The 71,413-nt window shown below is 39.8% G+C and overlaps 3 protein-coding genes across 9 annotated transcripts in view; 2 read left to right on the top strand and 1 right to left on the bottom strand.

Annotated features, from left to right (window-relative positions):
* The first annotated feature begins 23,810 nt into the window (after positions 1–23,810).
* On the top strand, positions 23,811–50,517 carry lrrfip2 (leucine rich repeat (in FLII) interacting protein 2). 6 transcript variants are annotated; one of them, XM_007579238.2, is made up of 27 exons: positions 23,811–24,016; positions 27,471–27,626; positions 34,486–34,572; positions 34,779–34,838; positions 35,234–35,293; positions 35,416–35,448; positions 35,552–35,623; positions 37,971–38,018; positions 38,141–38,203; positions 38,421–38,510; positions 39,817–39,876; positions 40,938–40,991; positions 41,077–41,133; positions 41,356–41,430; positions 42,303–42,416; positions 42,765–42,806; positions 43,570–43,701; positions 43,978–44,049; positions 45,321–45,491; positions 45,566–45,658; positions 46,715–46,807; positions 47,711–47,812; positions 48,133–48,265; positions 48,350–48,520; positions 48,611–48,690; positions 49,616–49,720; positions 49,805–50,517. In XM_007579238.2, the coding sequence occupies exons 2-27, from the start codon at positions 27,537–27,539 to the stop codon at positions 49,913–49,915; spliced, it is 2,268 nt and encodes a 755-aa protein (XP_007579300.2). In that variant the 5' UTR covers positions 23,811–24,016; positions 27,471–27,536; the 3' UTR covers positions 49,916–50,517. The 6 variants fall into 6 exon arrangements, with proteins under 6 accessions (XP_007579300.2, XP_007579302.2, XP_016520293.1 ...); XM_007579240.2 differs by lacking the exon at positions 43,978–44,049; XM_016664807.1 differs by lacking the exon at positions 46,715–46,807.
* A 2-nt stretch (positions 50,518–50,519) lies between these two features.
* On the bottom strand, positions 50,520–59,223 carry mlh1 (mutL homolog 1, colon cancer, nonpolyposis type 2 (E. coli)). Of its 2 annotated transcripts, none has more exons than XM_016664809.1 (19): positions 58,910–59,223; positions 58,650–58,740; positions 58,293–58,391; positions 58,140–58,213; positions 57,599–57,671; positions 57,426–57,517; positions 57,305–57,347; positions 57,140–57,228; positions 56,927–57,039; positions 56,751–56,844; positions 55,831–55,984; positions 55,434–55,753; positions 54,232–54,374; positions 53,268–53,376; positions 52,473–52,536; positions 52,226–52,390; positions 52,063–52,155; positions 51,865–51,996; positions 50,520–51,405 (listed from the first exon to the last, which is right to left on the bottom strand). In XM_016664809.1, the coding sequence occupies exons 1-19, from the start codon at positions 59,014–59,016 to the stop codon at positions 51,250–51,252; spliced, it is 2,211 nt and encodes a 736-aa protein (XP_016520295.1). In that variant the 5' UTR covers positions 59,017–59,223; the 3' UTR covers positions 50,520–51,249. The 2 variants fall into 2 exon arrangements, with proteins under 2 accessions (XP_016520295.1, XP_007579310.1); XM_007579248.2 differs by having other exon boundaries at positions 51,886–51,996; positions 58,910–59,220.
* Positions 59,224–69,970: 10,747 nt separating this feature from the next.
* fam83ha (family with sequence similarity 83 member Ha) overlaps positions 69,971–71,413 on the top strand; it is a 10,270-nt gene continuing 8,827 nt past the window's right edge. Inside the window, exon 1 of the mRNA XM_007579237.2 lies at positions 69,971–70,251. The gene's annotated coding sequence lies outside the window, so the exon portion shown is untranslated. The remainder of the gene's footprint in view (positions 70,252–71,413) is intronic.

Genomic DNA, 71,413 nt, shown 5'->3' with positions numbered 1-71,413 from the left:
TTATTTCTATTTTGAGATTAATCTTAGAAATTTAGAAGAAAAACCATGGAAATTTCTGAGCTCTGAAAGTCAAAAACGTGCTACAATAAGCTGAGAATTTTTGAATTACTCTCAGAAATTTTCTAGAAAAAACTTGGAAAGTTCTGAGTTTCAAAAGTTGAAAATCTTTGAAAATTTCCAAGTTTTTAGCAGAAATTTATTACTTTTTTCTATCTATGCTTTCAAAAGTTTGGGACAATAAAACATTTTTGTAAAGGTTTTTTTTTCAAAATGTGCATTTTTACATTTCAAGCTCACAAAATGAAGCTTAGTGATTAATCAGAGTGATTAATCTGATTACATTTTTTAATAGATTGTCAGAACTATTATATATATATATATATATAAAAACCTAAAAGGGAACCACAGGAGAGACTCACCACCGTTGATGACGGACAATAAGAAGCTGTTCATTATTAAGCTCAGACGGGGGGCAGCTGCACAACGTGGCCCAATAGTCTTGTTTCTAAAATCTGCCGTGGCGTCTTTCCATTATGATTCGTTCAGAGACGGGGTGAGGAAAAGGGCAGTTCTGAAGGGAGTCAGTCCTTCTGGAAGTCCAAACATTATTTCTCTAGTATTAAACTTTTCTGGCATCATGAAGCTGCCATGACCTTAAAGCTCCCAACTAAGAAGCTTACAGGGCTGATTAACTCGAACATTTCATCAGATTTCCCTTTGAAGTTTGTTATGAAAACCATTATTTTAGGACTCATGAACCATTTAGTAAATCTCCATCTCAGAATGCTTTGATTTTATACAGAGGAGGGAGTTTTTACATCCAAATGCATGTTAATTCAGCAGCATTGTTTCCTCCCTGAATTAAAACACAAGGCAGGTCCAAAGGCCAAGCAGAAACATGCACATGAAAGAGCGCTTTAGGTTTATAAAGTTGCCAGAGTTTGAAACGGCTTACGGAGGTTCGTAGCTCCAGCTGACCTCTGTCCCCTCTGCAGGAGCGACAGCAAGCGGTCGGCAGGATTAGCGCTGTTGTTTTGAGCCCAGCTCAGAGGGAGCAGGACAAAACTGGACTTGTCTTTGATGTTGAGTAAAACCGTGTCGTTGATCTGACTTTACCGACCTCAGCCCTGAGCAGACAGCGGCCCAACAAAGGAAAGGTCAGGGCATTGTTGGATGTTCCTCTCGTTTTTGGGTCTTTTAGTGTTTAGCAATTACTTTCTTTTCATTCATTCCTTAAATCTGACATAAGAAGGTAGGGCCCACCTGCTGAGTGCTGCAAACGTTTTTACTTGAGCAACAAAATGAATGAAACATGAAGTAAACCTTCACCAACTGTTATGCATGTGCACACCTGCAGATCAGATGCACTTGTGATATTCCATCAAGTGTGAAGTTGAGCGCAGAGAGCAGATTAGTGCCACAATGCTCCATGAAATTCCCCATAATAGGTGTGCGTCAGTCTGGAAGTCATGTGGGATCTTATGCAAACTTCTGGCTTTCAGAGTAATAAACCCTGCATGCATGGACACACATCCAATCAAGATCGTTATCACCAGACGTGCCAGTTACAGGTTGCTACTGTAGCTAACGGCTACAAGGACGATGGTTTCTTTGTGTTTCCTGTTTGCCTTGTTAGAAATACAGTTGCTGTCAGACGTTTACATTTGCTCATCGTAGATGTGAATGCTATGTTTATTTGGGGATTTTAATTATTTATTTGAGCCGTTCTCTTTCCAAGGCGGGATGGTTACATAACATGAAGTATAATGGGTCTTAAAAACATGGACTGGGTGAACATGTTCAGGCATTTGTGTGCCTTTTCTTGGTCAAATATGTACACACATTCACCCAAATCTCGTAATAAGTGGTATTAAATGTTCCTGAGTGAGTTATGATTTGGCAAGACCAGAAACTGTTAACTTTTGGTTAGTGAATATAGTTTTTGTTTGCCAGAATGAAGAAGAAGAAACCAAGTAAAAGGAACCCTGAGAATCCCAGAAGGAATTGATCAAAGTTTTTTTGCAATCTATTTCTAAACAGCTGTAGTTTCTAAGAAAAGCTGTTTTAAATAACTGTTTGTAAGTACGAATTATTCAGTGGCTGCATTCCCATCGACCGTGTAATTACGCAGTTAACATTTGAAAAGTAAATGTTCTTGGTGGAAACAATAATTTCCAAACAACTCTCATTTTTTAATAAATAGTTTGGTGCAAAGAAGCGGCGTATTTTTTATTTATTTATTTTTTTGGCATGTTAAAATTTGCATATTTCACAAAACTGCAGTTGAAGCATTTTTTTCACATCATATGAGTCACATGATCAATGTTGCCACTGACAGAAACCACGAAGAAGACGACGACAGGAAGTAGTTGGCAGATGATGCCGTTTCTAATGACTTATCAAACATGAACAAACATATTCACATGTAATTTGAATTGTGTGTCTTATTTAATGGAAACAGCACAATTGCAAAATTGTGTTTTTTCAACATTAGCAGAACATTGACAAAGTTTTGTAGACACTTGTAAGCTGCTAAAAACGTCAATGTCTGTAAGAAGACCCAAGAAGACTGATATGAATGTTCATGAACCAGCGGACATGATGTCTGCAGTCAGAGAGCTGATTAGTGTGGAGGAGGGTAATTATGAGGCTGGTTTTGGTTCGTTTGTTTTTTACATGTCCTGTCCGGCAGTGTGGCACAAGTTAATACAAGATTTTAATTAGCAGCAACCGCGCCCCAATGTAGAGTGTGTAATTATGAGTTCAATGCATCAACTTTTGGAGAAGACAGAGGGAGATTTCACAGCCATGGAAGCAGCACGTGTCTGAAGAACAGGTGAAGAAACGAGGAACGTTGAAGCTCTGGTCTGTCGGAGTTACAGTTTTACGCCGACTGGTACAAAACACCGGAGTTTAATAATATGAGTTTGGCATCATATGCATCTTATTCTTTGGTTCTTTCCAATAAAGTTCATGCGTGTATATTGATGTACATCTTTTGACTGCATTATGTAAATCCAAAATGTTGAAAATTGGCTTTGTAATGGTTGAATGGTTGACTCCTGAAAGCTGTGACTCTCCACTGGAAATCTATGGACTGATCTTAAAATCCTAGTTAGTTTGAGTTCCTCCATTTGTGTGAGAAGAGTGCTTCTCTTTACAGTCAGAATGTTGTTTGTTGATGCTACGTACTGTGTGGTTGAGGTAAAAGTTGTGAAAATAAACTTTAAGATGTCTGTGTTGTCTGTTGTCATTTCATCAGTTCATTAATGATGAATCATTAAAACCACCAACTGAAACGTGACTGCTGGGTGAGCCCAATTAAATGTCTGAACAAAGCAAAAACACAAGCCTCGCTTTCCTTACTGTCTAAATGAACTCTGCAGCAGAACCTGCTTAGAGGTTAAAAATAGGAGTCAGTCTACAGCAACGTGTTGCTGAGCTGTAATACAGAAGGTCACTGTACACAGCCATGCTATTTTAATCTATTCCCTCCTGATTTCCATATCAAAGCTCATCCATGGCTAGCTGAGCATTTTTCTGTAGATCTAATGAGTTTGTGACAATGCAATGTGTACAACAAGAAAACCAACAAAGAGTGGGCTAAAGAGGGACTGATACTAATTAAATTCTGGCTTTGTTTACACTGGATCACAGATGGAGGAGGGGCTCAACCCCCCAAACCAAGCAGCCTGTCTGCCTCAAAACACGCAGCAAATAGTCATCCGATCTCCAGCCTGTCTCCAGAGCCGTTTTGTTCCTGTTTTCTTGTTTACTCCGGTTGCCACGTGTCACGTTGTCTGACTTTTCTGTTCTGTTGTCTCAGATTTGAGTCGCTGGATGTTCTTGAGGCCGTTCCGCTTCACCGGCGCTGAAACTGTAGCGAAGGCGTTGGGCCTCAGATGTGGAGTTAGCGAGTTGACAACTGGGAGCTCAGAAACTCATTACCACCTCGATGAGAGAAGCTTTCCACGCCCACCTGAAGCAAACCCCCGTCAGCCAAAGGGTCGACATGCTTTTTCACTTTTCTGACAAGGAAAACAGGAGAAACTCCAAATATTTAACATACATTTGTGTCAAAGTAAGGGTTAATTCTTATGGGAGTTGTTCTTTTAACCTTAAAAACTTCAAACGAATTATATCCGATATTTCTGTGGGCCTCTGCCTTGTTAACAAATGTGTTTTTCTTAAGAATCTGCAGTTTGTGGAAGTATGTAGTTGAATTTTAGGGCTGCAGAATATAATGAAAACATTTGGTTCCAGTGTTATTGCTGAATATTGTGTTTTCTTTTCATATTTTCACCATTATCCGTGTCTTTTTCTGCAGGCAGAGTTTCTGCAAACTGCAGCACCAGAGCCGCATGTGACTGCTTGGCCTCTCCACTGGCTGTTACAAAATACTTTTAAGCATGTGATTTATATTTTTAAGTGGGTTACTTAAATATTCTCAATTCCATATATATGCAAAAGGCTCAGCCAGCCTCATCACAAAAGCATGGAGTATCAATTAAGACACAAACTAAATAGATATTTTTAAAATACTTTAGTCCTTTTAAAAGCATTCAATAAACATTTTCTTTAATGAAAATCAATATTTTCTGAGAATTATTTGTCATATCTATTTCCAAAGGGAAAAACACTTCCTGACAAAATCTAAGTTTTGACGAACTTTGATGACTTATACTGAAATCCTAAAGAGTTATCATGAAACTTGAACAGCCAAGTTGCAAAACTGCCACCGTTCAAGTCTGCAGCTTTATATGAGATTATATCTTATATGAGATGAGACAAACAATGAGCTGTTTTAAAAGGGAATGATACGTTTCTGGGTTCTCCCATTATAAAACCTCAGGACTTAAACTGGTTAATGCAAGAAAACCAACTCTACAGCATCACTGGTGGATTCAAAGCTTCAATTCTGAAGTGTCACCAAGTTCTTTTAGGGGATTTACTTTAGTGCTTTTACAGTAAAGTTAATTAGGTTTAAATATAAACCACGACATCTTTTACCAGAACCAAACCTTCCATGTGCTCCGTTGCATGGGGGATGGGTTCTGCTGTGTGTGGGATGGCTCCTGTCCCTTTCCTTACTGTACATATGAATGGAGCTGGACTGGAATGTCCAACCTCATGAATGTCAATTGTCTGATCCCTGAGTTAAGGAGCAGGCTTCTCTGCCTGGAGAGCACAAAAGAGATAGAGAGTGGAGGGATGAGGCGACACAAAGCCGAGGAAACGAAGCGAGGACGAGACGAGCGGCCCGAAAAAGACGGGTGTGAAAGATCTGGACCTGCAAAGACAGAGCATGGAGATGCGAGGAAACAGCAGAATAAAAGGACATCTCTGGGATGATGATGATGATCCACTTCTCAGACTCTTCCTCTGCCACCACCTGCTTCTCTTAAAGCACATCCTGTCATTTAATACCTAATCCCTTCATTCACCGCAGCGTGTTTGCTGACCATTGTCTCAAGTCGCTTCAAGCTGTGGTCAAGATGCGGTTCAAAAGTTCGCGGAGGATGGGGAGTCCGCTCTAACAGAAAGTGTGTTCTCAGAGATTAGGCTAATAGACGAGACTAGATAGATTAATCTGCAAAAAATATCAAAACATGACGCATGGCTGGAGGGGGAAATAAATCCTAAAAGTGCAGGACTCACATGCTGGCAAAGAAAGCACAGCAAAATGGTGCTAATTAGGTTTCTCATCAGTTTGTTGATGGTTACCATAGAAATATGAGCCTATTAGCAGTTAGCAGGAAACCCAGCCGAGGTGACAGCTGTGTGATTGGTTTATCAAACGTCTGTTGTCACTTCTGTTAAAACAAACCCAGTGTTGGGTTATTTCGTGACCCCAGTTCTGGGTCAGATATGAGCCGATCATTTAAAGTAGCTGATGTTTAAAGAATTAAACAAGTAGGTTATTAAACGAGTAACATTTGGTTTGAAACGAATAAATGTTCCACTTAATTCTGTAGAAGATTAAAATAATCTTTATGCTTTTTATAATAATACTGCACAGTACTCAATGACTGTTGATTGGTCTCTACAGTAATTTGAAGTTGTGTGTGAGTGTGTGTCTCCGGTGTGTATCCAGATAAACAGGCACAAACAGTTAATGGATGGAAGAATACAGAAAGCTGGTTCTCTTGTCAATATGATCATTTCTTTGGTCAAAGTATTAATGTTTTTTTTGAACAATATTGCCAAATTGTTCAAAAGTCACTAACACAACTCACAGACATTAACCTTTGTTTACGTATTTACCATTTTATGTTGTTTGTTGCTATTGTTTCTCAGTTCTTTGTTGTTTTTTCTCTCTTTCTGAAGGTGTAGACACAGACTTTTATCCTTCTGTCCATTAAATTTGAAATAATCCCAAAACAGTTTGGAATTATTAAAGTTTCAATTATATACATAAAGTGGAGCATGATATTGAAAGCTGTAATAATCCACTTGTAAAAGTAAATATGTCAGGGATCACTTTGGCACACGGACAACAATTATAAGTGCCTGTCTGCAGGATGCGGCCACCCCCATGTTTCAATATTTAGATATGTTGAGAGATATGCAGTGAGAGTTTTCCACTCTGTATAATTTTTTGCATGTGGGATGAAGAGTAATTTTGATCCTATTTGAGCAGAGCAGCTTCCTCATGTTTGCTGCATTGAGAACCATCTGTGTATTCCCTGCTAATAATTATGCACTAATTTGTGTTTTCGTCTGTCACATAAAATCCCAATAGGATACGTTGGTATTTAAGGAAGTAGGTTTGGAAAAGTTCCAATAGAGTGGGTACTTTTGCAGTATTATCTGTGTAAATATTAAACTTAAATTACAAAAAGATTTGCGAATTACTCTGAGAAATTGCAAAGTGGGCTTTTGTCAGAGGAACACAAACATAAAACATTCTACGATTAAAAATACTCTGTGCTGTAATAGGAAAGCAGTAATGATAAAAAGTTCAGACAGAAAGAAGTAAAGCTAAAAAGAGAGTTCTGAAAACATAGGAGCAGTAAAATCCCTAAAGTGTATCATTTTACTTGTGTTTGGCTCAAAATGTAAATGCTTTTTGGAAGCTCAAACTAGAAAAACAGCCTTGCTTTCCTGCTTGGGTAGGCAAAGATAATTACTCCACAAACTCTGTGTAGCTTAGGGGGAACCAAGGTGTGCAGTTTTCCAATGAGCTCATTAGGAAGATGTTTGTAATTTTGTCGAGCCGTTTCAGATGGATGCAGTTGTTTTGCTCCTTTATCACTCCCAGCGTCTCTCCGTCAGGTCGTCCTGGCAGTTTTATGAGCAGGATGTCCTGTGTTCAGCTCGGGGGACAGTCTGGCTCTCTCCGGTCGATCCCCAGGCTCTGAACTGCTAATCTGAACCAGGCCCTTTCCACATCCGCAGAGAGCTGGAACCAACAACCTTCTTTTTGTGTGCTGCGTCAGCTGACTCACCAACAAACTCGCCTCTATTTCTCATAACGAACCAGAAAACAAGCCTGGACTCCTCTGGAGGAGGACATCAAAAGAGCGGTGAGAGTGACAGCTGGACCTTCCTGTCGGCCGGCCCCCTGATAAGATCAGTGACAGCAGAACATGGGACCTTACAGGTTCCCTCCCTGCTGCTCCCATATGGCCTCTGGCAGACTCCTGCATACTTACATATCAATTCCTCTCAGATAATTCAAACCACCCTTTAAATTAAGCCTCTTAACTGACTCACATCAAAGTAATTGTTTCTTTTCAAGCTGCTGTTAATGCAGCAGCTGCATTTCTATTACCAATTAAAAGTTACAAAAATTGATATGAAAATTATTTTTTCTGTCAAAAAAACAGAAAAAAATGTTACAAAAATTGACACAAAAATTGTCGAAATTCGCAAAAACACAATTTTGCTATTTCATTGTTTCTATAAAATGAGAAAAAAGCCACTAAAAACATTCTGACCATCATCATCCTTCTTCATCTTTTCCACATTTGGTTGTTGATCATGTGACTCATGTGAAGTGTTTCCATTGCAGTTTTGTGAAATACACTAATTTAGATCCAGATGAAAAACCACCTCATCAACCTCAAACATTTAATCAAAAAACTTTTTTTTTAATTGGAGAGTTTCTATTGAGAAAATGTATTTTCATAATTACAATTTGTGAAATTGTATGGTCAATGAAAACACAACTAGCATCTGCTGAATTTCTTTGTTGTGTATTTTTCAATTGTTATCCTGCAGAAGCTTAAAATACACACATCGTGACCATAATTTCCATATACAATTTGAAGTTTTTACAGATTTATTTGAATTTTTTTCCAGAGTGAGATGATGCACCAGTCTTGATTTATCATGAATTTTGTTTTTGTTGGTTGGTTTCCTGACAAGCACTCAGCTTTTAAGCTTTTAAGCTAAATTAAGATGGTTTATCCCTTCAAAACCAGTTCTGGTCTGGAACACCCAGCTAGAAGCCGCCCAAAAAACCAAACACTTTTAAATCAACTGTAAGAGTAACAAACAGCGGTTTGTTGTTATTGGTGTGAACGGTTCAGCTCTACGGTTTTATGATCCTCACATGTTTTGTTTTTGTTAGGATAGCCTTAATTCATTTTCATGTTCATTTTTTTCCCATTGCATTTGTTCCTTCATGCATTTATTGGTATTAATCTATTTGGATTAATTGTTTTAGATTATGTTCAGATTTAGTCAGGCTACATTCACACAGCAGATCTTGATGCTCCGTCTGATGTTTTGGTTGAAATCTGATTGTTTTTTCCATGGTTGTTCTTGCTACTAATTAAACGGCTCCTTCCATGATTATCTATGATTGTCTGTTATTTTTCCCCAGATGGTTTTCTGTTACATTCTTCTTTTATTTCTCTGCTAAGACTCATGTAAGTTTCCTTTCCTGATTTACTTAATAAAGACAGTAAACTGCATCTGCCTATTTGGTTTTCTTTCCAAAACCATTTCACAACACAACCAAATATTAGTAGGACTATAAATCTGGTCATATTCAATAATTCTGAGGCTCATTTGTCGAGTTAATGAAATTCAGACTTCTAATTGTGAAGGTTGTTTTTTGTAATCATCCCACCCTGAAAATAATGGTTCAAATTTATTCTCAAAATTTAGGACATTTATGTTGATCATGGGTGAAAGTGAACTTTTCACCAGAACTAGGCTTGTATGGAAGAACTACACAATGTGTGTTTAGGTTTTTTTTTCAGTGTCAGGTTTAATTAAACTACCCTGAAAACACTTCAGACAATATTCTGTTAATTTTCATCAGCATTAATCAGGTTTATGACCTCTTGTTCATTTCCAAACTTGTTTTAATGTCTTCTATCTGTTGACAGAACCACAAGCTTGGGGTGGAAAAAATGATAAATTCAGGTGATAAAGCACACATGCACATATTTTCCAAAGCATAGGAGACCATCCAATTAAATTTGATTCAGCTGGGGAGAGCTGCTTGTTATGGGAGGAGGGGTGAAACTGCAGCTTTTCCCCAGGGTTTGTTTGCCTCTGTCTCCCAGGTATAGTTAGCGGTTAGCTTGCACTACGCCATCGGAGAGACCCCAGCACGCAAGTGGAGTGGAAATAATCTAGGTTGGAGGAACAGGGACATAATAAGACTCTGAGTTCCAGATCTTCAATTAAAGCTTACGAATACACTTGGCTGTGTTTCTGTCCCTAATCATTACAAACTTCTTTTTTTTTCTTTGCTAAACTGCGGCGCAGACCTGTAATTTCAGCTGGCTTCACTAACACCCTGAGGTCTTGCCTTCAAGCTGATTTGGACAGAATGGCCCCTCATTCATAGCAGGGGTCAGAGGGTCACGAAGGGAACAGACTAATCCTTCATGCAGCATGAGGTCACTGCACCTCGACTGCACAATGACGACAGACAGGCTAACCAGGATCGTTTTGCTCATATAAACATCATGTATAGCCTCATGCAAATAAACAACACTATTGGATTCTTTCAGGGATTATCAGAATATGATGATGTAAATACTGTTATGTCACATGAAACCTGATGATTTCAACCTAAGGAGGCGTAAATTTGAAGTAATGTGTGGTGCTCTCCTGGGTGTTATGCTGATAAATGAGGCTTTGAAATGTGACACAAAGGCAACTAATCGGGGGAAGGGTTGGTAAAACTTTCAGACTTATTTACTTATTTAATCACAGAAAGATAAAGCTAAATGTTTTATTTCATCAATTATGTTGATTTTAATGTGGGCTTGGAGTGTTTTCACAGGGGCGCCATATGGTTGGCTGGCTGACTGTTAGCACCTCTGCTTCCTGGCATAAATATGTTAAAAGGGTGACAAGTGAGCTTCCCTTTATGGCTCTTAAGACAAACATTAACAGTTGGCAGTGAATGAGCTTCCAGGTAAACCAAGATAAGTTTTTGCTTTTTTTGTCAGGAGATCAAAAGTAGAGCAAAAAAAAAAAAAAACAGCGTCTTAAAGTGACTCAAGCTGTTTCATACTGTTCACAGAAAAGCCGAAGATAAATCTTTGAAATCTGATCCATATCTTCACCAAAGTCCACATGATGACATGTGGATGAAATGTTTATATGGGATGTGTACTGAGGCAGTAAATCACCCGGCCTGCAGTGTAAGGAAGGGCGACAGTCTATCTGGGGGCCCCATATGTTTTTAGAAAGAAGGGGCCGAGCTTCGGGGGAGGTAGATTCTGTCGCTTTTTGGAGAGGTTGACCCCGGCTCGTTTGACCCCTCAGTTCCTTTGAACTGAACAGCGCTGGTGACACTCGGGGGGCCAGTTTGCTGAGAGATCTGCACGAGTCGACAGAAGATTCAGGGTCTCAGGGAGGAAAGCAGGAAGATTGTGTCTCCAGATAACACGCTGTTTGAGAGGAAGAGAAAATAGAAGAACCCCCAATAAACTTCAGATCAAAGCAGCCTTCAAACTCTTTACTTGTTCAGCTTTTTCACATTTGACAACAATTACAACCCAAAACTTCAACGTTTGTCACTTAGATTTTACCCAGCAGACCAAATTAAACCTGAAGAATGTGATATGCATTTATTTCAGCCTCCTTTACTCTGATGCCCTCTAATAAAATCTAGTGGAACTAATTGCTGTCACAAGTCGCCTAATTATATAAAATCTACTGCTGGTTGTCCACTTAAGCTGTAGTCATGGCCAATTAACCCACTGTGACCCCCACTGCATTTCAAGAATTTAACAAATGAGTCTATTAAACATTTTATTTTCAGTCATGATGAATTTATTATTTACATAATTTTCTTACAACTGAAAACATTAATTATAAAATAAAAAAAATGTATCTTTACAACCAAGCTTTTATGAGTAGAACCACATTTATCCAGAGACTTTTACTGAAAAGCCGACGTTGCTGCTCCCAAGTCAGTTTTATTTCATTTATGAAACATGGATAAAAATAGCAAACGTTTTGATGATGTCTCTGAAAACAGAATTCACAAGTCGCTGAATGATGTGCTACAAATGCATTATTTATGATTTAGTCAAATGGTGTTTCATGCAGAGTTTCATGGAGTGCCAGTGAAAGGGACATTATTGTTGGAAATTTAATAGTGATATAAAGTTGTTGTCTTGACTGGTTTTGAAATAAAATTCTAAATCCTCAATATCCGAAACTGAGACAGAACCGAGTCCAAAATGGGACTGTGATGATCAAAAAGTAATCTCGAGACCAAGACCAGTCTTGAGTTCTACAACACTAGCTGGAGTTTCACTTTCTAGCAGAAAAATGACCCCAATGGTCCAATGGATTTACCACTGGGCCAGTAAAAGTCCAATGGTAAATCCAAGTCGATTTTCAAAAATACACAAAATCCATTCTGACTTTGGATGAGTTATTTTACAAGTAAAAAAATTGGCAAAACCTTAAATTTCTCTAAGGCCGGCAGAGAAGGATTAACTTCTCTGCACAACTGGAGGAAAGAAACCAACAAAGTGAATGTGATTACAACAAAATGTTTTTCAACAAAACTTTAACCCCAAGTTAACCCCAACACTTCTCAAACACCATGCATTACTTTTCTTCCACTTTACAACTATGTTTGACTTTGAGTTGCTCTATCACTTAAAATACCCAAAAATGTGTAAACATGATGTAAAACAGTCCCATGGGTGTGGATACTTTTACAAGGCACTGCGTGTTGAGCAGGCAGTGGCGGCTCCGGCTCCAGCCACAGCACAGGTTCATGTGGAAAATGAGCTACTTGCTCGGTTTTACTGTGGATTGTGAAAGAGCTCTAAAACACTTGATGCCACTTTGTAACTGAGTGAGCTGCAGACCAAAACCCAAACAGTGGTTCTGTAAAAAGTGCTAATTTCAAACAATAAAAGTTTGTTGCTCTCTTGTGCAGAGGGAAGGATTCCAGTTCAAAACAACAATTATGGCATTTTCCATGGGAGCTCTGCACACTGCGGCCTCAGCGAGGATTAAGCAGTCATGCTACTTCACGGCGCCTCCTCAGGAACCGCCACAATCATTAAATAAATGCAGCCACATATTTTGGAGGTAGGGCGACATGCAGCCTCTGAGGCTTCTGGCAGGCTGCGCTCCAGCAGCCGTTCGGCCTCATTTGACAGCCTCACCCTCGCCGTTTCTGAGCCGATCTATTTTATTGATCTGTGTCCTGTGTGCTGTACTTGGATCAATGCCCATCCCTTTTTTTCACTTCTTACTGCAATCTGTGCCAAAAGCAGATTCTCTGTCAGCGTGATCGATGGCGGCAAGGACGTGCTCAGTGGGTTGGGCGTGGAGATTCAAATTCCCTCCTCTGTTGTCAGGAGGGTTATAAAAACCCAAAGGAGAGAAAGAGGGAAAGGAAGGAGGAAGACGGATGAGGTAGAGACAGGGAGAGACAGTTCTGCTTTGATCTGGGTCTGTGTGTTGATCTGGTGTCTAGCTGACCCGTGCATTCAGAGCAGATTAGCCTTGACAGTTGTTTCTGGAGTGAGAATCTCTAATCTAAAGCTGTCTGCAGATCCTCAGCATGCAACGGAGAGGTCACAGCAGGAACGCTTTTCCAGAAACTCAGAGGTTTCTGAAATAGCATTTGGCCTTCTGTCAAAACTGCGGCTGAAAGATTCATGAAGCAGATTAAGGTGTTTGCGTTCAGTTGTGATATTTATCTTGACATTCCTTCTGAATTATTCATGTGTGAGAGCCAAGAATGGACTCCTGTCTCAACAAATCGTACATCCCTGCAGTGAGAGGCTCCGTATACATCAGAGACAGACACCAGCACATGAGCCAAAGCTGCACGGCCTCCAACAGAAGGCCACTGCTTGGGCACATCTCGGTGTGTATCCACCTAACAAACACCCCGGCTCTCCAGGAGATCCACTGTGTGTTGTCATGGCAGTCCTCCAAACACAGTAGGGATGTATTTAGGATCTTTGTATTTCCTGTGTTTACCAAATGACTTGAGGAATCCTGCAGGGAGGCACAAGATGCTGGTCTCCACAACAGTGGCACTGAAAGGCGTAGATCCTCCTCCGTAGTGGAAAAACAGCAGACAAGAAAAGATAATCTGACAACAACAGTGTGCAAGGACCAAGCTTTTATAATGCTTTAAATTGCAGCCCTCAGAAGTCTAGTAGGAGTCCCTGAATTATTACTTCTTAGCTCATCCATCTCATTACAAAGCAGAGCTCAATATTTGGTACTTTCTGAAGCAGAGGATAAACTCACAACTGGACCATGATTGGATTACTCAACTGGGAAAACCTGGATGTATTTATAGAAGGATCTAAGCAAGATTTAGAAACAGCAGTCTAACCTATTTTAGTCTGACAACACCCAGTAATGTATTCAGCTGCCATCTGGCTCGGTAGTTTAATTCCTGTTAGTACCAGCTCTACTCTGGTTCTGGTGACAGAGCGACTCTCCAGGGAACTGTAGAGGAGTTTCTGAGGGGATTATGGGAGTTCAGATGTCCAGTCCACATGTGTTTCCTGTCTATGACTGTTTCCATCAACATATTTTGTGGATGGTGCTGCAGCCAAGTTGTTTTTAAAAGCTGCAGACGTATTCTCTGCACAAAGACGAGCTTGTTTCCAGGCTGCAGGTTGGGCTGTGCCATCGTCTGAGGCCTTGCTAATGGTGTTTATGGAGAGGATGTAAAGGTGATCATTAAACACCACCTCTGCTTAGTCCACTTTAATCTAACTCTGCTTTGTTTGCCTTGCAAGTCCAGTTTGTTTGGGGAGGTGTGAATGTGCAGACTGCTCCAAAAGCAGGAGTGGTGTCTGGTGCATGGCATTCTGGGTAAATACAACCAAAACAAACGTGGATGTCTAACGCTAGCAAGAGAAAGGATGCGTGCTTTTATGACACTGACAAGTTTACATTTTGTAAAGAAGGAAGTTGTGCTCAGTGTTTTGTTTTTTTTTTTTTTCAGATAGGTGCAGCGCCACCACAGGTGAGGAGGGGAACAGCTTTCTCAAAGGATTTGGTTTGACACGGTGCAGTCAATCTAACAGATGCTGCAATTTTGGTCCCTAATCACACTGAGTCTACTGGACCGTCTGGTGTGAAAACAACATGTTGCACACATCATTTCTTTCCATGCTTGTTTCTTCAGCAGCAGATTATGTTTGGATTTTACCGTTTAAATGGACCAGAGATTTCCAACATGCACTTTTATCAACCCTGCTTAGTTCTACTCCACACTTCCTCAGTTTCTTCAATGCTGGCTTTATTTTTAGGAGCACACATTTGCATTGGACACGTCTGGCTCAACTGGTGATTAATGAACAGCCAGAAGCAGTTCAGAATCTCTTTGCAGCGAAGTGATTGAAATGTTTGCTGAAAGAAGTTTTCATTGTCATTCTACCAGAACAGTTTCAGTTAAAGTTTCAGTAACAATAAGTAGACTCCAAACTTTAATGCTTGAATTGGTAGGAGAGAAAAGGCTCCTTCCTGGCAAACAACTGGTTGGGATCTAGGTAGCTTGTAATGGTTGCCATGGAGACTCGGTGACCCCAAGATGACACTCTTTGCTGCAGCTCAGTAAAAGTGAGATTTTAAACCTTCCTCACCATCCTCCTTAATGTGTTTGGTGTTTAGATAAACTTGTCCTTGTTCAGCTCAGTTCCACCTCCAGCTGCAGATTTATTTAAATTTAGATGAGTAACTATTTTTTATAGTCTTTTCCTGACTTATAATAATCAACACTCCCTGACTTGACTGTCATGTTTGCTTGTTTTTTTCATTTTAGGCGTGGCTGAGACAAGCAGGCCTCTGTGACACATTATTACTACACAAAGGAAAACAAGATGTGGTTTGTTTTTAATTAAGATGTGGATACATTACAGACTAATCTTTTTAAGGATTTTATAACATCTTTAACAGTCGTGTCAGTAAACATGGAGGGTTCTGTGAAGGGAAACCTTGTAGAAGGAAAAACAAAACAAGCCAGTCCAGGAAAACACTTAATATTCTGTCATTTCTCTGTGATCTTACTCTTAAAAATAGTTTTCCTGCTATTTGATACTTCAGTATTACCATGCAGTGTCCCATTGCAAATTATATGCTGCATTTGTTTGCAATGCAAAGTTGCAATGGGCAATATTAAACACGGCTGCATTCAGAGAAACATTCAGAGAAACATCATCAGCTGCTTTTTCAGCTTTAATCTGGTCTGGATGCAGAAGGTCAAACCATTAAAGAAATGTTGTTTTTTCTCATCTGTTCTGTTGCTTACCAGACAATAACCTCACAAAGCTCTTAATTCAAGACTAGGAAACCTAATTTTAACTTTCGCTGCACATTTGCAATATTTAAACCCAACAAGATGAGTTTGAGATGAAGCATAAATTTCTGATTGACCTGCTTCAGTGGAAAGAAAGTGAAAGTGACCTTTTCACATATGGAGGATTTTACAAAGACATTAGTTATGCTTTATTACTGTAAATCCACCATGCAGGTGTGGTAGGAGAAAACACCCCAGACCACAGAAGAAAGGATGTTTTTCTCTGTTAGGTTATGATGTCAGTTAGCGTAGACAGATTGTACCATGGAAAAGTTGTAAACACATTAATTAAGCATCTGATCTGTGGCCAACATACTAATTTTGGCATTTGCCCTAAAGGGATAGTTCCTAGTTTCAAAGTGTGTCTATGCTGAGAGATTATGAGGACTTACAATCTTACTCTATTCATTTTAAACCAAGATTATTTGAACATGGCGGTTGAGGCTTACGCTCATCTAACATGGGCAGAGACTAAAGCAGGCTTCTGGTGTTTCAACTCAAACTGTAATGGCACGTTGTGTCTTTTAATGAACATTAAAACCATGATTTTAATTGATTGACATCACTGTTTTCCATTCAATGATGATTTCCCCCATAAAACTGCCGCTGAACTGGAGGGATCCTTCACTGATACACTGCTGCATCCCGGGTGCATAAAGGAGCGTTAACGCAGACCTTTCCTGTAAATAATCTGTTATTGTTTTTTATGCACAAATATACAGACTAATTAGAAAAAGTGGGAGAATACAAAACTTAATAAAAAGCATTCACTTAAACTCTGTTTTTCATCAGGAAGCAACTTTGGATCATTATCCTTCAGCAAAACCCAAATGCACTTAAACTTAAGGTCACAAACTGATGACAAACAATATTCTACTTAGTAGAATATTGATCAATTACTTTTTGTAATTGAAAAAGTAAAATAAAACACAATTAAGCTATATAAAAATGAGACCTATGTCAGATTAAAGCGATATCAGAGAAAGAAAGCTCAAAGAGTCACCAGACTTTTACTAGACCACACATTCCCAGCTCTCTGACACATCTATGAAGCTTTGCTGACACTGAAGCGCCCTCAGCGCTCCATCCTTCATGTCTGGATGACTCCACGGCCTAACGAGAGCCTTTACTTCCAACCCAATGCTTCTTCATCACTGTGCAGGATTTATCTCCCTGTCTTGTTGTTTGGCTCTTCAGTCCTTGTCCTCCCAGCTTTGTTGCTAAGTAAGTTCTGAAAATCAAATGTTGTGTGAACTGAGAGGAAGCTTAGCGCCTTTACTTGCTTATACACACGAGGTAAAGAATTTATCGGGCCGCTGGTAGAGAGAGCCATCAATCCTGTGCTCACTTAATCTTCCTTTACATCAAATTGTGTCTCTCAGTCATGGTAAAATGAATGACGAGTGATGAGTTTATGGTGTGACTCCTGAAAGGTCTTTCCTGCTGCTACCTTTACATATGGGAGAGGTTGAAGGCCTAAAGTAAAAGTCTCTTTGTATCTAACATTTGATATATTAATTATTTTTTTTAGTTTCAAAATGAAATTTATGATCTGAAACTTTAAGTTGTATGAAAACTTACAGTAGAATACTGGGGGCCAAAATACACCAGATGCATTTTGGGAATGTTATGAGTTTTACTGCCATAATTTTAGTTTATGTGTTTTATCTTCCATTATGTATGTTTTTGTGTCATTAGGACATTTACTGCAGATGTTTCTAGGTAGGAACTGTTATAGGGGATGTTGGTGCATCACCTGAAAGAGATGCAAGTTTCTTATCTCTATCCCCTGTGACTGCTGGGGGTCCACTGGACACAAAAAGTTATGATTGCAACCTGACAAAATGTGGAAAGGTTTAAGGTTTCTGCAGAGCTATTAGCTGGTTGTTTCCACCTCCATAAATATTGATTTTCACTATAAAAGACATCTAGTTGCTATGACATTGTTTTTCTTCTGATTACAGGGTGAACAGTTTAATTATTCTCATCATATCCTAAAGAGCAGGTTCACATCATATAATTAAGTCATTAAGTTGTCAAAACAAAAATGTTTACAACTGATTCAGAAACAGAACTGAAAAGCTGAATAATAGCGTCTGGGTACGGATCAACGTTTTCATCCCAGCACAAAGCAGAGAGTGGCAAAACGAGTTCCTCTTTCCACACAAACACAACACGTCTGAATGAGTCCTGATGTTGAGGCTCTAACTCATGGTGTGAGAAACTTTTCCTCTAACACCCTTTCACCAAATGCCACTTGACAAACAAGCCCAGCCCACCCTTCAAAAGACCCTGATTACTCCACTCGTTCTCTTTATACAGGCCAGGAGGCAAGAAGATGCTAAACACAAGCAAATAAAGAATTATATGGACCCCTTGAATGTTTGGTACCTCATGCAGTTTGAAATCCTGCAGGAAAGAAAATCTCCAAGGTCTCCACAGCTTTCAGCGTGTCAGCTGCTTTATTTATGATTTGCTTTTTGCACAGAAATGCTGACTTTAAGTGCTTCAAATGTTATCAGTCAACAGAAAACAACTGGAGTGGAGACTAACAACCAGGGGAAGCATGCTGACATATGTTCTGCAGCACAAAAGGTCACAACCCCTGATAGGATAAAGACACTGTGAGCCCTTTCTTCAAATCCTAAGTAAGTGGACAGAATTGCTTCACCGGCATTTTAACTTTCTCTGCTTCAGGCTCTTTTCCTGTTATCGTTGTTCCGTTGTGGCTATCAACAAAGATGTGCGTGTGTGTGTGAGTGTATGTAGCTTGTCTGCAGCTCCACGCTCCCCTGCCCCTTGTTTTCTGCCGTCTGAACAGGCCTGAACAACACACCCAACATTGCTAATGCTCTGTGTAAAGGGACAGGAAAGTGGATGAGTCACAGACCTGAGAAAGACCAAGACAACCATGATGCATGACTGCGAAAGGACAATTCAGTGCAAACAGCAGCCAAGTAGCATATATCACCCATGACAGCTGCGTGATTAATATTTTGTGTTTGCGTGTGGAGCTCCAGGTCAACCTGCGAGAAATTTAAAAAATAACATGAAACTTTTCTGTTTTAACACATCTGTCAGTCAGAGTAAGGCTTCAGTGGCTGGAGCGTTACCTCAAGCTTTAATTCAGCATGTTGACATGTGGTGACCCAATGATCTCTGTTCGTCCACTTCAACCCCACAGGTGTCCAGAGTGCCATCCCAGGAACATCAAAAGACATCTTTATGGTGGTTTATGGTCTACTTACTTTGGCCTCTCCACTGCCCAGAGATGTCTCTGTAAAAGCCAAATGAAGAGTCCTCTGAGACCTGAGCTCTCTACTAAACAGAGAAAAGCTCAGCCACATCATGATCTCTGCTCTGAATGGAATCAGTTCAGCAAATGTTTTCATCCAAAATTTTTACTTTTTTATGTTTCATCACATCATAAATACAAACCTTGGTGTATTTTACTGAGATTTTATGTGACAGATCAACACAAACTAATGAATAATTGTGAAGTGAAAGAAACGCAAGGCATGGTTTTTACATGCTATCTGAACAAACATAATAAAAGGTGTGGAATGTTTTCTTGTTCTTTTGCTTTTTACCCCTAAATAAAATCCAAAGCATCCAATTACTTTTACAAGTCATTTTATTAATAGATAAAATTAATCTATATGTAATGTAATTCTTTCTGACAAAGGTTTATTAGACAGTTGTTGGCACACTTTCACTAATCTGCTAATACCAGAGCTATATTTTAGCTTAGCAGATGACCATTTTTGCTAACATTGAAAAACATGCTTAACTTCCCCAATTTTGTTTATTTTTCATCAGATAAATTTTAAATCACTCATTCATTTGGCTGTTTCATAAATGTCTAGTTGAATTAAGTTCAATATCTGAATTGAAGGCAGAAAGCTGTTTGCCTTGAAGCATGAAGCAGAAATAGTAAATATATTATATAGGTTCTTTGACCAGAATCTAAAATGAAGGCACTGTGATCATTTCATCCAGTGTTTTTTTCCCAGTAATAAATGTTCAGAGCCATCAGATATTAAACTGCACATCAACCAAATGTTTTAGCCGTTTTTAAAATAATAAAACAACCAACAATAGCTGCTGTTTTGAAAGGATCTCATTATGGTGACATGTGCAGCCAAATGGGTTTAACTAAGTGCAAGTCTGTGTTGCCTGGTTGTGTTGTTCCTTTTTGTTTAGCATCTGCAATATTGAAATGGATTTTGTTTGATTCGGTGCAGGACATTAGAATATTTACAATAATTTCCCCTCCAGTCACCAAAGGTCTGCAATTAACAGTTATTTTATCAATTAATTAGAGAATTAATTGATAAATTAGATTTTTTTTTAAATGGCAGATTCAGCAGAAATTTCATTTAACCACTTAAGTCCTTTTTCAAATAGAAAAATTAACATTTTATTACCTTTTAATGCAATAACACAGAATCCATTTAGCATATGATCATTTGTGTTGAAGGACACTAAAAATGGCTGCTAAAAAATAAATTTAACATCTTACTCTAACATCTCGATAGAAACTGTTAAATGCAAAATGTATTTAGTTTTGTACAGTTTTGGCTTAATATTTGCTCTGATTATGTTGTTCTTTCAGTAAACTCCCTTTTTCAGAATTTGTTTACTCCAGTTAATGATTAAGCAATTACTAAATTAAAGATTATTTCAATAATTGATTAATCAAAATTAACTCAATTAATCACTCTAATGATTAATTAGCAGCGTTTAGTTTCTGTGCTCTTCATCTCTGGAAACAATGTCCTGGCAACCTGGAATTTGGAGAAATTGTTGTTTCCTTTAAATCTGAATAAATAAATTGTTTACTGCAGTTTTACAGAAAAGTTCAAAGATTATATTTTCAGTTTATTTCTGTTTTTGTTAGATTTAAATTTGCATTTTAGCATTTGTTTCATATTTCATTCCGAAGCTTAAATTTTTGCTGTTGTGTATTTGTTGTAAATATTTTTTTGTTTTTCCTAGTGGGATGTGGTATGAAACATACAAACATACCATAAAAATTGACCCTGATGTATAATGAAGTTGCAATAGATTTTGTGAGGGACAGAAATGAATGTTTCTGCTTTCATCGAGCTCTGCACCAGGTGCACTCTTACTCCTTAAGGGGCGCTCTAACGAGGGAGAAACCTGCAGACCCTTGGCCCCCCTTAACATATGCATGCTCCTCTTGACTCCTAACACCAATGAATAGCCACTTACGGAGAGGAACAATGCACAATGTGACTGTTTATGGGATCCAAAATGTTTTTGAGGCCTGGGTCTTTGTGTCCATCCTGCATCTGTAAGTCCGGCCTGTCTGCACAGGAGACCCCCTCCCCCTGCTGTGCCCCCTCTTTGAGCTGTGTTCCTGGAAGACGGCAGAGATGTAATCAATGAGTCATGTGTCCTGATTACCACCAGCTCCCTATGGAGCATCTTCAAAAGGCTCCAGAGGAGATGGAAAGAGGGAGAAGCATTGCCCTCTATGGGGTAATTACCAGTTGAGGCTCTGTGGCTTTCTACCCCTTTCAGTGGACGGTCAAGCTTAAAGACAGACCAGTTAACAATTCATCCAGTCCTGTTGGCACAGCAGGACGCACTACTAAGCACTGCTCCCTGAACTAGTAGCGCCTGCCATGTAAAATTACATAAATCCCTCCTCTTGCATGCACACTGGTGAGGACACTGAGGACAGAAATGACTAGAGACAGGCGGGGTGACGTTCAGATCTGCTGCAGCTGAGTACACGACTGTCTGTCGCAAAGAAAACAAGCCGAGTGTTTGGGAGTTAAAAAGGCCATAAAACTAGACAAACACACTTGAGCACTGTCTGGCTGCCTACGGGGCCTTTGTTTTTCTCCACTTCCTCCACCTCAAGCTTGTCTAACTACACGCACAATCAGTGTTTACTAAAATCCCAGCCCAAAGTCGCACAGTAGCTCATTCTCTAACTGGGTTTAGCTTAGATGCAGTTTAATTCTGATCATCAGGATGATGGATTGGATTTTCTTGCTTTTCCCTTCTGTTTAGATATGATATGATCGCTGCATCATCTTTGGCTGTAAATTATGCTTAATTGGCATGTTTGGAGTGATGACTGCATAAAAAAGTAATGGCATGGAGACAGAGGGGCTAACGATGTCTTAAGGTTAAGGCTCCTGTAAATCCTGTCTGCGCAATGCCAAGCAGAGGCAGAGAAGGGCAATCAGAGACAAAACAGTCATTAGCATTAGCTTTCTGCGATGAGGAGAAAGAGGTTGTGAAGACGAGTGTTTGCACATGTGCAGTGAAATGGGGTTAATCGCAAAATTACTGTACAGGTCCTGGAGGTCTCACAACAAAAACCTCTTTAACTTTGATCATGTTTCCTGTGCTCATAGTTCAGCAGTATAGCAGAGATTATACATATTCAGCATAATCTCTACCAAAAAGACAATAATCTAATAAACAGAATGTGAAATGACATGAATGTTATTATCTTTACCACCTGATCATTTTAAGTTTCAGGTCTGTCATTTTATCACTTGTAAAACATGGTTTATTCTTTAAAAAGTGTTTGCATAAACAGGTACAGCTCAAAAAACCAGAATAACTTCAATATTTGTTGATGCTAAATTTGGGGTTTTATTCTCTGTAAGACAATATCAACAAAATTACAAGAAATGCAGGACTAAAATATTTACCTCCATGTGTAGTTATTCAATATAATATTTTAGCTTCATCTTCTGAAAGGAGTGACAAAAAATATTGAATTATTTCACCATGTTAAATTTTTTGAGGTTCCTCTAGCTATTCAGAGAATGAGCATCTTTATCCAACACTGCCCTCTTGTGGACAGAATGTGCATAGCATCATGTGACCGCTTGCGAAATTAGGGATGTAGTAACTAGTAATATCTACTCAACAACATTTACTTGAGTAACTTTTTTAAATATACAAGAATGATTTAACCAGAAGTGCACCAGATACAGAAACAAACCTACAAAATTTATGTCAAAGTGAGACCTCTTGTTCATAAACAACTTCACTTTTCTGCTATTTTCTTGTGTGTTTCTTCTCCATGAATTTCTTATTTTGTTATAATTTTTTACTTACTTTTTGATTTTATTTTTTTAAAATAGCAAAATTACACCTGGCTTTATAATTTCAGATTGCACACTTTTCCCAAATTAAATCAGATTTTATGCTGACAGTTACTCTGTACTTAAATTGTTGTAACAACTTCTCTTTACACTACATGAGCCAAACTGAGGCATTTTTAGCAACTCCATCCACTTCTGGTACTGTTTGATGTTTCACCTTTACAACTTATTGTATTATAAGTTGTTCCACCTGTACAGATGTGAAAAAGCCTCAGACTCATCTTTTAGAAACTAAAACTGGAAAACAGAAGTAAGTTACAATAAGTAACTTGCTTCTTGAGTTCAAGTTTTTATCTACTACCACTTCTGCATAGTTTTCTTCCACTTCACAAAAAAAAAAAAAAACGTTTTGAGGTGTCTGCTATTTGATTGGTCTATATCTTCTGTTCTTACCACTGAGGAATTTGAATATGTAATAATTCGGTTTTGTTTTGTTGTTTGTGTTTTTAACTTGTCAATGGAAAGGTTTATCATAAAAAATGATTAGTAATCAATATGGTTGTACAATTATGAGCTTTCACAACTTTTAGGTCAACTGCAAAATCTTGTCCTATTTTAATATCTAAAAGTAACATAAGGAAGGACAATCTTTCCTCTCTGTCTATTTTTAATCCCTTTTTTGTATGGGAAATTTTATCTTGTTGATTTCTTGTAGCTTTCTGTTTGCTGTAATGTTATTGGAAAGTAAAATGTGTATTTCGATTGTAACAAAAAAGCATTTGCATAATTACTTAGCATTTCCAAAAATACTAAAGCTGTTTCTTATTGCAAAAAAGTAAATAAATAAATAAATAGGAAAAAAAAGGGAAAAGAATGTCACCAAAACCGGTTTAAGAATTGGGATTTCCCGGCTGCTCCTGAAGGCAGCATCACACCCTAATTTTTCCCTAACATCCGGGACCTTTTTCAGCTCGCCAGTGAAAACTGAAGGAGAGCAGAGGAAAGAAAGGCGGACTGATGACAGCTGTCAGAGTGGACAAAAACACTCCCATTCTGTGAAGTAAACCCGAATGGCTCTGCCCAAACACACCGAGCGATAGAGGACAGAAACCCTGGGAGAATAACTGCCTTGCTTAAAGGTGTCGCGAAGGTAAAATTATACATTTTCGACTTGGAAAAAAATGAGTCCCAGTTTGCCCTGTGTGTCTCTCAGGAGAGTCGCGGTTAGCCTCGCTGCTAACTTTGTGAACCACCCAGCTATTTATTTCTGTAGCTGGGCTTTAGCCGAAGTGTTTCTATTGCTGGATTGTCGTTGTTATCGGAGGGATTCTCGGTCAGTAAAGCGTTGGGTTTCTTAGACACACAGGAAGAGTTTAAATTGGAAAGTTTATGGTTAATTCCAGGGGTAAGGAATGCTAGTTAGCCGTTCCAGTTAGCTCTTCGGAGCTGTGGCCAAGCACGTTAAGACCAACAGGCGTTAATTGTTATCTCTTTAACCAAGGAGTAAATCAAGCTAAGGTTATTACTGAGTATTATTTACAAGCATAAGTATGTGTGGAAAGAGTAATGTTGTGTTAGCCAGTGTGTTTCTTAACGGTTCAATTGAACCCAGCTGATTATCGTTCAATAAGGTATATTTCAGCACTTTTCCGATCATAAACAGTCATTTGAAACTGTTACAAATTATATATTGGAGTGGTTTTAATTCATTCTTCTTCTGGTTGCCCGCTAAGTTTTCGACTTGTAGCTTTGAGTTTTCGATCCAAAGGAATTAGATCATGAAATATTTTAACGGAGAGCGCATAGCTTACTCTGGGTCCATTGACTCATGAGGTATTTTGTCTGCAGCAGGCAGCCTCAGTCATTGTGATGTACAGATGAATGCATTAGATTATCCTCCAATAATTCATTTCTTAAAGGGCAACATGAGTAACTACAGGTGGGTGTCAATAAATTGGAATACAATCGAAAAGTTAATGTATTTCGGTCATTTCAATGCAAAAAACGAAATTCGTATATATTTATTACATGTAGCTTGTTTTTGTTTATTTTTGAGGATAATAATGCAGAAATATTACTGTATGTCCTTCAGAATAATGTCGAAGTCGACTAATTTGTTTTCCAGCTTTGCTACAGAAGCTGCCAATAAAAAGTGCTCTGTCCAAGCATATTTATGGAAGGTTGAGTGGAAGGAAAACATGTGGTAGAAAAAGGTGTACAAGCAGCATTGATAACTGCACCTTAGAGATTTTGAACAAACCCATTCAAGAGTTGATGGCAGTTTCACAATAAGGTGGACTACAGCTGGAGTCAGTTTTTTATGCATGGATGTATCAATAATATGGGACAGCCACTCTGGAACCAGCAAAACACACTGATTTTGATAACGCTGAATAAAGCAAAAACTCGTTATTGTTATGTTGGATTTTATTTAATTTGCCTCATGGTGTCAGAAGCAGCATGCCTGAGATGGGGAGAACTGGACTGGTCTGTTGCAGAGATGAAAGTCAATTTTGCATTTCATTTATAAATTAAGGTCCCAGAGTCACTAGAGACTTTTGAGATATTATGGCAAAAAAAAAAAATATCACTTTTGATTAAATAAATTGCACTCTAAATCCAACCATTCCCAAAATATTCAGTAATAACCTCTAAATATTATTTCTGGGCTGCTAGCAACAGGTTGAATATCTTATTGCTATGCAAAGTATGAATTCAGGACAATCAACTAAACACGTCATTCTAAACAATCCTCCAATACTCTCAACACTTATTCTGGTATTATGAAGAATATAAACAGAGTATTGGGATGTGGCCTCACTTCCATCATGTTTAAATTTGGATTCTGTATTGACCCGTGTGGGCAGAACTCCCAGGTCTGGGCCCGGAAAGGTCTGTTTAATGGAGGTTTGTCTGTAAACAATCTGCTGCACTAAGCGTCTCAAATGAATAATTTACCAGTTGTTTGAATGTAATGTTTCCATGAAGCTGCTGATGTCTCATTAAAGGAGGTTTATGTAAGCCACAGTCGTTGATCAGAAACCCTAATGGGACCCGTACGTTAGTGAGGGTTGTATGGTTTGTTGCATATACAGTTAAATGTAGGAATAAAATCCACCAGCAGCCATAACATCATGACCGCCCACATTAAGGACAAGCACTGTAGCTCATCCTGTTCTATTGTGGTGTTCAGGTCTGAAAGCCCACATTCTGGCATTCCTGTGTTTGCTACATGACTCCTACCTAAACATCCAGGAAACTGGTGACGCCTCCAACAAAAGACAGATTTAGACCTGAATTCAAAGCCTTCGGCTGAATTTTTGTCATCTGCTCCTGTGTAATAGTCCTTCCATGTTTTTGTGATCATGCAGAAACAGTTACACATAGGCTACCATTTAAAATATGTCACCAAACATACAATAAAAAGTAATCCTCAAGAGAACACTTGTTTGAAGATGCACAGTAAAGACAGACAGTTTTCATTGGCTAATTTTATCTTGATTGGTTTTAATTTAATCACTTTGTCAAATGTTGGAAAGTCTGATTAGTTTTTTCTCTCTATTCATTAAATCATCAAAAGCAGGACCTCCCTTCATTTTTGGTCTGTAAATCCATCAGCAAACACTTTTATGCACTTTTTTCAGTTTAATAACAATCAAAGGAAACTTCTTTATATTAGAGCTTTCAGCACTTTTTTCTGTTTTATGCCAGTTTAAATCACAGTATTTACAGGTATGTTGGTTAAATGATTGACAATCCAATGACGTTGGTGCAAAATGTAAATTGAAGTTTAGATGGACATGCATCAAATCACAGATTTGAGAATTAAGTTGAATCACAATTATATTGTGACATTTTGTAATTTTGACAAAATCATTGCATCAACATCGAAACAAAGTTATAACACGATAAAGCAACTGATTGACTCCCTTAGTATGTTACAATCATGTTAACATTCCTGTGTACTGTGGGCATCCAAAAAGAAAACTTACTTTAGGTTTTGGAGTTTGCAGATGAAAGTTTCCATTCAGAGAAACGGTTGTTAATAATGGTATCCACAATAAATGTTTAAGATATCAACTCTGTCGTTGTTCTTTGTTTTTGAAACAGTAAAAGTTGTTATAAAGCTGCTTTTCTCTCGTATATACGGCTTAATGTTGCCTCAGCTACCTGTAGAAATCACTGCTTACGCCAGGAAGGGCTGGTGAATTTGTTTTTAATGCTAGTTTTGTGTATTTATATTGAAGAAATCAGAATTTGCCAAAGTTAAAGATTTCTAAAAATCTGATCAGGCCAGAAACGGCATTGCAACAGTGGTTCCCAAAACGTGGCACAGGGGCCCACTGGGGGTCATAGATCAACACATTTGGGTCTCGAGATCCACTTCTGAAATCAAAGAATGTTTTAAGCTGCAACATTACCATAACAGGACAAAACTCCTCAGAGGAATCTAATCGGGACATTAGTGGTCATAATATTATGGCTGATTGCAGTGTGTTTTCTACAAACAGCTGTGATGCTTGAACTTTACCTCCAACATGCTGGTGTACGGTCTCCCTGTTTCCATTGTTTACATCGTTTTCGTCTCTCTGTTTTTCTTGCAGGTGTTTTCAGCGCTGCCTTTTCTTTCCAGCTTTACATTTTGGTGAAATCTCAGCTTCTGCGCTAACATGGGGACACAAGGCACCGGTAGAAAACGAGCTCCTGTAAAAGATCGGTTCTCAGCAGAGGACGAGGCTCTGAGCAGCATCGCTCGGGAGGTGAGGTCGCCTGAGAGGAAGAGTCCTCTAATGTACCTGACGTCAATTATTCCACCCATCAGTCGATGCAAATGTGATTTAATCCAACTAAAATGTTCCTGTTTTAACTGTTTTACTCTGCCTCATTCAAAATGGAAAAGCATCGATTTGAACAGCAGCAACTTTTATTATGACTCGTTAAAGGGAAACCTTTCAGACTGAAGGTGTTGAATTAAATCAGAATCTAGAGAGAGAGAAAATGTTTTAAAGTAGCAGAACACACAAATCTGCTTTGATTTATAATTTAAGCAGGTATCAGACATGGAGCTTTTGTTATTAAATATTATGTAAAATATTTTGTCAAAACATTTGTGATTCAACAAACATTAATTTGGGAAAATGTAACAGTTTTCATGATTCCTTTAGGATAAACTTTTAAGAATATTTTATAAAACAGAAAATATTTGAGGGGAACCTTTAGGAAAAAATCAAGCTGTGATTTCTCCAGATTATCTCCACTGTGGACCTTCAGCTGACACTTCATGCCCATAAACAAACCTTTTTATGCCTAAAAAAGTGTTTTCATGAATTATGGATATAAAGTTGTAAAATCTTATGAATCATTTAACTGCGTATTATTTTTGTTGTTTGCATTTCGACCCACTTCCATTTGTTTTGATTGTGGTTTATGTTTGGACCAGTTCTGACCCCTGACTTTGATTGTTGATATTGTAAATCATATTTAGTTACAGTGAACTTAGCAGAATATTGAAAACTACTTTAAATAGTTTTCAAAGTTTATGAAACGTAAAGTTATTTCAGCATGGGTTTGAAAGCTCCGGAACCAGTCGGTCCATTTTGAGCTGCGAAGCTGGAAAAGGCGACTTGACCGCCGTCCCCTCTGTGCTGAGTCAGCATTGTTTACATTTGGCGTTTCAGCGTTGAGCTTCGTAAAACTTTCCACCCAGCACTCTGGTTTAAGAGCCAGTTTCGCCAATTTGAAGCTTTGTGTCCACATGTGGCCATTCTGGTTCTGCTGGTTAATATTTGCTGTGGTCAGAGCAGGCTGGGTCCTGGACAGCTGGTCTGAAGCTGACTGGGAAGTATTTTTGTTTGGTAGAGAAAAGCCAACTGAAGGAGAACGGGCTGCCTGGCCTGTAAAGACACGTCGGGATGATTTCCACTGCAGCTCCTTCATTCCTTTGGCTTTTTCCATAGTCAGGTTCTGCCGTTTTGTCTCATTAAAGAAAACAACCCTGGCCAGGCTTTCTGTAAAGACCAGAGTAAACCCACGGACTTCCTGGCTTTATAAAAAACATTTAAATTCAGGATAAATCTCAGGTGTTTGCCTTGTTTTGTTCGAAGTCAGTCTGGGATGTTTAAAAGCTGCAGACGGCGCTCGGCTCCGTTTGCTCTCTTTATAGTCGCGCAGGCCGATCATAGAAACATGAGTCACCCGGCCCTCCCAGTCCGCTCCTAAATCTGAATCTCTTTGTGCAGCAAAGCAAAGATTAGACCAACCGTGCAGCGAGTTCAAGGGGTCAGAGAAACGCTTATCACTTAGAAAACTAAACAGAAACAAACCCCACAGAGTGCAGCTTATGCCTGGTCGCTAGCTGACCATGCAGGCCGCATGTCTGGGCCTGGCATGCACCGCTGCTGCTGGGGATGACGGTGAATTTGAGCCTGCAGCGTCACCGGCTGCATTCTGAGGCACCTTGGGTTACTTCTTGGCTGTCAGGGTTTGAATGCCAGCAGCTTGCTAACAAACCCAGCCTTGGCTACAGCTCCACAATGATTACCTGTTGTCTGAGATTAGGATGTACGGGGCGTGCTGGTTGGCAGTGATAGCAGGTATAGGCTTCCCTCGTTGCTTGGAGGGAGTGTCTTTATGTGACGGCAGAGGATTTTATTGGCAGATCAAAAGGCCTTTGTCACAAAGGAAAGTGAAACACCTTAATCTTCAGACTGAAGATTATACACTCAGGTTTATTTAATTCCAAGAAAATCAGCCTTTCTGTTAAAGGAAAGCAGAGCCACATTTTTACATTAATGATTTCAATATAATTGGAAAAGCAAACATAAAGCAAAGCATATTATTTAAATGCTTAAAAATAGTCGGACTCAATTACAATTTATCAAGTTAATTCCAGGATGTGTTGTTAATAAATCACATTTTCATCAAACTATGTAACAACAAAATAAGCAACATTTTCAATTCAAACAGCCCAATTACTGCTAAATGATTGAACAGTGAGACATATGAGCTCAACATCAAGATATTTATTGCTTTTAATTTATTATTGATGTTATTCAACCAATAGATTCGTAGCTGGAAACTTTATTTTTAAAAAATGTGATTAATAGCCTTAAAAAAGTAAAATCTGTGTAATTAATTAATCTTAATTAACGGAGTTAAAGTCCCGACCCCATTAAAAATAGACAAAATCCGTTACTAAATGAAAACTGATAATGAAATTTGTATATACTATATGTTAAATACTTTTTTCAGTTAAGTTCTTATTTTATGAATAATTTTTTGAAGCAGTATTTGTTAAAAGTGAGATTACAAATTGAGCAGAAGAAATATTCAGACTTGATTTGCAGTCATTTCTCATGTCAGGAGAACAGAACTACTCAGCGCAACATGACCGCTACAAACCTGTAAATAAAACGGATTTCTAGCAAATCTGCAACCATTAATTATTAGAAGTAAGACAAAGTTATGATTTAGTTGGATAAGTAAATATATAAAACTCAGTATTTACAGGTGAAAGCAGGATGTTTTAGCATGAGTCTGCATTACCCTGCAGACAGTTATTTGTTGTTTATACTTTTCTCACCTCTTTCTAAACTGAAAACAGAATAATAATTGCTTTCCTTAGATTATATGAAAAATAAAATGTGGATTGTTGGTCGTCATCGGGAGCTTGTTGCTAATTGAGGAGCTGATAGCGACACGCCGGACAGGCTGCTGAGCGGTTATTAGCTGCGTGTTGGAGGCGTGCCGTGCTGCTGACGCCGTCCTGCTCAGGTTACCCTCTCAGGGCCGCGGCGTGGCCGAGGGGCGGCCGGGCCTGGCCGGGTCGGGCTATAGATAGGACAGAGACACAGAGCAGGTCGTCCTGTCAGACAGATCAACAGGTGCAGAGCGCACAGCCAGCTGTCTCTGACTCCAGGCGGCCTCCTCCTGCACTCAGTTCTTCACTTGCACTTTTTAATCTTTGCATTACCTCAGATTTTATTATGCAAAAACATGAGCATTAATTTCAGAAATTAAGGAAAATAAATGTTTCACATAATGCAAGAGATTAGATTTGAAACAGAGAAGCAACAACTATTCATTCTGCTGCAAAAAGCAATATGAGAATTCTCTATTATAGTTAAAATTAATAATGATTATTTTTGATACATCAATGAGCCAAAATCTAAAATAAGCACTTGCTAAATTATTAGGTTTTCAGACTAATCTAAAAGGGGAGAGGCTGGGTCATGTGGTATTTGTTTGGTCATGTGATGTGATGGAGATGCAGCAAAGCATTATGGGTAGTTTAACTGAAGCAGAGAACCAGTTTTAGCTGTGTGGTCGTTTTTATTTGTGTCAGACGTCTAGGAAAACAAATATGAGTTGATATTGGTTGGCAGACATAATAGCAGTATTGATTGCTGATATTGATAATATTGGTGCATTCTGACTAGCATCAATTTAGATTTAAAACTAAAGCATTTATCAATGTAGTTAAACAATCATGGTGACCTTTCCTTTATTTTTTCCATCATTTTAAACCTTTTAGATATTTAGGTTGAAGTAAGAAAAAGCCCAACCGGGGGACAGGCATTTCAAGTGACTTGGAGCTATAAATGGTGTAAATATTTAACATAAATGTTTCATCTTGGTATAGATTGATACTGGAAACTGGCTTAGGAGTGCTTATTAGGTAAGTTGACCTTGAATCATAGAGTTTTAATTAGAATTATGACATTTTTAAAGGTATATTCACACCAGAAAAGTCATTTGGTGTGCTCTTGTTGTGTTCAGACCAAAAGCGGACTTTATTTGTTTTTTTTTTTTTTTTTTTTAGTTTGGTGCAGTTTGCTTTCACGTTGTATACAAAGTCATTCAGATGTTAATCATTCCTCCTCCAAGAAATGATGGAGCGAGACAAAACATGGATGTGAAAACAAACTTACTTTGACAAAGTTCTTGTTAAGTCGTCGCGTTACCAACACTGAAGGATTAATTTTTACCATGAATACCCAGCTACGGTGGCTCGTGACGTCCAAAAGGGCGTGTATTCCATGTAGCTTATTGGATCAAGGCCGGTCTGTAGTCATACCAAATTGAGAGTGAATTGAGACCACCTTCTCTGTCTGGTTGTTTGGTCCACACCTGGGTTTGGTTGAGTGTATCCACACCTGCACAGTCTGGACGAATGTGAAAAACGAGCTCTGGGTTGGTTAAAATTTAATAATAGCAGGTGTGAACAAATCATAGCTGCGCAAACAGAAAAAATAGTTTATTTTGCCTCCTTTAATCCTGGAAATCTCAGATTTATATCTGATGTGGCACAAAAACACATTTGACAAACAAATGACATTCCCAGGTTCTGAAGTTGAACTTTGGAAGCTCCTCTCTGGTCACCAATACTGCAGCGTTTCAGAAAAACTATCGATTTTTTTTCAGTAGTTTCATCAACTTTAACCACAGCCTGCCCCTTCAGGTCCTCTGAAGCCATTTGTGATCTGAAAATCGTGGTGTTTTTGCTGTGTCCGCTGCAGGCTGTTGGTGGAACAGAAACAGCTCTACTTTTAGGCCTCTTGTGCTGGCAGTGCAGATAAGACGCTGGAATGCTGACAGTGTTTGTCTGCTGTGAGATACTGTACACATTATCTCTAGTATTTATGGACTGCCTTTTAGTTGAAGATAAAGGTCCGGGCTGCATGAACTTGGGTGCCATTCTTTGTTGATGGCATGTTTAAATAGTTTCAGCAGTATTCCCAGCATGTATTAGGTAATAAAGGAGTTGGCTACACAGAAACCTGTATGACTAAGTGGCTCCTCCCCCTGCCTGTCCAGGGGTTGTTTAAATTATAACCTTCTGCTGAGGTATTCTGTAAAATGACCTCCTGTTGGGCAGATTTTATAAGTATTACTTTTCTGCTCCCGCCTCAAGGGGTCTTTATTGGTGTTAGTCGTGTACATAAAGGCAGGATAAGTTATATTTTGTTTATAGGCAGATTAGAAACAAGTTATGTTTATAAACTGTTAGCTTCTTCCCTGCGAGGCCTTTAAATTAGCCCCCCCGAAGTTGATGGTTCACACATGTTGTTATGGATGAGAGTTACACACGACTACCTCACGGCTGGAAGGGTTCAGCAGAGAGAGCAGAGAATGCATGATGTATCCTGACATTTCCCCCAAAGTCTAAATTTGGTGCCGAGTTGCAGCATCAGGAAACGTCAGAAAATTAGTTTGACTTTTAAATGTTTTTTTTTTAAATGTCTGAAATCTATTTTTATCTTTTACCTCCAGAAATACCTGAGCATCCATTCTGATCAGATCGGTTTATTGACACTTCATTGAGTACTACATGGCATAAAACAAAACAAAATGGTGTTTCCTTGAGATCAGCAGCAGACTGGGGTGAAAAGTAGATCAAACTGAATGCAAATAGATAAAATAAAAAATCAATAAAATGGTCAAATTAAGTGTGAGACACCTTCTGAAGATGCTCAAAAGCCTAATTTAATAGTTCAAGCACCAAATGTGCATTATTGTGCATTAATGCAGAACCTAACCTCTACAATCTTCTCTATTTCTGCTGTTGGGGTTTAGCCAATCAGCGCTAAGGAGAAGGAGTACATAACTGGTTCTGCTTTGATGTTGAAATACTGATTGCATGACGACACAATCCAGTAAGAGGTGGTGAGGAATCTCTGACAATGTTCAGTGCCGTGGTCTTTTAGCCTCTCTTAAATGGAGAACAAAAGGAATTTGACTTCAGTTTCAAGTGCTCACAGCGTATAGACGTTAAGTAAGTATAAATGAGAAGAGAAGCTACCTCTCTTCTGTGGTGGCTGGTTTTTGCAGTAGGTGAAGGTAAAAGTCACCAGTTTGTGTCCAGAATGTGTGGGGTCAGCAGAGATGTTAGCTGCACTTTTCCTGACTCAGAACCTGTAGAATCCTGGATGGAGGGAAGATCCAGGCAGCTTGGGCCTGACCTGCCCTGCAAAGAACAGTTAGATCTGGAGGGACAATCATCTTATAAACCTGTTCTGATTTTACTATTCAGTAATTATAAAGTGCTCAACATGTCAGCTTTTTTCTTTAGAAAATGAATATAATCCTGTTAAACTGCAGGGCTGTATAATATTGGCTGCTCTCTCTCAAAGACACAGTGCGACATTGTAAATAATGACAAAAAAGTGTTTGTTTTTTTCTAGTAAAATATGAACTATATGTTATATAGAAAGTAATTCATGACGAGTGGGAGAAGCAGAAGAACTTCCTGTATTCTCTGGATGGATTCTGGACTACGAGTCCAGATAAGGGACAGATCTTCCCATCATGCAGGATATAAAATCCTCAGGGTGATAATCAGTCTGATAAGATCACTATGGCAACATTTCTCTAAAACAGCTTTAGTTTTATGTCTTCTTCCTCAGGTTGATTCAGTGAAACCTCATCCGCGTTTCCCAACCTCTCTCTTCTCCAACAGGAAGTCAGTGTTTTGAATACCTAAAAATACTCCTCCATTACAGTCCTGGTGTTTATCTGTGTGCTGCTCGTCCCTGTCTTTGTTTGCTGCTTGCGCCTGCGGGTCATGACCTCCAGGTTTGCCCTGAGGGCTGACAGGTGTGTTCATGTTGTGTCCCCCAGGCTGAGGCGAGGCTGGCGGCGAAGCGGGCGGCCCGCGCAGAGGCCAGGGACATCCGGATGAGGGAACTGGAACGGCAGCAGAAAGAGGTATTTACACAAAATGGGGGCAGCTTTTTCACTTTTATGGAGGTTTGGATTCCACGTCCCACAAGTTTAAAAATAAATAAATAAATAAAAATGCTGCATGTCCACAAATGAAACCAAAAGTTCTATAAATGTGGGCCAGATTTTCTTTTTCAGCGGTTTTCAGTGAGGTATGACTGTTTTTCCTGGCATCTCCTCCCTGTGTTCAGCTTTCTTACCACTCCTCCAGCAGCAGCAGCAGAAAATGGGGTCAGATCCACCAGTGGATGGTAGGAGACCAACTGAGTGCTGCTGTTTTCTTTGCCACTAACACTGTTGTGTGGGACAGAGTCCCATTTAAGCTGCACTTGACTCCCAGACTACTCTGTACCTCACAGTGGAAATATGTATTTGCTTTGGAGACATTGTGAACTGTGACTGAGTCTGTTTGGAGTGCAGGCTTCACCGTCTGGCTTTATATATGACGGTCGATTCTGCAGGAAATTGGTTTGAGTTCTAACTTTAGTTCTTTAAATTGAACTTCTTCATTCATAAACGAATGGCTTGATGTTCCAGCATATTATCAAATATCTGGTCTGTGTGCTCCAAGCTTTAACAGCTAAATCAACTCGACACTTTCTATCCACTCATTGTTATCTTTGCTGACCTTCTTTCCCGACTCCAGGCTGAAACAGAAAAAGCCAGAGCCTCTAGTAGTAGTAGATCCAGCAACCATCATCACCGGGTCTGTATCCTCCTCCACACATTTCCTCTTTATCTCCACTTACTTCCTGTCTTCCTTCATCACCCTCTGTCCTCTCTCCCTTTCCGTTTGTCCACTCTGTGTTTCCACATCGACCGGGGCAGGATGACGACCTTTTGTCAGTCCGCAGCTATAGGGTGTGTACAAACGAACGCGGATGTGTGGAAGTTGGTTTTTTGTGTAAAACACATTCACATTATTCTTTTTTAATGTATGCTCACATTTATTTTATATTCAAAGTCGACATCTTCATCCGTATACGACCTGGGCTCCATCAAGAGTCGATCCAGTTCCCGTAGGAAGGACGTCCTGGTGCGTCACTGCAACACTTTAGTACAGCTGCATGAATGTGGCCTAATTACCAGCAGAGTCCAAAGTCCTAGAAGGGGTTGGAGCATTCAGCTACGCAAATGAGCCAGACATATTTTGCTCTATAGGTGATTGTATAGGAAAATTATTCTTCAGTACCCGTTTTTTAGTGGTCTTCATTTTGTTGGAACCATTTTCAGGATCTGTTTCCAAAACTTTACATAGAAAAAATAAATCTCATGAGGTTTTATGTCATAAGGCACAAATTGGGAAACGTAGAGGGCTCACAAATGTAATGAAAAGTCTTGGTAACTTGTGCACAAAACTAATGAAAAGTTGCTAATTGTAAATCCAAGATCAGGACTTAGTTTCACTGCCAACTGTAAAGAAACAAAGTTTTAGTCATAAACTTTCTTAGTACTTTTGAAAGTTTTCAAATCATCGCACCTATGGAATCACATTCCTGCCAAAAACCCTTAAGAGCATATGAAACAGTAACAACAGTGCATGTATTAATTGAGAGAGCGCATCGCTCTGATTGGGGTTAAAGTGGTAAAAAAATGTCTCCTCCATCCACCTGGATGCTCTTAGCAGAAAAACTATGCTCCCTTTTCTAAATGGGAATATTTGTGTTTATGGCGCTATGAATACTGTGCCATGCAGTTTGTTTTTTATCATAATCTTTATTGTTGTCACAACAATACCACAAAATATTCTGCTAAAATTCTAAGTCCATATCAGCCACAGATAGAGGCTATAATATTATTTTACTGTATGGAGAGTAATCATCTTTACTGCTTTCATTACTGCTGGTATTTGGTCCAACAGCTAATCTACTGGTTTGACCTGCAACTAGAGCAAGCTGTGCTAAGCTCTAATTTCCAAGGCAAATCAAACACACCATAACTCCTTAACTGGATGTAGTGGCGATGCTTTCAGATTGTTGTTGCAATACCTTCCCTTCAGACATGTTTACACGTGCAGAAAGATCTCTGAAAACAAATATAGTTTGTTTAAACTACTGGAGTTTGGAAAACCTGCATGTGGAATAAATTTTCCCCAAAAATGCTCCAACCCGGCCTGTAATGCATATTTCTGGGGTAATCAAATCACTTTGAGCATAACAAAGGGTTCCATTCATACCATCGCTAGAAGCATTATAGGTCCATTTCAAATGCAACTTCACATTTTGGCAGCAGCGTCTTCACCTTACAGGTAGTGAAAGGCACACAGCAGAGTGGCTCCCTCCAGCTGCTGTAGATTCATCTGACATTGAAAGTTTGTTTACCGTATAAGTCATACACCATTCCCATTCGGAAAAATTCAAGTTCAGACAGGCTTGTTTTCAGAAGGGAACCGACTAACCCGAGTCTTTGAAGGCAGAATGCTGTCTGGTTGCTGAAGCTGTTCTCATTAGATTACTATAAGACATTTTGTCATTTGTTTTTGAAATCTTTTGGCTAGCTTCCCTAAGAGATCATTAGTGATCTGTTATTCAAGTTCTTAAACCATCAGATTGGTGCAGAGTGTTATTCTAGCCGTTCAGCTTTCAGAGTTTCAGGAACTGCTGATCATTCATGGAACTTCTTTAAAAATGTGGACACTGACATTAGCGTTGGGGACGTCTGTGCTGCTGCAACATGTTTAGCTTTGAGATGCTATTTTAGGTTTGAATAGCTTCTTTGCTGGCTAATCACTGTTAGCACAACTTGAACATAACAATAATGGGATGCCTTTTCTAGCATCCCATTAAATGATTTTTTAATTAACCTCTGGTGGGCCAAAAGAAGCGGCTTGTTGTCCATGGTTGTTGCTGACTGCTTGTGCTCAGATTTATGGGAGTGAATACAAAGGTACAGACGTTAGTGTAGAAAAAAAAGTGATTATTTGTGTTTAAAATTGTTAATGCTTTAAATTCTATTTAATTAATTAATTAATTAAAATGATTGCGTAAAAGTCCCAGCTCTGCAATAAAACACATTTATTCTTCCAGTTATCTTACGTAAAACATTTTAGTTGTTTTCATTTCGATAGTTTTGAGAGATGCTGCTCCTGTTTTACAAGTTGTGAGATGTAGGTGCTGCTTCTTTAGTTTTCACATTATGACTGCAGTAACAGGTGGGGGAGGGGGAGAGCTGCATCATTCTCTGATCTATACAGACTGAGAAAACCTGGTTCACTCCCATGCTTCATTAAAAAGACTAATTGTGGTTTTGAAACCAACAGCATGCAGTGACCTCTGTCCCTTCAGTGTCGTGTGTGTGGTGTTAAAGCAGCGTGTGTGTGCGTGCGTGTGTGTGTGTGTGTGTGTGTGTGAGTGACCATCTTCTCAGACCTTCTCTCTCTTTAGTCTGACGGCCTTTCCTCCAGCTCCCTGCTGAAGAGTTCCCGTTCCACCGTATGTCCTTTGACTTCATCCAACATGTCTTTCTGTAATTTTTATGGTTTTATAAATGTTCCTCTGTTTCCTCACTGTCCTGCTTGTTTTTCCTTCTTCCTGCCTTTCCTGTGGCTCAACAGAGTTCTGTGTACAATGACCTGCGTGGCCAAAAAAGGGCTTCCTCCTCCAAGAAAGGGCTGCTGGTTAGTTTATCACAGCTCCAGCTCTGAGCATCGGCGCCGCCATGCTGGTCCAGATTCGTAGAAGCTTACAGTGATTTTCTATATCAGGCTCTTTGCCTTTTATAGACCTGACTAATCACTGCTTTGTGCATCTAATAAATGCCATAGTCTGACCCTGGAGGTTAGCATCTGCAGCGCTGCAGCTTGTTTGAGTCGTATTCTGTTGTTGCTCTCTTAGACTGGACTGTACCACGATCAGAGGAACTACAGCAGCCTTACGAAGACCAAACCACCAGCCCTGTCCTCCACCTCCACCTATCAGCCCCGGGTTGGTCTCCATCTCTGTGTCATTCGGCTAAAGTGGGCCTTGGTCGAGCTGTACATCCATTAAGGCATTAGATGTTTACCTACCTAACTTGGTCATTACAGTAGGACCACAGCCGCCAACAAATGGCTAAAATTTGCTTGAGACCTCCTTTAAAAACACAAATAATTGATTATTTTATTAACTTAAACCCCAAATATATTAGTACCCATTAATGGACACCATGGAAAATATCTTGGTGCTACAGCAGATGCTAACATCTACCGTCTTCCTTATATCCAGTCAGTTCCAAGAAAGATAAATGGAGCTCCTGGATTGGCTGCCTTTAAAACATCAGCCAGTAGCAGGTCAAGTAGATCGTTTCAACTTCCCAAGATGAATTTTCTTTTGGTTACTTTAAATCTACTCTACAAAAAATCTGCAAAAGGCAAATTTTCCCAAATAATTTGGAGCTGCAAAAAAAAAAGCTGCAAAAACTGGGCTACAAACAGGCTGTGGTTGACTGTGTAGCTGCAGTTATGAATATTGTTTCAATGCGCTGACATTTTTTTAAAGTTTGGGAAAGTAGGTTTTATTGCCAAAACGGAAACTGAGTTTGGAAAATGTTTGAGTTTCCAGGTTCTAGTCTGTTATTTAACATAGAAATCTGAATTTTATCAGGTGCTAAAATTTGATCTTCTACATAAAAACTCGAGTTTTTATTCAACTCAATGATCCATTTGTTTTTTTCTTAATTTGACATCCTAAAATAACAATTTCACTTAACTTTTTTTTAACTTTAGTCTCTCTGGTTACAGTCCAAAGAATTGACACTACAGCTTTTTTATTTATTTGCAGCAAAACATTAAAAGTAATGATAGTTTAATGTAACAAGTACTGTTCTAATTTTTTTCCTCTATTTGTCTCAACCTTTAAAAATAAAGCTGGTTTTGTCCAGAGAGACTTGGCGCCGTAACGAAGCTGCTACTTTTGTTACTTCACAGTTTGTAGAACATGCCGATAATAAAATCTAACTAGGTGATTGTTATGGATTTAAATCTTCAGATTTTATTTAAACTGCTGGAAAATGTAGAAACTAGTCTGGAATTGAATCCACTGAAACGTTTGAATTCTGGACGTTTTGCCCGTCCTGCGTAGAGACTGTCCTGATTTGGCTGGGACAGTCTCTCAACACTCTGAAGTTTAACGGCCTAAAAGTGACTCGCTCAGCAGAATCATCGTCCTGTTTCCACTTCACTTCTCTCACCACCACAGCATCCCTCCTTCCTCTGCTCTGACTTCTTTCCCATCACCCCTTCCTCCCACACAGGCCTCCACCTCCTCCTCCTCCTCCACCGTCGGTTCGGGTCTGTCTCGCAGCTACAGCATGGTCAGTTCGTGTCGGTGTGTCCGTGAGATATTGGATGAGTGGATTTATGTCTCCGATTGTTGAGAAATCCGTTCGTTAGTTTCTGAGAAGTTGAGTGTTTTGTTGCAGATCAGTAAAACAAATAGTCAACTTGTAGCGATTTAGGAAATTATTTTCCTTTTAAACTTTTTCACATTTTACTGGGATTTTAACACCAAGTTGTGCATAATTGTGCAAATTTTTGTACAAGAAAAATTAAGTGTGGTATTTGTATTTAACCCCCTTTACTCAGATGCTCATAATTAAAAACCAGTTGAGATATTGGATTTTACTTCCTTGAAGTAATTGGTAATCAGATTAATTTAATCTCAGTTTAATTCTACCTAGTCTCTGCAGTGAAGCATGGTAGTAGCAGCATCATGCTGTGGTTGTGCTCTTCTTCAGCAGGGACAGGGAAGCTAGCTAGTTAAAATGGATGAAAGGAAATTGTTAGAATGGCCTAGTCAAAGTCCAAGACTTCTTCACAGATTTTATCTGTACAGTTTTCCTCAGTTTGAGCCTTGAAAATTGAGTAACAATGTTTAGATCTGTAAAATTCATGTGGACATAATCCGAAATTAGTTTAAAATGCATCTTACTTGACTCTCCATATATGTTTATTTAAATAGATGGAGGGAATAACTCCAGGTTATTTTATGGAGTTGTCAGGTTACCAGTAGGGTTCTCCAGTATTTTGGGGATCAGAGGCTGAATAGTTTAGAAACTCCTACCCTGACGGACTTAAAGCTATAACTTTGATTCTTTAAAGTACTGACTTAATGAGCCTGGATAACGATCCAAGTCTCACTTTTCAGACTTTATTTAGAAGATATTTTTTAAACCCTTGCATGGTTGGTGGTTGTAATGTGCTGAAATGACGAGGAAGCAGTGTGAATACCTGAGCCAGGGTGTGAACGGGTTTCTGTGCTGCATGGCCTACAGAGAGTGATTCTACTCCACCCAGTTGAGTGTTGCGTCAACCATCAACATTCCCTCCTGCTTTGTTGCTGAGTCCTGTATTGTCTCCCACGTGTTTCCCTCAGGCCTCTATTTACGATGACGCTGGTCTTTACGGCTCGGGCTACGGTTCAAGAGCTGTAAGTCCTCTCAATGTTTATGGAAGCAGGTTTTTGTTTTTTCTGCCATCGTTGTCCCATGTCTCATTCCTCACTTTGTTCCCAGCCCTCTGAACTGAGCTGGTGCTCCTCTGGGGCCAGCTCCACACGCAGCAGCCCTGCGGTGAGCACGCTAAACCCACCGCCACCCTGCATGACCACTCCAACACACCGCTAATGAGCTGACGCATTTCCTGTTAGGGACTAGGATCCATACTCATACTGCAGTTTATTACAGAAAGTTTCATGCAACAGACCTACTTTTAGTTTTTTTTCTTACCATCTGTGTGTGTGCGTGCGTGCGTGCGTGCGTGCGTGTGTGTGTTGTATGTGTGGGCATTCGTAGCACTCCTCCTCAGATGATGACACTGTCAGCAGCGTTTCCCAGGAACGCTACAGCCGAGGCCGGAGGGACAGCACGGTGAGCTGCTGCAGCTGGACTCCACCGAACCGCCTCTTTCACTGCGGTTCCAATCAGAGATGCACCAATAAACTGGCAGAAGATCTGATTTATCTCTCTGTCAGAACATCAAATACTGACAAAATTAGATTATTTTCATTTTTTCAAAATTTATGAAATGCAAGAAAACCAAAACTGCAACTATCTTTGGTTGACAAACAACAAGAAAAAGCATTTTTAAACAGAAAGAAGTTTGATAAAACTTTGGGTTCTTTTCTTTGAATGGCCCGATATCTGGCATAGACGATGGATGCGTTGAAGCCTAAATGGGAAAAATCTTGGAATTCAAAACCTTCAGCTCAAACAAACCAGAAGTACATTTTTCTTTTTATTATGTTATATTGTCCTTAGGATAAAACCCCCCGGATATTATCAAAAAACTAATTTACAAATGAGATTGAATTAGCCTGTGGTTAGCACACTTCCGCTAATAGCAGAGCTAATTTTTCATTTAACACTTCTGTATTTTTTGCTAACCTTGACGATGTTTAGCTTTAGTTTTACATAGGTTTTAATATCCAGTGGGTACATTTTGAATCATATGTTTGCTGCTTTTTACGTCATACATTTTTTTAGAAGTTGGCTTCTGCCTTATGTATGTTTAGTCATGTACAATGATTGAAAATGTATTTAAATATGAATAATCATGGTTTTAAAAAGCCTTAAATCAGAACCACTCTGATTGGTGCATCTCTAGTTTGGATATTTTCAGGTTTTGTAGCTTTTTCTTTCATTCAGCTTCTTTTTAAATCCTGAGTTTACAGCTGTTTCCCGTCGGTTCTCTTTTCTCTTACGTTTTCTGCCACTGTTCTCCTCTTCCTCTGTGTGAGTAGTCGTCTGACTTCTCTGACATTAGCGAGTCGGCTGCTGATTACTTCAGCCGCTCCAACCGAAGGGGCAGCATTGTGTCTGACCTTGACGAGTTGAGCATTCCAGATCTGGACGCTGTAAGTGTCTAAACCGAGATCGCATGTGTGCGCCTGGAAATGCAGTGCAGTACTGAGTAAACCCGAGTTCTGGTTGTAAATTATAACATCTAGTGTTCAAGACTCAACTGAAAACATGAACTAATAATGTTCAAGGTGAAAGAGGTTGTGTGGACTGCATCAGTGTGCAGAAGCATGCACTCAGATAGCAAACATTTTGCTCGTTTTGTTTGTGAACATGCAGCACTTTTCCCAGACTGATGGTTCTGTTTGAACTAACTCCTGATTCACAGGTGACCCGACGACCCCAAGCATGACTGCACTTATGGTCTCCAACTCATTTAACAATCTGACTTCTCTCTCCTGCAGCTGGATGAAAAATGTGACAAGCAGTATACAGATTATAGTCGGGTAAGTAAGTTTAGTTCTAAAATTTATCATAATCACACACCAAGTCTGCCTCAGACTGCAGCATCTGACAAACTTCTGCTTTATGAACCTTTTTGCCATTTAAAAATTGAATCGGGAACAAAACACAGATTTCCCACAATGCATGGCGCATCAGTTATCTTGATGTCTGAGCTGTCAACAAACCATTGTCTGATGTTCACGCAGTCAGTGGAGATTATCAGCTTGTCTGTCAGGTTTTAAAACTGTGTAGGACCAGGTGACAGCGCCCCCTTCAGGAGGATTTAAAGAGGAAAGCGTTACAGTGGATAGAAAATGTCTTAATTAAAAAATTGTAAAATAAAACAAAGTGTGCTTGCACATTTTTTGAAAACAACTTTTAGTTCAGTTTTAGCAGTAAGTATTTGGAGTCAATCAGCCTCCCCCATGTTGACTGAACTCCACTTTCTGCCTAAACGGTAACCTCCTGTTGCTGTTATCACAGTATTTTTCGGTGGAAATGCTGCTATTATGGTGACTTTCTTCCTTTTCTTTCCATTCATTTAAAGTGCCACTTTAGTTTTAGCAATATCTTCCATTTCCAGTGTTAAGTTACAAAATTAAAGTTTTCTGGTTTTTGAGAGGGTGAACTTTCATTTTTATGCCATTATCAGTATATTATCAGCCGTTTTCTTCAGGATCCTGTAAGTGTCTGAGAAGTTTAGGATGCTCTTCATTGTTTTTGTTTAATATTTCAATAAAACTTGAGTTTCTGTTGCGTCCCCAGCCGTCTTCCCGCTGCGCCACGCCCGGCCTATCAGCAGCCTCCCTGGCGTCGCTGGGCGGGACGTCGTCACGGCGAGGGAGCACAGACACCGGTAGCATCTACGACCCTGATACGAGTCTGAGTGAACTGCGGGTAAGACACTTACTGTCTCACATTCTCAATATGACCACATACGTTCCCACTCATCTCTTCAGATCTCTGAAATACTTCATTTATGTTCCTCCTTCCTATAAAAGACTCGTTTCTTTTAAGCGTTTCATCCTGTGAGCATGGGACGACTCGACGTCTGCGAAGCTGTCCCTTTAAATCTGGCTTTTGGTGTTTATGTTAGCTGGACTGTCTGTGAACGGCTGAATGGATGCTTTCTGTTTGCTTTTCACCCCAACCGTTCCTCCATGTGCTCTGCAGGATATCTATGAGCTAAAGGACCAGATTCAGGATGTAGAGGGGCGGTACATGCAGGGGCTTAAAGAGCTGAAGGTAGAGGGGCTGGAGCTCAAAGCATGTCTTCTCCCACTCCTCTGGCATCACTAACCTCTCCTACCTCTCGGTCTGTGCTGTGTGGTGAACCTCTACTGCATGGTCTTGCATCACTTCCTGTTTTGATATGACGCTGTGGCTTTAACTGGCTCCACCTGCGGTCTGATGGGAGTCTTGCATCCCTGGTTGCTATTGGCATGGTTCAGCAAGATGAAACACTTTCTATCTAGTGATAAGAGTTTACTAACAGCCTGGTTACCGACTGTTCCTGGCAGAGTTTGATGCTTTAACTGTCTCCTGGAAAACTTCCATCTTCTCTCTTTCAGATTCGGTTTTCACCACACCACCTTGTTTCATTTCTGAAAGTGATGCAATGCTCTGTGACTTCACTGGACCTTTCTTCACATATGGCTCAAAAATGACTTAAGAAAATATAAGCACAGCTGCTGGTCATTTGCCCCTTTTTCTGTTTTCTTCCTCTGTTTATTTTGGTTTTGCACTTTATTCTGGTAGGGACCAGATCTGATTATATCTGCTTTCCCAGATGTTGATTTTAAAGTATTTTCTGAGGTGTATGTGTAGATGCTGCGTCCATAGCAACAGAAATCCTCCACACATGAATCAAAATGCTGAATTACCTCCTTGTCATACCAGCAAGTTCTGCAAAGGCCTGTTCATTACATTGACTTGATTCACGTTTGTAGGAGCAGGGATTCATCTAGAGCTGAAACCATTATTCGAATTAATCATGACTAATAGATTATTTAAGTAATGATTAGTTTAGATAAATTTTTCTGCAGCCTCCAACAGGTTTTCACTCATTATCGCAGTGTTTTGGGCTTCTTCCGCCTTCCCATCGCAGCATAATGCTGCCACTGTGTTTCACAGCATCAGTTTATCAGGAGCTGCTTTTCTTGGATTCGTCTTGGTCGAATGCATTTCAACCTGGTCCAACCAGAATCCATGAAAATTAAGTTTAGAAAATTTGCACTTAGATCTGAGAAACACTTGCAGGTAGGAAATATTAATTGAATGTGTGTGAAATGGACACAAGGGGTTAGAAAACGGAGGTGAAATTGATAAAGGGGCAAATCGACCATTAAAAAATGTACAGAATCTGTTCTATACATAATCTCGCCCTGTGTGAAGTGTTTGTCTACTTTAGGTCAAAAACATGTTTCTTATGCTACTTATTCACCTGTTGCATGTTAACACAGCTTGTAGATGAACTTCCTGCGTTTCACTCTAACCTGCTTCCTAACTTGAATCAGGAGTCGCTCACAGAGGTGGAGGAGAAGTACAAGAAAGCCATGGTGTCGAACGCACAGCTGGACAACGACAAAGGTAACCTGATCTACCAGGTGGACACGCTGAAGGACGTCGTGGAGGAGATGGAGGAGCAGATGGCCGAGATGAGGAGGGAGCTGGACGACAAGTCAAAGGTCAGTCGGGACGTCCAGTTTTGACTTTGCCTTCCTAAAGACGCCCAGAGTTAAAGTGTTGCTTCTTGTTTCAGGAACTAGAAAGACAGAAGCACACATGTTCAGTCCTGCAGCACAAACAAGAGGAGCTGAAGGAGGGAATCCGCCAGAGAGACGAGCTCATAGAGGTACGCTGCAGAGAAACATCTGATCAGGGTTCTCTGGAACTGGCCCTTCTTCCCCTTTCTGCTCCATTTGACTCCTTTCTCCTGTTTCCGCCTCTGTGTCTCTATGGCCTTCTGCACACGTAGCCGGGTCTTGAGAAAAACTAATATCAACGCCACATCACTTAAAAAAACACAGGATCAGTTTCAGAAACATTTTCATCCACATGGATCCGCACTAATCTGCCCCTGAGCGTCGATCTAGACATGCCACACCCATAGGGGGCAGTGTGGTGCTAAACCAAAACCTGTCAGCCAATCAGATTGCTTCTAAACAACCATGACTTCCTGTTAGGAGTGAAACCTGAGCCAGGACAGATCAGGGTTTGTACGGTTGCTACAAATCCTTGAAAATGCTTGAATTTCATTTAGGTGTTTTCAAGGTTTTGATTTCTGCATAAAATCCTTGAAAGTGCTTGATAATAAAACTTGGTTTTGTAACAATCTAATGCTGGATTAAAAACCTGGGAAACCAGACATTTCCATACACCTACACTTGTTTCCTCACTGTCTGAAGTTAAATCAGACAAACCTTTTCTTTTGTAGGTCAGTCAGAATTACTAAAATTATTTCTATGTGCCAAATGCCAGAAACATTAGCAAGAAAATGTATTTACTTTTCTTTGTTCAAACATTTAATTTGAGCAGGAAGGTATGGGAAAAGTGTACAAACCCTGTTTTAAGTAGCATAGTAGAATATTAAGATGTTAAAACACAAACAGCATTTTTTGGGAATTACCTCGAAGCAAATATGTGGATATATTGGTGCGTTATTTGTTCCTCTAAATCTCCATTTTCCCACCTACACATACAGAGTTTTCTCAAATCTCCACTTTGGTCAGTGTTTTTATAAATAATCATTAATTAATCAGATTTTTTTGTGTTAAACAAAACACATCAATATATTAGTTTTCCCAGATATCGGCTGTGTATGGCCTCAGTGTTTTCATTTCACCTCTGCTCCACTGAACGTCTCCTGTTCTCCCTGCTGTTATCTTGCTGTTGCTGAACGACGCTCCAGGAGAGCCAGCGAATGCAGACTAAGTTAGACGGCCTCACCAGAGAGGTGTTTGACCTGCAGGAAACCATAAACTGGAAGGACAAAAAGATGGCGGTAGGAGGGCTGCTGTGACGGACAGCATGACGGAAACCCTCGGACCTGCTCACATGCACAGTCTGGGGTTTTGCATGTCATAACGGCGGTTAAACCTGCTGACTGTCTGGAGGCTTGCGGTGACATCACTCTGATCTTAGATCCTCCAGCATGACAGGCATGTTCCACCTGTGCATTACTACAGCCGTTACATCATGAAGCGCCTCACTTCCTTTTAATCTGAACCCTTTTACGTTACATGCATTGCTGTAAGGATGCACTCTGCTTGGGATTTCTCTCATTTTGACGCAATGCAACCATAAGCTTCACTGCATTTAATAAGACCTTTGGGGGAGAGCAACACAAATTAGTGCAGAGTTGTAAACTGGAAGGAAGCACTGCATGTTTTAGTTTTTTTACGCATTAAAATGTAAAAAGTGTGGATTTTTTTTGTCTGGGCTTTGACTAGGCCATTAGTAACAAAAGTGATATTTATCGCTGCTTTGTAATTATTGCTACTGTTTTTCATTGTGGTGCTTCACCTCTTATGATTTGAATTTAGGAGCAGAAAATACCCCCGGTGTTTTTGTCCCAGCTTGGCTTCTCATGGTTTTCTTCATGGACTTTATGAATCCCTGCAGCTCCTCCAGAGTCACCTTGGCCCCTTGGCTGCTTTAGATGGACGTCCATGTCTTGATATGTCTCCAGTCTCTCCCTGATCAGTGGATGGATTGAACACTTCAGTTATGCAGGACTTGTTTTGGTTTTTCACACTAAAATCCTGATAAATTTGACAAAATGGCGGCGTGTCTGCATGTGAATTTGCTCCTGTCTCCATCCCTCTGCATGTGGTGCTGTGCTGCATGTCTGTCTAGACATCTGTCCAACTTTCTCCTCGTGTCCTCTCTTCTCTCGTGTGGCCAGGCCCTAGAGAGGCAGAAAGAATACTTTGATTGCATTAGGAATGAGAGGGACGAGCTCAGAGATGAGCTCGCCAGCATCAAGGGGAAGTCCAGAGGCGCAGAGGTAGGTTCAGCCAGGTGGACGGTCAAACCGAACCTCTGCTTCCATCCCGTCTGTTTGTAACTCTTCACTTTCTGGTTTCTTATTCCTCCAAATGTGCTGATTTAGTTTTATTTGTTGCTGTTTTGTTCAACTTCTGGTTTCAGTTTAATCTTTATTCTCCTGGTAAAAACATGCAAAACTGTCTGTGATTGCTGTAGCTTAAGCTGGCACTGAAAAATATCTGAATTTAAATAAATCTAAGTTTACAAAAATGTTGTTGAACAAATGAATCTGCATCTGTTTGCTCACCACAGTGGGTTTTTTTTAATAATCTGTTTCAGAAACACGGCCTGGTGATAATCCCAGACGGGACGCCCAACGGAGACGTCAACCACGAGCCTCTTCCCTCAGGAATCACCCTGGTAACCCAGGAGGCCGCCCAGGTGCTAGAGTCTGCAGGCGACGGCCCACTGGGTGAGTCACGCCGCCCGTCACCCATAGCAACGCTTTGTGAAGCCGCTGACCGTCGATTGGTGCAATGTCCCTCCCGTCCTGCAGATGTCAGGCTACGGAAACTGGCGGACGAGAAAGACGAGCTCCTGGCTCAGATCAGGAAGCTGAAAAGCCAGCTGGACGAGGAGAAGCAGAAACACTCAAAGGTGGATGGAGCGTTCCCAGACGGGGAGAACATGGAGAACGGTACAGATCTGCACTTCATCGAGATGCAGAGTGAGCTCACTTCCTTCCAGAACCACAACACGAACCATAAAATCACTCTGCATGTCCAGCCTCATTGCTCTGCTCTTCATCCTCCTGTAGGAGATGCCAACAGACAGATTAGTGAATACAAGTTCAAGCTTTCAAAGGCCGAACAAGAAATGGGTACAATGGAACAAAATGTAAGTTATCAGCCAATCAGATCGCTGTCTGACAGTTTCCTTTGATCTCCAAAGCTGCAGCGCCTCGCTGTGTAACTATGGTAACATTTAATGTACCATAGTTCTTGTAATGCTACAAAAAGTTAGCGCTACACTTATTAGCTTTATGCTAAATCCAATTAAACGTTCCATTCATTGCTAACGATGAGTCTTGCCAAGGAATTAAACACTTCCTGTTTTTGTTATCAGTTTCTCAGATCAAAATTAGTCGCATAAAATTCAGTATTTTTCAGTTTGTGAATTTTTTTAATGGCGATCCATTTAAATTCTCAAATATCTTTGACCTGTTGGAAAGACTTTAACTTTAATTGATTCATGTTTATTTTTAGTGGCAGACGCGAAAACTTGTAAAATATTGATTATTATAAATATTAATAAATCATAATTTCATCAGCTCAAGTAGATTATGTCTGAAGCCAATCTGCATAATAGACAGAAATATGAAATAAAAACTGAATAAAGAATAAATTCATGCAATAATGCACGTAATGGATCAAAACAATAAATCCGTTTGATCTAAACACATCAAGCAGCAGCTTATTTGATGTGCTTGATTTTGATGATGTAATGTTTGTTCAACTGCTGACTGTATGGTGTTTTATTCATGTCTTTATAATTTTGTATTTTTATTATGTAAAGCACTTTGAACTACTTCATTGATTCTACTTTAATACTTTTTTTAAATTAGGTAAATTTTTATTACTTTTTTCTCTTGTGAAACAATCCTTAGAAAATAACCTGAAAGTGTCTGAATCTACAGGAATCAGATTCATCTGGGAAAAACCTGATCAATTTCTAATAGTTAATAGTCATAAAAGTGTAGTGGTAAACATAAAGTAAGCTCTCCTGTGTGTGTGTGTGTGTGTGTGTGTGTGTGTGTGTTCAGATCAGCCGACTCGAAGGCCAGGTTGCCAGGTACAAGGCAGCATCCGATAACTCAGAGAAAGTAGAAGACGAGCTCAAGGCCGAGAAACGGAAACTCCAGAGAGAAGTAATCTGATTACTCTGCGTTTTTCTGACGTGTCGCGGCCGAATGCCTGTTAACCTGTTCTCTTCCTCCTCCTCTTCCTCACAGCTGCGCACGGCTCTGGATAAGATCGAGGAGATGGAAATGACCAACAGCCACCTGGTGAAGCGCCTGGAGAAGATGAAGGCCAACCGGAACGCCCTGCTGTCCCAGCAGTGAGGCCGGCGCCGCGACCTCTGACCTCCCACTGCCACACTGCGCCTGAAGCTCACTCTGCTCTCAGCTGCAACACCTGGAGACGTGTAGCTAACCAAAAGACTTCCAACCTTGTTGCAGAGGGAAACAAATCTGAACTTTTTTTGTTGTTGTTTTTGGTAAAGTTGGGATTTGGTCCGGCTCTTCTGGAGGAACGACTGGGAAACCAAACTGGTGGAACTGGGAGATGCAGCTGAGGAAAACCTCAGGTCACGTTTCCCCCTCTGGCCGGGTGCTTGGCTCTACTTTCTGACAGGTTGCATGAACGGGTCTAATGATGCTTTTAAACTTAAATCTACTTGCTGCTCCAGGTCTGCAGCTTCCCAGCTTCCCTTCACGCAGTGAAGTGCCTTTTTCACTTTAGGAGACACGGGGAGGGGCGCTGCACCGCTCAGTGAATAAGATAATTGTTTGAACAGGTACGGTATGATGTATTTAAAATAATAAAACAACGGGGGTGCAGTCATGGTGTGAAAGTATATAGAAACAACTGTGTCTGCTGCAGTTTCTTTGAAATTTTTTCAAATATTTAAAGATTTCTGGAGAATAAATGTATGATTTACAGAGCTGTGTGCAACATCCTTTATTTGGATTTTATTAGTTTTATTAGTCTGCAGCCTTTTCTAATTCCACTGATACAAAATAAAGTAATTTTCTAAATGTGTACCTCATGAAATGTTTTATTGCAAAAGGCAACAAAATTTAACTAAAATCTGTTTTCAGATTTTAGAGGAAATTAATCCTCTATTACAACAATAAAAAAAAAAAGCTAGTAGAAGGAGATGAGTCATTTGCATAAATATGGAAAGATCTAGTTTAAAACTAGTTACTTTTAAAATCCTGTTGAAGATATTAAAAGCAGACTTTATAGAAGAACTCCTAAAATGACCATTTCTTCTTGCATTAGAAACATTTCCTTTCTGGCTTTGGAAGAGTCGCAGGTTGCAACAAAACGACAAGAGGAAAGTCAGGTTGTCATGGCGAAGAGGTAGTTTGAACCGTAAAAAGTGTTTTTACAGAACAAAGTTTAGTCGACACTGATGAACCTGAGTAAATATAACCAGCAGCGCCCCCTGCGGGATGACGGCCAAACTACATCAAAAAGTAGGAACTAATTTTAATCTAATAAACCATTAAGACTTACAACATAATCAAAACTCGATTAATTGTTTGCATCCATACTTGACAGGCTCCCATTTAACTCCTCCAAGCAGCTCAGTCTTCCTGTGTTTAGGTTGGTATAAATGTATTTACAGAAGAAAAGTTTCAGGTATAAAACAGCTGCAGCATGTGGGTCTTCAGCAGCGCTCAAACACCTTGTAGAGGTCGGGCAGGTTGGCGATCTGCAGCACGGTGCCGTCCTCGCTGAAGCTTTTCGGGGGACTGAAGAGAGTTCGGAAAGCTTTGAACAGAACGTGTTCCACATTCCAGCGCCAGGAGTTCCCGTCTGGTTCCTGAAACATGATGACCATTTAAGAATAAACTGTGAGTTCTCAGTTTTGTTTGTCACAGAATCATTTTAATTGTTTATGCACCATCAGTCAAATGTAAAAACTTAAATCTACCAAATAAATTTGCGACAGGCTTTCAGTGTGCCTAAAGTGCAGATTAGGGTAACTATAACAGAGAATATAGTGGGGATTATTTTTAATATACTTAGAACATAAATTGACACCTTAAAATGTTTGGTTATTTGAATTTTGACATAGATTGACTCAAAATTCTGAGAAAAAATCGGAATTATAAAATTAAAAGTACAATTCTGAAAAAAAATGAAGAAAAGTCAGAATTTGAGAAAATTTTCAGAATTATGAGAAAAAGTCAAATTTTTTAGATGTAAGTCAGAATTCTAAGTTTAAAATCAGAATTTTTTAATAAATGTTTTTTTTGTTGGCCCTAATCGTCTTCCGTACTTTCAGGCTGGACCTACTCACCGGCTCATCGCCCGGCTCGGCCTCCAGGACGAACTGCTTCCTGATGGAGTAGAAGGCGCTGCACTCCTTGCTGAAGTCTCGGAAGCATTCCTTCTCGTTGTCCCAGTTCACCTGCAGGCAGAAACCATCAGAAACTTTTCCTGAAATGCTTCCAGGAAGGAACGGCGCTGCCCTCACCTCGGTGGCGAGGCGCAGGATGAACAAGGGCAGGCCTTCCATGATGGGTGTGTATTTATCCAGGAGCAGAGGGAGCCCCGTCAGGTTTCCCTCCTGGAAGACATCGCTTCAGTTTACTCACTCGTCTCCTCTGGAAGAAAAGCTTTAAAATCAGACGGCTGACCTGATCGATCTCCAGGGAGAAATAATCCTCCAGCATTTCTGCCTTCTTCTTCAGGAAGTCCACAATGTACTGAGCCAGGCCCTCCTTCGGCCCGTCCTCCTCTGTCCAGCCGCTCTCCGCCGAGTCCAGCGCCAGCATGGCCAGGTCGTACAGCGGCGCCGGCGTCTGACAGACATCAGCGTCAGTAAAGGTTCTGATTGGTTCTGATCCGTCAGTAAAGGTTCTGATTGGTCCAGACTGGACTTACAGACAGTCTGAGGACGCCGAAGTTCCCAAAGTCAAAGATGAGAATCTGGTAGAAAAGTTCCCGACTGCAACACAAACAAAGGAGTTTTCTTTAAGTAAAATCTGAAAAGTGTGGCATGCTTTTATTTCCAGACTCACTGAGTCATCACTATGTAGCATCACACTCGTATTAATTAAAGATACTAGTTTTCAATTAAATTTAGCCTGACCTTTGACTAGGCCACTCTGAATCTCTGCCGTTTTTAATGAATGTCCTGTATTCACCTCCATCCATCATACAGTCAAGTTTTATTAGCTTCGTTGACGCTGACAATGAAAAGCTTCCCCACATCATGAAGCTACCACCACCATGTTTCACCATAGGGCCTCTGTGTTCAGAACAAGGTTTTAATAGTTTTAATTTTCAGTGGTTTGAACCATTTGTGTAAATTAACAACCAAACATACCAGACAAACATAAAGCATTTCTGGCAGAGTCATAACCTGGTATTTATTTATCATTTTGAGGAAAGAAATTAATTTAATACAATTTGGAATTAGGATGTAATATAAATGTGAAAACTTTCTAGATGCAATGAACTTTGATTTTTACTGCTTTTGACTCCAAACACTGAACACAATGATGATAAAACTCAAACCTCACCTCAGCTCTTACTCTTCATGATAAATAAACACAGCTGGACTAACTAGGCGACATCAGAGGGAAATTGGATTTTATTTAGTGGCATCACATTAAACGGGGCTGAATAACATGGAACCCTGACTGAGTGTTGTGCGGTCCTTCCTGCCGTGCTGACCTGAGTGTGGTTGTGTTGAGCAGGTAGAGCTTGGTGTGATGCTGGATCAGACTCCACTGCGGATCCACGCAGCCAACAAACGAGTGTTTCTGCAGCATCTCCTGCAGACCTGCAGAAAACACACAGAACCCGGATCAGGACCAGAGAACAGTTCAGCTCAAAGAGCTTTACATCATAAAAACATGAAAACCTCGTAGTGCTGTCATCTAAATCATCAATACAAGTTGAATATTTTGGTCAATGTTTTATTATGATTCAAGAGTAACTCTAACCAAGTGGGTTTTTAGTCTAGAAGTAAAGGAACTCAGTGTTTTGGCTGTTTTGCAGTTTTCTGGAAGTTTGTTCCAGATTTGTGGTACATAGAAGCTGAATGCTGCTTCTCTTTTAGTTATAACACCAGCAGCATTCTGGATCACCTCCCTCTGGAGGACTGACTTTTTTATGTAGACCTGTGAAGATGCTGTTGCAGTTATGAATATGAATGAAGATAAATGCATGGATGAGTTTCTCTAGATTTGCTGAGGCATCAGTCCTCTACTCAGATTAGAGGACAGAAGGCTGATTTTGTAACTGTCTTTATGTGTCTCTGATGATTCAGACCCAGATTTCAGGCCTGATCTTTATTTTCCAGCTGTAATAAGTGAAGCTGTGACTCTAGATGAGCTTCAGGTCCAAACATAACTTCAGTTTTGTTTCTGTTCAGATGGAGAAAGTTACGGCACATCCATTTCTACCACAGCAGCTTTTTAGGAAGAAGTGGAACACTCTGTTTGTTTGGTGAGGTCACGTTGGCATGGCAACAGGATGGTGGGGGTTTCTATTCGTGACCTGAAAGCAGGATATGACGGAGGCTGGAGTTGTGTAAGGCGAGTTCTGCCCTGGAGGACGACTCTGTCGGTGCAGGCCTGGTGGAAACGGTAAAACTGCTGCAGGACGGCAGAGACGCTACGCTAAGCTAAGCTACCTCTGTGTGTGTTCTCTGTGATCTCTGCTCTCAGATCCTTGATGCTGGTCAGTTTGATCACCCTTCTCTTGGGCGTAGCAGCAGCCGTCAGCCCCTCATCATCATCATCCTCCTCTTCATCCTCCTCCTCTCTGGGTCGCTTCCTGTGAAAACAGAAACATTTCAGCCACTAGAGGGCGAAAGAGTTCCACGATTTGAGATGAAAAAGCTGCGTTAGACCAATAAAATGAGTCAAGATGTCATAAATAACAGCAGAAGAGCCCGACGGGCCACCTGCAGGACAAAGACGTCCTTCATGAGACATTAAACTCTGTCCTCTCCTTCCTGCTGGCTCAGCCGACTTGCTCTCTGCAGCCCGCTGTTCAGACTTGCTCTAGTTGTTCATCAACACCCGTCCTGATCCAACTTGCTTTTCCCCGAGCTGCTGTCATTCACATTATGACTAAATCAAAAACCTGCCAGAAGGGTTTTTTCCCCCTTTTCTAAAAAAAAAAAAGAAAAAAAATCAGTGAAGGAAAATGTAGCAGCCTTGGAAGCAGGAACTGCTCTCGGGGAAATCTACGGAAAGTTTTCCATTACTTTGAATATGAATGAACTCAACTTGGAAAAGTTACAGAAATTTTTTTTTCTCGGTTTTCACCAATATGAAAATCTGAACCAAAAACTGATATTTACCGATATTTTGTACATTTTTCTACCTTTTCACGTCAGTAAAACACACCACTGCTGACGTTGCTTCTCTGCTTCACGCTAAACCCATATAATCTGTATTTTTTAGTCCTAATGCATAATTGTGACTTTTTTGCCAATTTTCTGAAAAAAAAAATCAAAAGTATTGGGTGTAAGTGATGCTACCTCCCACCTGCAGGTGGCAGGATTTCTTCTGTCTTCTGCTATGCTGCCTCGTCTTTACTTGATGTCAAATTATTGGTGTCGAATAACAAAACGTCACATTTACTGTCACAGTAACATTGTAAATGTGCAAATATTGGAAAATTCCTTTGTAATATTTCTAAAGAAGCGGCAAAAAAAATCTGTAATATTATTGATTGCAAAGAAAAATTTATATCACAAAAACAATTCAAAAATTAACAATAGTTGTTAATAGCAGCCTGTTTTTAAATATTGGAATTTAAAAAAAGATTAAAATCCAATTTTTTTCTGAGTTTTAGATCATTTCTAGACAGAAATCTTTGACCTACCTCTGATCCTCCTCAGCAGCGCCGCTGCGTTCCTCTTCACCTGCTGGACCAGGTTCTTCCAGCGCAGCCTCCAGCATGTCCTCATCATCCAGCTCCAGACTGTCCAGCTCAGAGGTCCTGGTTGCCGCCGGCGATCTGCTGGGACCGGCCGTCTCTGGATCAGGGGCCGGCTTCTCTTTCGGCTGCAGGAAGGCGTCCAGTTTCTGGGAGCGGCAGTCGGTCCGGACCATTTGGTGGGCGTAGACGCGCTCGGCGGACTCAGAGGATCCAGAGGTTTTTACGTCAGAACCGCCGGACACAGACAGCCCCGGCAGCAACGTCTGGAAACCACAGAAGAAGAAGCTGAAACGACGTGAGGGGAGCTGGGAGGCGGACGGCAGTCTGAGTCGGGTCACACCTGGGTGAAGTAAGTCCGGGACGAGTTGGAGCCCAGCAGTTTGCTCTCGATGTGCTTCTGAACGCTCTCCATCACGCTGTCCTCGTGCAGGAAGTGCACTTCATGTTTGGTGGGGTGAACGTTCACGTCGACGTTCTGCGGAGCGATTTCCAGGCTGAGGAGAAAACATCACAGGAATTTACAGCATCCTCCATGTTTTACTTTAAACCTGGGCAACATGTGCAAACAGCAAAAAAACATTTCCTATGAAATAAATCAATCTTCAGAATCTCATTTATATTTTACTTTTATATTCATCTTTAATTGTTAACCCATAATCACGTAGGATAATCATGATGTGACACCGTTCAAAAGTGAGACAGAAAACCACTGCTAACTTAAACTTGTCCATGTTTACAAACATCTGGATCTGTGACCACAGCTGGACCAGAACCCGGGTTAACCTTCACTCACAGGGAGCAGGATGGGAGGAAACGATAAAAACTGAAAACCGCAGCGTCTTGGAGACGCAGAGTCTCCATAACAAATATTAGATGCTATCTGAAAGCTAACTATTTGTTTGGGAGGAAAGCCAGAAAAGGTTTTATTTCATCTCCAGCGTTTCTACAGACTAATCCATAATGAATGTGAGAAAAAACTCCTCATAACTATAGCTTGGTTCGGTGGAGGACCCATGATGCTGCGGGTCGGGAAACTAAAACATTTAAAATATTTCTGTCTTTCTCATCTCATCTTCCATCTGTCTGTGACTTTTAATCTTTTGATCAAAGTCTTTTGTGTCCGGTGTGATCAGCTGCTGCTGTTAGACTCTAGATATTACATTAGGATGACGATATGATAATATTAATACCTGGATTTTATTAGGAAGCAGCTACTGCACACACAGATCACCGTGGCAACGGATTTAATAGTTTTCCTACCTGAGGTAGAGGAAGGGATGCGAGTTTTTTGGGAGGTAGGCAGCGTAAACCGTCTCCACGGCTTTCTTCAGAGCGCTGGACTCCACCAACCGGTCTGAAAGAGACAGAGGACAACCTGCAGTGAAAATGGCGCTGAGCGGACGCAGTGAGCGTGGAGCGTTACCACGGCAACGTACGGTTGATGAACAGGACCAGGATGCATCGCTTCATGGAGTAGTTGGCATTGGAGACGAAGCCCTTCAGGGTGTAGGCCAACTTCTGGTCCTGGCAGCCGACTTCGATCAGCTCCCTGTGGACACGGAGACAGGGACACACCGGGGACACGGCAAGGTGAGACAGGGAGACATCGGGGACACAAGACAACCGAGACCCCTGGGGACCAGATCTACCTGCTGACCGGGTTTCCGAAGACGCTGCGGATGTTGTCCACGACGGACGCGTTGGGAAGTGTCCTCACGTCCGCCACCGTCTCTCCTTGCTGCCCAAAGAAAAATGTACCATTTAAACCTGCAGCTGATTTCCTTAAAAACTAAAAAAAAGAAAGAAAGTTTCACCTTTTTGACTGAGAAGCTTTTTCCTGAATTGTGAATAGCGTACCTTTAAAGAGACAAAGCAGGACCAGATATGAAACATTTGGTCATAAGGAGCAGAAATGGTTGTGGTTTGAGTCCAGACCTGCTGACCACATCCACAATCCTGGAGTATTCGTCTGCCGGGCTCTTCAGGGCCTTCCTCCTGGTGGACACGTTATAGAAAAGGTCCTCCACCTGCGCAGACATCAGGAACTATTCATCAGAATCCAGACGGTTCATCTTCAGTCAGCTGACGTGCTGCAGGCAGGAACTCACCAGGATCTGGGTCCCCTGGTTCCCGGCGCAGGGCTTAGGGGGGCCCTTCAGTTTGCCATCGCTGTAGCTCGCTCTGAACAACAACAGCATTAATGCAGAACTAAAGTAGCAAATCTGAATGTGACTTTCAATTTTTTAGAAGAGAAACTCTCAAAAGTGTGGTGCGCTTTTACATTTGACTTTTAAAGACCTTAAGTATCAGTTTTTAGTCCGTTTTGTCCGTTCTAACAAACTAAAATATAAATAAAAATGTCAACCATTGAATTTGTAACAGATATTTTTCAATGTGGGACCTGCAAGGAAGGAAGGAAAGACAACTTAGGACAGAAAAAGTAAAGAAAGGACACAATGAGGGAATAAAAGACATGTCAGGACAAAAATAGGACAGAGAATCAAAAAGAGGAAGGACAGAAGAAAGGAAAGATGATAAAGGTGTGAAAAACAGATGATAAAAAAAGAAGGCAGTAATCTAAGAACAGCACAACCCTCCATTTCCTTCCACTAACACCCAGTGCAGTTTGTGTTTGTAATGTGGAAATACCTGTAAGCACACTTTGCATCAGCCGTCTTTGTTGTTATGGTAACATGAGCCACATGGCTGATACTGGCAAGAGCCTGCAGGAATGAGAAGAGACAAAATATCCAGCCTGAACACTGATGTGGCTACTGAGCTGAGGGCCACAGGAGTCCTCACCTCTCCTCTGAACCCGTAGGTCGCAATCGCTGAAAGGTCCTCGAAGGTCTGCAGTTTGCTGGTGGTGAACCGCTCACAAACAATCTCCATGTCTTCTTTCTGCGGTGAGAAAGAAGACATGTTTAATAATCATTTAACCTGTTTGAAAATCATTATAGAAGTCAGTGATGGTTTGTGATATGAGCAATACTGCGGTATTTTTTAAAATACATATTTATACATGAACTCAGAAAATGTTCAAGAGATATAAATATTTTGGGAGGAATAGAGGGTGTGCCATCCCCCCTGCCCCCCCGCCCCGGGCAGCATTCATGCTAGGGTCGCCTCTTCTCCAGCAGGGAGGAAGCTATTACTTACCCTGATCCCAGTGCCGTTGTCCTGGATCTGAAGGAGCTTCAGGCCTCCGTCCTTCACAGTCACCTGGATGTTGGTGGCCTTTGCGTCCAAACTGGAACATTTCAAAACAGAAAAATTGATCATTTTGAGTTGAACTCATTTACCCAGAGCAGTGCATGTTGAATATGTAAACAGTAACGGTTCGTGAACATTTCTAGTCTTCTGGTTGTTTTTTTACCCCCTACATAAATACTTTTATCGTCACAAATATATTAAAATACCAGTTTTCGATCATTTCTTTGACGGCGTTGGCAGGACGCTGGATAACTTCTCCCGCTGCGATCCTGTTAACAACAGTCTCATCGAGCCTCCGAATGACTCCCGCCATGTTTGTATCTAGAAAACTGCTAGCAGCAGCTCAACCGCTGGAAATTCCCATATATCTGACCGGGGAGACAAAACTGCAACGAATTATAATAAAAATACTACATTGTACGGCTTCCACATGATAGGGCTCTCACACTGAAGCAGGGAGAAAATAAAAACAATACGACGTCTTACTCTGACTCAAAAGATAAGAGAACAGCGAATGTCAAGCTTAAATCTTTTTAAAAATATATTAAAATGCAAAAAACTTTACAATTTTTCCTCAACCTCAAAATGCAATTCTTAACAGCTGACTGGATGTTCCTTTTTACTTAATTTGGCGTGCTGGTTTGGTAAGTATACGCCGTTCTTGTAATGAAGTAATGCACCACTCAAAAATAAACGATCTTTGATCAAGCGCGGGTCCCAACAAGAATCTTCTTCATTGGGAAATGTTTTGAGAAACTACTCACTTGCGCCACAGCGGCTAAAAAGTATCATGAAACAATGCAGGAGAACCAAACAAGGTTAAAACTTTGATAAAATTCGACAAACAGGTGTGAAATAAAGATAAAGACAAAATCACAGACATTCCAGGAAAAACCTATTTATTATTATTATTATTATTATTATTATTATTATTATTATTATTATTATTATTATTATTAAAATAAAACATGGAAAGTTTTACCTGCCCTCCTGTTGTCAGGAAGGTTGCTATAAAGGTTAGTGATGTAATACATGAGTCACAGTGTTAGTTTTAGCTTCAGCTTTAGAAACCAACAGAAGATCTTAGTCAGCAGTTCAGAGGTGTGGAGGGCTTACAATGTAAAGGCAAATCAGATTAAAAAGGTTGGACTGAAACGGTTAATGCTCTTAAAAACAGTAAAATGACATTAAGATTAATGTGACATTGACAATGACCACTGCAGATCTTTAAAGTTCATACTCAGAGCTTAAGGTCACAAAGGGTCAAAGTACCTTCAGCCAAAATGCACAAAAAACACATGAATTTATTCCAACATGAATGTTATCCAAAAATAGAAAGAAAAAACCCCTGAGGCAATAGATTAAAACAATCTATGCAGTCAGTGTTTAATCTGTCTGGGCTCCTTCCAGACGGCCTTCACTCTAATCCTCCACTGTGTGCTCAGCTGTCCAGATCACAGACGTGTCTTAATTTCCTTTGTGAGTTTCCATTTGAAATCACTGATATCTGGAATATTCGATTTACGTAATTATAGTTTTTTTTTTTCAACAGATAATTTATTAGATTTATGTTTTTGAAGAGAACTCTGTTTTTGGCTCTTTTTCAACTTTGATTTAAATTCAAACAGCAAAGACCAACTGGTGTGGCATCTAGACATACAAATTATTACTAAATGTGTCACTATTAATGCAAATATAATTGAATTTGGTACAATAAGAGGTGCATGAATAATTTATTACATATCTAATATAAATTATAGGTTAACCAACCATGTGTTAGGATGCAGTGGCAGATTATGGTATTTCATGGTAGAGTACATCATAGGAATTATGGCATATTTAAATAAATACTGAAATTTGAAGCTTCAATTTTAAATAACTGATTTAAATCTTTACGTATTCAGTTAAGTATTTGTCACATATATAATGTGTTTAAAATTTATTGATTTGTGTATTAAATAACAGATAGGTAAGTCGACAGTCAGGCTTAAACAGGCTGGTTTATGATTCATATTTTCCATGTTATGATTATATAATATTCATTTGTTCTGTTGGTTGCTCAGAGAAATTGACCAAAGTTGAATGAGGTAATCTGTGAGTAAGTGTCCGGGGAGTGGCGCTGTTTCAACACAGTGACCATAAAGAACAGCTTAATAACGTTCATCCCCGCCCTCAGACACCAGCAGTGGAGAACTGCATGGTGTTTTCTGTCAATCAGTGCCTTTGACCGAAATATCACATTTATTTCTTTTAAATTTACTATGTGAAATATTTAAGTGTTGTTTTGCAGAAGGGAAACATGGTTTTTGAATATTTAGAGGGTATAATGTGCAAAATCATTCCCATGTTAAACCCACAGGATTACATTTTAAATGGTTTTTAAGCCTTAACCCAAAAACTCATTAGCAATTGTTATTTATTTATTCACACATTTATAAACCCAGTGGCACCAAAAAGCGGGTATGGGCACCGAGCTGGAGGAGACGCCAAACAATGATTATTTTTTTTCTAGTTGGTATTTTCTGTATTTAACAGATGTCGGAATCAAACTCACAACCTGTTACCTGCATTTATATTTTGCCCGTTAATGATTTATTTCAGGCATGAGGAAAAATAACAGAAACAAACTAACATAAATAATTAAATGAATAAACCAAAACAAAGTGAAATAATAATCAAAACAGTCCAACAAAACCAACAGAGTAACATTTGTGTCTGGTTTTAAGTTATTCTAACAAAGAACTTAGTCAAATTTATGATTCAGACTGGGACATTTCTCCACATGAAACAACTGTGGAAAATATATTGTGTGATAATATATGGACAAATATGTTTTACATGTTATTAATACAAGATGGAACATGTGAAACACGTGGAAAACTTTTCCACATGTAAAGTGTTGTTCGTTATGTTTAACGTGTGGGAGTCATATTTAACGCGTGAAGCACTTGTTTCTACATTCATAAAATTACAATATTATTGAAAAACAGTTGATTCAGGAACTTTATCTCAAAGTGAAACTTTACATTCATTACACACAGATGGGTGTTTGAAAGATTTTATTTCTTTTCGTTATGATGATTTTTCAGTTACAGCTAATATAAACATGACATTTAACATTAGAATAACACATCAGAAAAATTAAAAACAGAAATGTGAGTTTAATGAAAAATATGCTTAATACCTACTTAAAGGTTATTTTCAAACAAGACTCATCAGGAGATAAATTTTAATTTACTGAACATGACTTTCCATATGAACTATGTACATCTTCTAACATTTAAAATATATTTTGCAATACATTTTTTAACTGTGATTTTTGGTTAAATCATGTTTAAATCTTTTCTCAGATATGTTCCACAGCCACAGTGAGGTGTTCCCTTCGCTCCACTGCAGGAAGCCTCTCTGCTCGCTGTGGAGTGTTTTCATGTAAACACCACAGTTTGACCAGAAGCATTGGATCCTGGCCCTGATCCCACATTCAGCACCTGCCTTTTGAAGCTTTGTCAGCAGCCAACCACAGACGGTGGCCAGGAGAGAAAGACGCTCAACCTGAAATGTTACTAGAACTATGAGAGGAAGCTGCCTCACCACCCAGGAACAATGGCAAACATGAAACTTTGTCACAATCAGCGATCTGCTTTCAGGTTGGCTGCACGGCTTCACCTCTGGTCAACATTTCTCTTCGATCCAGAACAGATCCTCATCATATATGTTCTCTTTAAAGGGGCAGTGTTATGTTAAATCAACTTTTTGAGCTTTACATCATGTTTTAACGATATCCCCTCATCACAAACAGACCTGGAGTGCAGCTTTGATTCATCCAGGCATGTTTGAGAAATCCTTTCATCTCCATGGCAACCACTCAGCTGTGAAAAACGTCTGGGTGGACCTAGCTCCGCCTTCGAGGCTCAGCTCCTCCCCCAATCAGCTCCTTCAGACTAGCCAACAGCAATTAGCAAACACCTGATGGAACTGTGCATCTACTGAGCTCATTATAGAAGCTACTTCTCAGAGCAACACGGTAAAATGTTTTTAAAGGGTTAATAGAGGAGTCATGAGTTCCTGAAGGCGGAGTTTCAGAAACATCAGGAGTTTTAAAGCGACAGATGCCCAATTTCAAGGCAATAAACTTCAAATTAAAATTTAAGTTTGATGTATATTATATTATTTTAACAACTGAAGTTAACTTAGTTACTTTATTGTGCTATAAAATGCCTGGAAAAGGCATAGTACTGCCCCTTTAATTTAATTGTAACACTCTCATCTTTAACTTCAACACGTTTGCTTTATTATCTTTGCATCGGAGATGCTCAGGCAGGACACGATGTCCGCTCCGTGATGCATGTCTCAGGATATTCCTGCATGCCGCTCAGCTGCAGGATGGACCACAGGATGCAGCACAAAGGAGCCACAAGTCACCGGAAAACAGAAATGTAAAGCAGAGTTGCTCCTCTCTGATTTACAGCTTTTTGACTTCTAGGCTGTAATTGTGGCATAACTGTGGTCAGCCAGTGTCTATCCAGTCTGTTTGAGTTCGTCCTTGGAGAACAGCTGGAAGCTGGTTGTAAGGAATGCTTCAACAAACACATATCAGGGTAGGGCCAGAACTGGTTGTCTATCTGACATTGTTTTCCTTCAGCTTCATGTCTTGTTGCATTTTTAGAGTAGTTTGGAGTCTGACAAATCGCAGCAGCCACTCCTGCAGGTGAGCTGCCACGTACGAACACAGGCGCAGGAAAGCACAAGTTAAAGTGAATTTGATGACACACACAAAAATCCGCTGTGTGCATGAAAGCAAAGCTATCCATCCTGTCGCTGCAGGCCCTGACAGTCAAATTATATGCACAACTTTTGCTGAATTGCGCAACTGCTACCCTCCACTTTCATAGGCAACTCTTGTAAAATATGTTTTATTGCATTAGCATAACCTCACACTGGAAAATTCAGAAAAATTCAACTTTTAATATAATGTAAAGAGGGAAAGACAATAAATCGAGGTTTATTTCCTCTCTGCATTGAGCTCCTTTATTTAAATACTTAAAAGTAAAATGAAATGGATTGCCACTGCCGCTAAGACTAAGTTCTGTCCTATTAGCAAAAGTATTACCAGTGGAGATGGAGTAATTTACATGATAACAAGCCTTCTGTGACACTATTTTTCCCACTGAAGGAGTTTACTGAGATTTAAGCTGAATTTTTGCTCTTTGCTCATCTTTACCTGGACTGACAGTAAATGTGTCGTATAGACGGAGTTTTAACACCACGCCATTTATTCTCCTCAGGTTTCTGTCTCACTTGAGTGTTTATGTCTTGTCCTTTCACCACCAGAGGACTGATGGCCCCCGCTGGACGCCGTCCGTCTCTCCTGGCTGCTGAGGGATCGCTGGGATTGCTGCGTCTGAGACTCAACATGTTGTGAAAATGCAGGAATCTATCAAGGCCTCTTCAAACGACAAACACAACAGTCTCCTGCCTTTGATAGCCAGACTGTCTATAATGACATTTTCTTTAACAATAATTCATGTTCTGTCATTTGTTCATTCATCCTGTTAAATTCATTGATCAAGTTTTTCTCCAGACATTCATGATCTCATCCTGCCTCCTTCTCTTTGTTTTCCCATCCTCTTCCTCATCCTGTGACTGTCTTCCTTTTCCTTCCCTCTCCTTATCAACATGACAACAGCGCTATAAACAACAGATACACACTAAGTTTCCAGGACTTTAAAAAGCATAAAGGAAGTGCTGAGCTGGTCCACAGAAAAGATTCAGAATGAAACAAGTTGTCAAAATGCAGCTCACATTTTGCAAAATTCATATTTCTTTCAATTTTTCAAGATTAAATTTGTTTTTTACCTATTAACACATTTAATTAATGTAAAATTTACAATTTAAGGACTTAATTATAATAAACAGTTTATTCTGGTGAAGATTTGAAATCAGTTCTGTGCAAAAGTCAATTCTTTATTTTCTGCATCTCAGCATCTTTCTAAGTTGTTTTTTTAGGACTTTTACTTGTTAACTTTGACTGCTTTACACACATGTTCACTATATCACCCAACCATGTTCAAAAGAACATACAGAAGGGTAGACCCCATTGAACTTTTTCCAATTCTGTTATATAAATGACACAATCTATTAGTCTGAAGTGTAGCATGCATTTGGATTCACCCCCTTTTATAGTTATACCTCTAAATACAATCTCAGCAGGATTGCAGATGTTTTCTTAAGGCCTTTGAGTTTGGCTGGAGAACATCAGTGAACAAATGAAGACCGAGGAACACAGGCAGAAAGTTATGGAAAAGTTTAACAATATTACAAGATTTGGATGCCACTTTTGATTTGGGGTTTTAAATGACTGGAAAACTCTAAAAGATCCCTTAATACTCTTGCAACTTCCCCACAAAAAAACACCAGAAAGAATCCCATGACCAGTGGTCAAAGGTCGAAGGCCGAAACCAAAGTCACACTGATGCCCCAACTGAATTAAAGGTTTGACGATCAGTCCGACAACTTGGCAGGAGCTTTCCAAGGGAGGCTGGGCAATGTAATGCCTGCTGGCTGGCTAACACTGGTAGACATTGGGACAACCACTCCAGGCATCATCCTCCATGTGACATGGACGAGGTGAGCAAACTAACGATGTGCCTTGTTCTGCTGCTGCTTTAGGAGATTGCAGTCTGGTTGAACGGCTGCAGAGGATAAAGAAATTAGTGCTGGTTTAAAACTTTTACACAACACTGTGAGCTCAAAATCACATTGCAACACAGAGCAGAATCATGTTGAGACTGCAGGATAACCATTGAATGTCCTGGACAGAACCTGACAGTAATCCATAACATAGTTGTTGAGTCTGGACCAGTTTGCCGTAATTTAAGCTAACTAGCATGCCAGAAAAACCGCAGTAGGTCTGAGCATGCCCAGTGAGCTCTCCTATTAAATAATACCTGTTATTGCAAGCCAGGCCCCACCCGCTAACTATGAAGTTCAGCTTCCCAGTTCAGTTTTGAGGTACGTTGCAGTATTTCTTTTCAGCGCCATCCAGAACGTTTCATGTTGTATCAGTCATCGGTCATGTTCTTCCAACTGGCTTTGGTCCATTTTTCTGTGGAAAATATCTTTGTTCATGACGCCTGACACACGTAAAACTGGATGACATTAAAGCCAAAGCCTTTCAGGCTCACAGCCCTGAAATCTGCCCCACTGTGTAAGACGTCAAGAGTTAACCATGCGTTTAGTTCACTTTGTTCCAGGATAAGCTGAGGAATGAAAACTAAGCACTTGATCAAGTGAGTTCAGAGTGTTTTTAGAGCTGAGCTCACAGGTTTCAGCTCATTTTGTCTCCTTTCGTTGGGTCCTAAATCATATCAGCTGCAGCATGGGGGGTTGATCGTGTTTCCCAATCAGCCTTGTCATTCAGAGCCAGGGAGAGTCAGTCCTCGAATGTTTTACTGATCTACACGGGTTACGAAACCGCACAGGTGAATGTTACCTTCTGGTATGCGGAGCAGCAACTATTTATGAGTCGGCTGAATGTGAATTCAGATGTTTATATTCCCACTCCTGATCTGTGTGCCTTGGGTGGCGCCCGAAGGGCAACAATAAGGAATTGTCTTCAAGTCTTCACTTGAGTCGCTACATTGCCTCACTTCCTTTGGCTTGGACCCAGTATTTTTTCTGACAAAGCTATTTTAGGACTGAGAGCAGAGCGAGTGCTACTGCTAGAAATAAAAATCTTCATCCAGTTTCTAAAATGTGTTTCTATGTGATCACCTAAACAGAAAGTAAAGCAACAGAGGCAGTCTGGTAAAGGACAGAGAGGATTTGAAAAAGCAGCAGAATCAGCGCTGACAGGTGACGTGTTCCTGGATCTGTTTGCGTTGCACAGCTGCAGGTTCAGATCACTGCAGTCCTGATCCTTCTTTACAGCTCGCATTGTTTGCTGACACCTCATGACAGTCAGTGAAGCAGTTTGAGGATCTTCCTTTGTTACCCCAGTGGTTTTAGTAAACAGCTTTAATTGCTTATTGTGTAGCAGATCCTACTCTGCAGGTCTTACACAACTTTGCTGTTCGCGTCTCAAACTCTTTTGAAACTCTAAAATAAACTATTAGAGATTCTTCTGTTGAAAGCTGCCCGCCTGTGCTAAATTAAAAGTGATTACATTACTTGTTTGGGCAGGAAAATTGCAAAACAATTTGCAATGTTGCATAAAAATCTTCACTTCATTTAATCCTGTCAACTTGCCAGCTGCCACTGAATCTAATAGCGCTCTGGATGAGCGCTGACTGGTCTTGAAGTGACCAATCACTCCAAGTGTTTTTTTTTTTTTTTAATTTCCTTTATTTAACCAGGTAAACCCGTTGAGATCCAGATCTCATTTTCAAGAGGGACCTGGACAGAAGTCTGCAATACACAGCAACCTGGTTACAAAATAAAATTAATTAATTTATATGCAGAAGTGTAAAACAGTAGAAAACAATTTAAAAACAGTGACACTGTTTAATAGAATCTCGTTGCCTGTTTTTAAGAATCGCTCGAAATAAATCCAGTGAAATCAATTCTGACATCTTGATTTCAGACTGGATCTGTGTTACCTGTAATCAGGTAACTCTAACTCTAACTTCCTGGTTATCTTTGTACTTAAAGTAACAAATGGCCTTTGAGATAAAGTTCTGAAGCAGGAAAGCAGCCCAGACCACCATGCTGCCACCACCATGTTTGATTGGGTATGATGTTCTTTTTCTGAAATGTTTGTTTCATGCCAGATGTGACGCCTTCCAAAAACTTCTGCTTTAGTCTCATCAGTCCATTAAACACTGTGGCGTCATCAGGGTGTGTTTTGGTAAATGTGGGTCTCTCTCCAGTTTCTCTTTCTTACTGTTCTCACGAACTTTGACCTTACCTGAGGCAACACAGACCTGCTGAATGACATGTTGAGGTAATTTTGGCTCCTGGGAAGGTTCTCCGCTATTCTATGTTTTCTCCATTTATGGATAACGGATCTCGCTGTGGATCCAAAGTGTCACAAAAGGCTTTGAACGCTTTCCAGACTGAATCTTACAAACCTTTTTACCCTACTTCATGTTTTCAGATTCATGCAAGCTGACTTTAAAATTTAAAGTATGACAAAAATACTTTAACACAGCACGGCTAAATGTGGTGCTATTCGACTTTGCTCCATAATATACATGGAAAATATGCTGGGGTATTACCAGGAAGTGAGCTGAACTTTGATTTGTGAGCTTCCAGCAGCAGGAAGCCTTAAAGACATAGTCCGCATATTTGGAAATCTGTTGAGAGGTTATGACCAGTTAATATCTAACCTGCAGGAGACAGCTCTTTTGATGAAACACAGATAATAGCTATCAAGCTACTGCTAATGGACTGAGATAAAAAAAAAAGCAGATTTCATTGTTAACTCCATTCAAATGCTGTTCTGTTTAATCAGATGGTAATTTGGTCTGCTTCAGCCTCTAACAATGAACTTCCTACTTGAAACACAAACTGAAAAAAAACAACAATGTAGCAGTTCAAGTGAGCACAGTTTAATTGGTTTCCTCAGACTGATTCATTTTGCAATCAGTGTTTCACATGATGAACCAATGGGAACCAAAACGACTTCTCCAGTTTACGGTTCCAAGGCCGTCCGACTTCACCGCAGTCATCTGGTCCCGCTGGATATTCATCCGGTCCGCTCTGCTCTGACTGATGCCAGTCTTAAAAAACCTTTTACATATAGACAAATACTTCCACTCATCGCATTTGTCATTATTTCTTGCGACTCCCAAAGGCAGCTGCAGTTTGCAGGTCGATACACGGAGAAAATGCAGGCAGAGGAGAAGAAGAAGAAAATGTGAGAACATTTTTGAAAAAATGATCAGGACCTGTGGCAGCCTGTCAAGGTCGTTGTTTGAACTTCTGAATGTAACGTCACTAAGAGACTCTACTCACTATGTTTTATCCAGCAGCCATGTTGGATTTTGAGATTGGGGTTTGTGGGTTTGGTTTGATTTATTTGTTTAAGATCCGTTCAGTGTCAGCACTCTGACTTCACAGGGCTGATTTCATTAGAGCATGAAACATTAATTTGACCGTCTTTTATTAAAGAGAAAAGTATCATAAAATATATAACAGTGGAAACCATGTTGGCACTAACATCAATGGTCTTCCTTATCTCTCTGCTGCTGGGGGTTCAGCCAATCAGAGACCAGGAAAATTAATGACTGCTTTGCCAACATCAACCAGTCTTATTGTCAAAAATAAGACTGTTCGTTTGTGGCTTGGATTTTTCAGCTGCTCAAGATGCATTTTCTTTTGAATACTTTAGACAGGCACTACAATAAAGAGCCGCATATAACTTGGAGTTAGGTTCTACACAAAACGACATGAATTTGGTGAATTTGCACACTAGAGGTTCCAGTGAATCTCTTGTTCTTACTTTTACTGGAATGTGAATCTGAATATATGTAACACCTGACAAAAATGGAAGTTTTTGACAGGTATGTCTGAAGAGAGCATAAAATAACTGAGTGTGTAATAACTAAACAATCTTTGAGTATATCACATAAAAAACATAATGAGTTTTCTAGACATAAATCTGAATATCATCAAAAAATCAGTGAAAATGGCTGTTATTTTTTGCACAAGCAGTGAAAACAAAGTGGTCCCAGAATAAGCCCTTGAGGAACTCCACAAGTCAGCCATGTGATATTCCAAACACGCCATAGAAAAATAAAATTTTTGACATATTTGGAACCCCATACCGCTGAAGAACAAGTCCTGTTCCTCAGACATGATTCAAGCCTCCATTCATCTCTTTTAATGCCTACACAGTGTGTGTGACTGTATCGCTTCCCATCTCTTATTGTTTCCTTTTATTGTCAGGGTTAATTTTGTTGATTTCATTTCCGAAGTTGAATGTCTGTGACTAATGTTGAAACTGCATCAAACAAACGGGCAATTAAGCCAACAACCAGGAACCCAACCCACTTAGTCAATGCTTAATAACTCATAGCTCAAATAATAAAACAATCACTGAAGCCAACAAAGCCTATATGTGAGATTTATTATTATGACTCAGTTGTTGAGATGTTTTTAGAGATTTAATTGAAGTTGGCAGCAGACGAGCATTTCAGAGAATAGATTTACCCAAACACAGATAAAGCCTCCATTAAATGCTCTGAGGAGGTTATAGTAGCACCTCAGGAGTCAGATAAGAGATGATCAGAGTTCAGGCGTCTGAAAACCTAAAAAACATGAAGCCCTGACAGGGGGCGGGGCTTCTGCTTCTGTCTACAGCAAGTTTTCCCTTCGCGTCTCAGAGATTCAGCCAACATGCCTGAAGCATGACGGCAAACTGGTTGAGCTGGGTGAGGAGAAGAGGACAGAGGAGAAGAGGCATGTAAGAGAAAAGTTTTCTTTCAAACTTCCAGCTGGAAACATGGAGCAAAGCGCGACGCAGCAGCGGAGAAAAACCCGCTGAACGGGGAAGAGGATGGTCGGAAAGTTTAACCTCCGTAAAGCCTGACGAGGAAATATAACAGGGGTGAGTTTATGACAAAAAACCACAGGGTGGGACTGGTTGGTATTGAATAAAACCGCTATGTATCGTTATTAATGTGTAAATATGGCAGTCCTGTTTCTGTTTTAGCTTTAATTCTTTATTTACTTAGCTTTATAAACGAACTTTAGAAGAGTCACTTTTACTCCAAAATCAACTGTTTACTCTATTAGCTTGCTATTTTCTTCTTATTCACGTTTTGAAACTCGATACATGTTATTGTGCCGTGGCTTTCTGTCACACTGCTCGGTTTCACGGTGAACTTAGAAATGGAGACTTTTGGCCAGAGGGAGGAGCCGCACCCAGAACCATCTGCCTTGTCTCCTGTGGTTGGACTCAACTTTATTCCCTTTTTATTCACATTCCAGCCTAACGCTGTTCCAGCAGATCCACTAAAAAAAAAAAAACGATTTATGAGTTTTACTATATAGAAATGTGATATATTCTCCGACTTGCAGCGTATTTCCTGAAGTCTTCCTCGCTCAATAACTATGATTATGATTGTGGTGATAATGGTAGCGGCAGGACAGGCAGTAGTTATTTAAAACAATGTATTTAATTATTTACTTCTTAACTTTTAGATTTGCACATTTTAAGATGGAGCTGAAATGTTATTACTATTATGTTATTATTACAAGATATTATTTTCTATTACTATAATATATAATTATGTAATATTACATATAAATTATGTAGTCAAATTTCACTCAGTAGTAATGTTGTTGTGACCATGGTGTTGGTAATGGTTGTAGTTAATTAAATGATAAATAATTACTTTTTACCTGTATATTTGCTTATATTTGCTTATTATTGTTATAGTCATGATGTTGTAATGATATCAGTCATGTAGATATAGTTATTTAAATAATCACTATTTAATACATAATCATTACTTATTTATTTTATTATTTGGTGCTGGTAATTGTGTGTTAATGATTTATTTATGATGATAGCAACTTATAACCTTATTTTTATTTTATAGTCATTATCATAGGACTATTTAGAGTAACAACAAGAATTCTTTTTTTCTGTTACAATCGTGATTATGTGGTGATTTGTATTTTTCTAATGAACTAAATGACACAACACTAAATCAAAGTATATCTTATTATTTTGCCCTATATTAATGTGTGACTCTTACTGTAAT

The sequence above is a fragment of the Poecilia formosa genome, unplaced genomic scaffold (assembly GCF_000485575.1).
Source record: "Poecilia formosa unplaced genomic scaffold, Poecilia_formosa-5.1.2 Scaffold513, whole genome shotgun sequence".
Lineage (NCBI taxonomy): Eukaryota > Metazoa > Chordata > Actinopteri > Cyprinodontiformes > Poeciliidae > Poecilia > Poecilia formosa.
This window is presented reverse-complemented; position numbering and strand designations above follow the sequence as displayed.

Excerpts from the sequence above, each read along its gene's own strand:
- mlh1 (XM_016664809.1), bottom strand. The coding sequence starts at position 59,016 with ATGGCGGGAGTCATTCGGAGGCTCGATGAGACTGTTGTTAACAGGATC. Across the intron at positions 57,229-57,304 it reads AAAGCTTCTCAGTCAAAAAG|CAAGGAGAGACGGTGGCGGA; the intron begins GTGAAACTTTCT and ends TTCTTTGGGCAG. Across the intron at positions 52,156-52,225 it reads TCTCCCTGGAGATCGATCAG|GAGGGAAACCTGACGGGGCT; the intron begins GTCAGCCGTCTG and ends GATGTCTTCCAG.
- lrrfip2 (XM_007579238.2), top strand. The coding sequence starts at position 27,537 with ATGGGGACACAAGGCACCGGTAGAAAACGAGCTCCTGTAAAAGATCGG. Across the intron at positions 35,624-37,970 it reads CCCGTAGGAAGGACGTCCTG|TCTGACGGCCTTTCCTCCAG; the intron begins GTGCGTCACTGC and ends CTCTCTCTTTAG. Across the intron at positions 39,877-40,937 it reads TGTCTCGCAGCTACAGCATG|GCCTCTATTTACGATGACGC; the intron begins GTCAGTTCGTGT and ends TGTTTCCCTCAG.